Source organism: Polyodon spathula, chromosome 2 (genome assembly GCF_017654505.1).
Source record: "Polyodon spathula isolate WHYD16114869_AA chromosome 2, ASM1765450v1, whole genome shotgun sequence".
NCBI lineage: Eukaryota > Metazoa > Chordata > Actinopteri > Acipenseriformes > Polyodontidae > Polyodon > Polyodon spathula.
The window spans coordinates 90,779,944-90,852,032 of NC_054535.1; the positions used below are offsets into that span (position 1 = coordinate 90,779,944).

General features: G+C 36.6%; 2 protein-coding genes and 1 pseudogene across 2 annotated transcripts; all 3 read right to left on the bottom strand.

Moving 5' to 3' along the window:
* Window positions 1-6,467: 6,467 nt before the first annotated feature.
* LOC121303504 (trimeric intracellular cation channel type B-like) lies at window positions 6,468-37,380 on the bottom strand. The gene is made up of 6 exons (XM_041234226.1): window positions 37,057-37,380; window positions 20,599-20,755; window positions 16,360-16,544; window positions 9,679-9,766; window positions 7,717-7,834; window positions 6,468-7,396 (listed from the first exon to the last, which is right to left on the bottom strand). Exons 1-6 carry the CDS (start codon window positions 37,178-37,180, stop codon window positions 7,148-7,150), a joined length of 921 nt encoding a protein of 306 aa, XP_041090160.1. The 5' UTR covers window positions 37,181-37,380; the 3' UTR covers window positions 6,468-7,147.
* Window positions 37,381-54,910: 17,530 nt separating this feature from the next.
* Window positions 54,911-59,540, bottom strand: tal2 (T-cell acute lymphocytic leukemia 2). The gene is made up of 2 exons (XM_041273287.1): window positions 59,405-59,540; window positions 54,911-57,009 (listed from the first exon to the last, which is right to left on the bottom strand). Exon 2 carries the CDS (start codon window positions 56,996-56,998, stop codon window positions 56,663-56,665), a length of 336 nt encoding a protein of 111 aa, XP_041129221.1. The 5' UTR covers window positions 56,999-57,009; window positions 59,405-59,540; the 3' UTR covers window positions 54,911-56,662.
* Window positions 59,541-71,286: 11,746 nt separating this feature from the next.
* LOC121327165 overlaps window positions 71,287-72,089 on the bottom strand; it is an 8,243-nt pseudogene continuing 7,440 nt past the window's right edge.

The window sequence follows — 72,089 nt, forward strand, 5'->3', positions numbered from 1 at the left end:
CTTCCATTTTTACACCCAGGACCTCGAGAGTGAATATCAGTGAGCTACCGACCTCTGGAAGACAAAGGCCAGCCCTGCAGGTGTCTGCTCTGAGCTTAATGGACGCTTGGCAGCAGGGTTCACTAAATCCTCAATGAAGGCCGACGACTCAGCACTCTATGACATCCTTCACACCACAAGGCTGTTCTTTTATCAGGTGAGCCACTTGGGGACCCCACAATATCAGTTTTTGTGATAATATGTTAATACTTTGTGTGTGGGGTGTCTCTTATAAAAATAAGGACTCCACACATGACATACCAACTTATATAACAATGTTGTCATGTATGCTTATTAGTTGCTACGATGCTATGGCAAATGAGATTTTGTGCTACTGTATCAGCAAACCCTGAGAATAGAAGCTGCAGTTTAAGCACAAAACAAAACAAAACACACTTTAATTAACAAAAAAAGAACAAAAACAAACAAACAAACAGCCACAAGCGCCAAAATGAAAGGTTTTCACAAACAACTTAAAATACTAGCAATACTATTCAGATGGGGCCTTTGCCTTTACTGAACAGTTAAAAAAAAAAAAAAAAAACTAAGATTGACCCCACCCCCAACAAAGGATTTCTCCTCTTTTTATACCGTGTGGCTGGGACTTGATTGGTGATCAGTTATTTAATTAAGACCCAGCCACATTCCATACGTGTATTTGTCAGGGATGGAATTAACCCCACCCTTCCAAACTTAAATACAATACTAACCCCACACACTGTTTACACCAGCAGGGCTTCCACCCTGCCACAGACCTACTAATGGGACAAATAGCTACAGTACATACCACTACTCTGAAAGAGGAAAACGTTTTAAGATAATGCTTAACCCTAGCAGTGGAAAATAGCTAAATAACTCAATCATTTAAACATCTCCAAGTCTCAGATTATTGGTCATTCAGTCCCATTGGATGTAATTGACATCTATCTGAATGGCCTCAGAAGTCCTAATTAAATCAGTTTTGTCACTTCACAGAGAAGAGATGGGAGGAATAAATTGGCTTGGAGTAAGGGGTTTACATTTGTGAGAACTGACCTGGGGCTCATATCAGCTAGCCCTACCAATCTGCAGAAGTATTAGGGAAAGGGAATGGAAGTAGGATTAGGTCTAATGTAATGTGTGCTAATGTAATTCCTGATGCAGATTTGTTTTATTTTTTAGTCTTGGGAACTGGAATCAGCTGCTGTGAAATGATGATATGGAATTTGAACGGTGCCTTGTTTGAAATCAGTTTTTGTTTAGCCACTATTGTTCTCCCTGCCAACCACTATGAAGTTCACATTGAGCCTAACTACAAATACATTGCAAGAAATATGTAGCGTGTTGTAATCCAATTTTGTTATGAAACCGAGGTATTGCATGACAAGCTAGATTTATTTATTTAGTTTAAAATAAGCTTTTTGTATGGTTTAATAAACAGCTTTTAGATGTGTTATTATCGTGTTTGAATGAGGTGTGCAGGTATTTACAAACTAAGGGAATATAGTAACAAACAAAACCTTATTACATATTAAATACATTTCTGGTGGTTACAGTTCTTTTTCAGGAAGGCATGTGCATATAAGCTATATACAAAAAATGATTAAAAAAGCATACACTACCCCTACCCTAACCTAACCTCATACAAGGTCATGACACACATTTGAGTATATTATAATGAGTTTACATGAATTTATAATATTAAAATTAAAGAGTAAAGGCTATGCAAGGACAAAAACTATTTTATCAACTCACGGAGTCCTTATGGCTGAGGTCACTCAGCATGAAACAGAGTTGTTTGGAAAAGCCTCAGCCAACATCAGTTATGCTAGTATCCTTTGGAAAGTATTGACCTGCCCTTTTCAGCATGACATCCAAAAATTTGCCTAGCACTCTGGAAAAGGTGGACCGGACTATCCTCTCCAGACATTTCAACTGTGGTCTGAAAGGACCCAGAAGCTAAAAAGTGCAGAGAACACAGCACATGTGCAGGGATAGCGGACCCTAGATTGACGCTGGGGTCTAGCTTATCCCTCAATTCAGCTATTAGGTCTAGGATGATCTGCGGAGTGAGACAATAACGCATTAGCACTGCATCCTCCAGCATACAAAACAAAGTGACCATGGGATTGAATATACTGGGTCTTCTGTGTCTTGCCCTTCTCTTCCAAATGTGTTCCTGCCTCTTCTCATCAAGAGCCAAATGTTGCCACATCAGGAAGTGAACCGCAGCAGCCATCCTAAAGCTAATGACAGATCTCTGCAGGTGTGTGCTTTTATACATATCTCAGTTACTCACTTGTACAGTGGTTTGCACCTTTTAAGAGGTGTAAAGTTTTTTGAGATTCAGCAATTGTCTAAGTGCAAGGCAAAATCCTTACATTATATTATAATGCTTGTGCCCACATAGTATCCAGACCCCGCCCAATTCCATGCACATTTCAGTATAATTTTAATAGATTAATGATGGCAAAGTGCTAGCGATAGCGGGTACAGAATGGCAGGTGAACACCATTCTTTACATACGCTGCATTTTTAGTGGCCACTAAAATCAGAGGCATTATGGGGGATTTTGCACCCGCAAATCTCTTTACGTGTATCCTTACATCTACCCCATAATATTTAGTGACATTTACACCTCTCATATCATCTCATATCTCATAATGCTTAGCAGGTTAAGGTTTTAAAGTGACACACACATTAAAATTGATTTAAAGAAGAAAACATTCATAAATACTACGATTTGATAGTTTCATTAGAGGTGAAATATCTTTTTTTTTAATAAATCATTTTTGGCCATTACACCTTGTATATGCTGTCCAATTAAATGTGTTAATCCAAGGTAATGTGTATAGCTGCTACATAATTCTGCTTTAGATTATAACAACTATTATTTTAACATTAGCTGTGTCTGTATTCCTGCCAAGACCTAACAAGAAATGACACATCAAGAGACACATCTTCGGAAAAGCGCACTTGTTGGCAGATTTGCCGGATGGAATATCCAAGAACAATTTCCCCAGTTGATAACATAAGTGAGCGTTAACATTATGAGGTAGTTTGCTATTAAAGCAAATTAATTTCCATTTACTGCACTTCAGGTTTGCTGAAATTGCTTAGCTGTCACTATGGCATTGACTATGCATTAGCAGGCGCATGCAATTCAAATGGTTTTACCAGGTTTAAAAAACTAAAATAAATAATAATAATTTTTGTGATTTTTATTACTGCATACATATATATATATATATATATATATATATATATATATATATATATATATATATATACACACATATATATATACACACACACACACACACACACAGTGCCTATAGAAAGTTTACACCCCCTTGAACTTTTTTTCACATTTTGTTGTGTCAGTGCCTCAGAGTTTCATGCATTTAAATGAGGATTTTTTCCACTTATCTACACACCATACTCCACACTGTTAAGGGGAAAAAAATGGTTTTATTGAGTATATATATATATATATATATATATAAAATATATATATATATTAAAAATACAAAACTGAAAGATCATAATTGGATAAGTCTCCACCCCCCTGAGTTAATACTTGGTGGAAGCACTTTTGGCAGCAATTATAGCTGTGAATCTGTTGGGATAGTTCTCTACCAAATTTGTACACCTAGATTTGGCAATATTTGACCATTCTTCTTTAGAAAACTGTTCAAGCTCTGTCAAATTCCTTGGGGAGCGTTGATGGGCAGCAATCTTCAAGTCATGCCACAAATTTTGATTGGATTTAGGTCGGGGATCTGACTGGGCCACTCAAGGACATTTACCTTTTTGTTCCTTAGTCAGTGTAGCTTTGGCTGTGTGCTTTGGATCATTGTCATGCTGAAAGGTGAACTTCCGTCCCAGTTTCAGCTTTCTTGCAGAGGATAGCAGGTTTTCCTCAAGGACTTCTCTGTACTTTGCTCCATTCATTTTCCCATCTATCCTGACAAGTGTCACTGTCCCGGCCAATGAGAAAAATCCCCATCTTGTTAAGGTATCGTTGAATTGTTCGGTCGTGTGTTTCTTGACCATCTTCTCTCAATTCTTGTGTCAAATATTTTGCAGTAATCAAAGGATTTTGTCGGGAAAGACAAACAAACATTTCTTCTTCCAGATTTTGCAGAAATCTTTCTTGGTCTTCCACACCTGTAGGTAGTTGCAGTAGTTCCTGTTCTCCTGTGTTTCTCAATAATAGCCCACACAGTGCTTTTTGAGTAAACCGAGTCTTTCTGTTATTTTTCTGGTAGATTCTCCTTTTTCATTTAGTTGTATCGCTGCCATTTTGAGATCATTTCTGTACTCTTTTAGTTTTCACCATTTTTGCTGCTTTTTTTTAATCACAAATTTCCAATTTATTTTTCAGCACTTGATTATATATTTACTGTATTTATTCTATAATTCTCACCGGGTGTTGTTTTTCAATTGATTGTCAATAGCAACAAAAGGGTTTCATACGAAATATATTGATTGCCCAAATACTTTTGTCTAAGCATGAAATTAGTTTTTGCATGTTATTTCTCATGTTATGCATTGTTATGCATGTTTGTTATGTAATCAATTGTTCATTTTATATAAAGCTGAAATCTCTAATTTATGTCTTTCAATAGAACAAGTAGAAATTCTAGAAATCACTTTTTGTGGTGTTTCTAATTTTATTTAACTGCCCAAATACTTTTGTCTGCGAGTGTGTGTGTGTGTGTGTCTATATATATATATATATATATATATATATATATATATATATATATATAAAATCACTTTCTGCATAGGAGATTCCCCAGTTAGATGATTAGCTGATAATATCTCTTCAGCCAAAGATACAGGCACGTTACCATAATGAAAAACAGTTATACAGCGTGAGTTTTGTGCTAAAGCAGGGTCAGCTGTTGCAAGGAAAACAATGCTTATTTCTAATACTGACCATTTTAAGAAATGTGAAAGCAGAATGCATAGAAATACATGGGACTGTAATTAGGAAGTGTACTGCTAAGACATTAAGGGAATTAAAAATGAAATATACTGCAGCTTACTTGATTCCAGTTATATTAAAAAAAAAAAAAAAATGCCATTCGCTAAACTTAGCTCTCAGATTGCGCTAATGAAAATGAAACATCCCCATAACATGATCCTGCCACCACCATGCTTCACAGTAGGGATGGTGTTCTTTGGGTGATGCGCTGTGGTGAGTTTGCTCCAAACATAATGCTTTGTATTTAGGCCAAAAAGTTCCATTTTAGTTTCGTCAGACCGCAAAACTTTTTTCCACATGAGTAAAGAATCTCCTGAGTGTTTTTTTTTTTTTTTTCCATATTTCAAACAGGATTCAAGGCGGGCTTTCTTGAGTAATGGCTTCCTTCTTACCACCCTACCATACAGGCCAGATTTGTGGAGTGCTTGGGATATTGTTGTCACATGCACACTTTGACCAGTCTTGGCCATAAAAGCCTGTAGCTCTTGCAAAGTTACCATTGGCCTCTTGGTAGCCTCTTTGATCAGTCTCCTGCTTGCTTGGTCATCCAGTTTGGAGGGACGACCTGATCTAGGCAGGGTCTTGGTGGTGCCATACACCTTCCACTTGTGGAGTGCTTGGGATATTGTTGTCACATGTACACCGACCAGTCTTGGCCATAAAAAAAAAAAAAAAATCTTAATGCAATCTTAATGTATCTTAATGCATTTTAATTCCAGGCTATAATCAACAAAAGGTGAACATTTTGAAAGGGGGTGTAGACTTTCTATAGGCATTAATTATATATATATAAGCATGTTGTAAGCGAAGACTTGAATCATGACAAGATACAGTCAAGTGGATCCGAGAATCGTGTATTTTTTGCCACTTCCACCTTGGAAATTTATCTTAACCCTTTCGTTGGTGAGACCACAACATGCTTTACTTCAATAAAGGTTGTACATAGTTTAATGAACAAAGAGACAATACAACACCACTGACTTTGTCTGGTAATATAAAAGATAGTGTTGGTCACTGGACTTTTTTTAATTCAATGGATAGCATATAAATATATATCTTATAATTGTATCTTTGTTGTGCAGTATGGGCCTGTTTCTTCCATTTTTTTTTACTTGCAGCACATACCTGTGAGTAATTCAAGTGGATAATCTCTAATTAGGTTAATGCATTTAGCTGTATCCACACCCACTGAACCATGAATCTGTTAACTATGCTACATACACTATACTGTAACACAGTACCTCAACAAACCATCTTATTTTCTTCATAACAGCCATGTTGCTATATATTTATTTAATATTATAAAATATTTATCATGCAAACATTAATCTATGCATGCTACCACCTGAGATTACAGTGTACATTTTTAGCATAATAACAAAGAATGTGAGACAATTAAAGTATTAAATCAATATGGTTACACATATTGCATATTATTACATTATTATTACAACCGATCTGGAGACAGTATTTGGCACATAGTGTACCAAACAACGCTTGGAGATTTGGCAGAGACAAATAGTGTCTTCCGAGGGAGGAAATGTAGAAACGTTCCTTCTGGTTTATGTCCCATAATGTGTATAGAGAAACAATCAGGAACGTTGGTATTGTTTCCACAAATAATTCATGACCCTCCAAAGGGATTGTCTTGTTTACAACTATTCTCATGACATATGAATTGCCATTCCCTAGAACTGTTAAATGACTGTACACTACACACACAGCTGAAGAATCACAAGTTTTATTATCTCACAGTATCTCAAGCTCTTATAAAATAGTTGTATCTTTAAAAAAAAAAAAATGTGATGGAGCAAATTATAAATAGCATTATATTAATCTTGCAGTAATAACAATAAAAATCTACTTTTGTAAAACCATATTCAAGATATAAGAAATCTATAAATCTCATAATATAACTAACAAACCAAACACTACCCAGTAAGCCCCTTGCCATTGTCATACATCACAGATTGCCATAATCAAAACATACATGCAACAGAAATATGAAAATAGAACACCAGTAGTATGTAAACTATACATTTGTATATTTTTAATTGTCAGTTTAAAAGTCATTCAAATGCATTAAGTGAAAAAATCTCAAATTCTATGAAAAGTGTTGCACATTTTGACCAGTCTTTAATCTGTTTTCTTTCTATATCCATTTCTGGAAACTGTTGTACCATTTCCCTTTTCTTCAGCAGATTCTGAAATATTATCATTTGTATCGGTTGAGCCATTGGGGGTCTCTTTACGTGCCTTGATACCCTTCTTGGGAGCACTAGAAGGTCCTTGGGCTGCAGTCTGCCACTGGAAAAGCAGACTGTACAACACAGCCTCGAACGGTGCAAACACAGAGGTAGTGGAGCGAGTGATCATCATCCATACCTGAAAAGAAAAAGAAAAACACAGTTAGTATTGTACAAATTATTGCGATTTGTTATTAAAAGAAACTAGTAAAGTATGTATCATAGAAGTCTTTAACAACAAACTGTTAAAAAAGGAAAGGCCACAAGCGATGGACAAAAATAAAATACTTCTTCTCGTTTAGAATCACTTGTATTTTCTGTTTACAGAAACATGTCTAAATACATCTGGTACACCAGAGTGTCATTATTAAGATATCTCAGATATCATACACATAACTAGTTTAAACCTTTGATAGAACCAGATTAAAATACACAAATAAAGTGTGTAACATGTTTTACCTTGTTGATAACGAGGAACGTGGTGTACACAAACATTAGCTGATGTTTGGCCAATGGGAGGTATTGACTCTGTTGCAGGGTGAACAGCACAGATCCTACCAGAGTGACCTTGACAGGACTGCAAAGTAAAGAGCAGGGTTTACCACATCTAAAAACCACACACAGTATAGATAGGTTCTTCAGCTGGGCAGTCAACACACACACACACACACACACACACACACACACACACACACACACACACACACACACACACACACACACAGTCCTGAGAAAAGTTTGTGAACCCCAATGATAATTAGGGAAATTCCATAGTTTTCCATAGCCTTCGTGAATCAAAACCAGTCTTTCCTTAAATTTCCAATAGGGTTTATATTAACCAATTTCATGTCTTTTGAAACAAAATGATGTATGAATTAGACAAACAATGAGTCATTAAGATTATGTATGTGAAATGTAAGTGAATCCCTGGTTTTATCAGCTCAGTTAAGGGGATAATTAGAATCAGGTGTTTAAATAATTAGGTAGATCTTCAGGGGTAAGTTTGGGATACCTCACCCTATATAAAGATCTGAAAATGTGAGTTTGGTCTTCACCATACAGGTGTATGGTGAATCTCTGAGGACCTCAGAAAAACAGTTACTGGTGCTCATCAATCTAGAAAGGGTTACAAAACCATTTCTAAGGATTTGGGGCTCCACCAACCCACTCTCAGACAGTCTACAAATGGAGAAAATTCAAGACCACAGTCACTCTACCCAGGAGCAGTCGTCCTACCAAATCTCTCCAAGAACAAACCAGAAAATCATCAATGAAGTCACAAAGAACCACAGAGTAACTTTCATGGATCTGCAGGCCACTCTCTCCTTGGCTAATGTGAGTGATCATGACTCAACTATCAGAAAAAGACTGAACAAGAATGCTGTTCATGGAAGAATAACCAGGAGGAAACCACTGCTGCCAGTCTAAAGTTCGCCAAAGAGCACACAGATGATCCACAAGACTTCTGGAACAATGTTCTCTGGACAGACGAGTCAAAGGTAGAACTTTTTGGCCTCAATGAGAAATGTTATGTTTGGCGAAATCCAAACACTGTGTTCGAACAGAACCTCATCCCAACCATCAAGCATGATGATGGAAGTGCGATGATTTAGGGCTGCTTTGCTGCCTCAGGACCTGGACGGCTTGTCATCATTCTGCATTGTATCAGAAGATTATAAAGGAGAATGTCAGGCCATCCATCCGTGAGCTGAAGCTGAACCAAAACAAGCAGATCTACAAAAGAATGGCTGCAGAAGAAGAAATTCCATGCTTTAGAATGGCAGAATCGAAATGTTGGGGCAGGACCTGAAGCGAGCTGTCCACGCAAGGAAGCCCTCAAATGTCACCGAGTTGAAGCATTTCTTTAAGGAGGAATGGTCCAAACCGATGTGAGAGACTGACCAACAGTTACAGGAAATGCTTAGTTGAAGTCATTGCTGCTCAAGGGGGTGCCACCAGTTACTGAATCTAAAGGTTCACATACATTTTCACACATGAATATTGAATGTTGAATCATTTGTGGATAAATAAATGTTGAAAAAGTATCATGTTTTTATGTCATTTGTTTAATCAGGTTATCTTTATCTACTATTAGGACTTAACATTTTAGCTTTGAAATATGTGAAAATCCTAAGGGGTTGACAAACTTTTTCTCAGCACTGTATGTATGTATGTATGTATGTATGTAAGTCTCTCTCTCTCTATCTCTATATATATATATCTCTATATATATATATATATATATATATATATATATAATATATATATATATATATATAAAAATCTATTTTGGTTTAACTATTCCAATCTTGGGTTAAAAATATATTTGGATATATACTGGAACATACAGTAAATAGCAAATTCCATTGAAAACACCCCTCAAAACACCAGTTCTACCAAAATCTATTAAAAATTACTCACTAAGACATCTTCAAAAGCTCATTGGTTTCAGGCTTCCAGACTCCTCTAACCAGTTGCTCAAAGTTAGACATCAGCCCACCGCCTGCACCTGTACAAAAAGAAGAGGAAACAGTCCCATTGTGTCAGTTAATCAGAACATAAAACAACAGGGCTGTAACAGTGAGGAAATGAAAGAATAATCAGCACGGTCTCAGCCCGTAGAACTCCACGGTCCAGGAATAATCAAAAGCAAAGCATCCTTGCACCACCAAGAAGACACAAACAAAATATCTGTAACAACACTGCCTTCCAATACTTCAAGTATACGCATTGAAGTATACTTCAATACTTCTTGGAAAGTGTGTAGTTTAACAAGTCATTTATGGCCTGAAACCTATTTTGGGTTGATTCATAGGTTGGACAAAATGTTTCCCTACTTTACTTGGGGATGTAAAGTTATAAGGGAAATAAAGAAGTGTTTAATTCAGTCTAAATTCCTCAAATAGGACAGCTATAAAAGAATGTGAATTATGAGATCCACAGAAGTGCACGGAACCTCAAAGCATTTTCTGTTGACACTGGGCCAGTTCAATTCTCCAGGCTCCGGATACAAGTCTCACTAAGTAAAGGCAGCTGAACTGAGGCCAAACTATTAGCACAGATTCAAAGGAACTCTTAGACTTTTTCCTCAAAGCTCTTTTCAAAGCGTGTAGATGTGGAATGGAGATGTAAAAAGTATAGCTGGTCTTTTGCAAAGTATGCAAGTAGAAATGGAACTGAGCTTGCAGTCTGTACAGTGTTCTGCTCTGTCTTTGCTCTGCCTTGGCCAATAGTCATTGAGTAATAATATTTGCACATGTAAACCACAATGATCAAATCACCACATTGGTACATTACTCAAACAAAATATAATCAACCTTGGTTAGCTCGACTGGTGGATACCTTGACAACTTCACTTAATTCAACATCAAGTCTTGATCCTGTACCTTCTCCATATAAAATATATGCATCCTCATTGCCAGTACCGAAGGGATAAAAACTACTAAAAAGACCAGTGGATAACTTGACACCTGAACTTCCAGAGCCTCCTATCAAACTGGATAAAGCCATCGCCACACTGGACACAGTTCAGATGTTTTTGGCTCAAGAGAACATTGAAGATACTCCAAAAAGAGTCTCAGCTCCTTGTCAGCAGAACTTTCAAAGCATGTGTTTTTGCATGCAAAACAATCGACAACGCTTAATGTTTGTGTGAAACTAAGTTGTTTATTATTGTTTTTGTTCACCGAGTTAATTCTGTATAATGTACATTTGTTACCGTTTGCTATTTAAGTCGTCAACTTAGACAGTACATGTCAATAACTAAAAGTATAGTCAACAGTTTGTGTATGGATTGTTTTCGTAAAAATAACACTGTAGTTATTTTATTAACTATTTCAATCGAACTGTACAAGTTGTACCGAGTTTGTATAGTACTGTATATTGTAATTGAATCATTCACTACAGTGCTTTCAACTGTTTTCATAAAGGACATTTAACTAAAAAATAAATGTGTAAACACTGTAAATGTGCAAGTTCTGTTACTTATATGCATGTTAAAGCCATGGCTCATGTGCACCCGTGGTTAACTCGACACCTCGGATAAGTCAACGCTAAATGGCATCCCCGTGGGATGTCAAGTTAACGAGGTTGACTGCATGTACTGTCAGATTTGCATATATATATATATATATATATATATATATATATATATATATATATATATATATATATATATATATATATATATATACATACATACATACATACATACATACATACATACAGTGCCTTGCAAAAGTATTCAGACCCCTGACCAATTGGTCAGGGGCCAGGGGTCTGAATACTTTTGCAAACCACTGTATATATATATATTCTCTAAGCACACTCTTAAAAACTCAGGGGAGTCGTTCAGGAGGACATAGAGATGTTTAGGACTCCTGTAAGTGGTTTGTTCCTGCACCTGGCTTTCAACGTATCCAGATGACTTTTAATAATCAAGAAGCTCACAAAGACTCATTCGATTTGAAGTTTTAACAAATCAGAGTAGTATCAGTGATCGCTTCAGTTTATTAAATGCTTAAAAATGCATTGAGTATTTACAGACTACTTCGAATCCCAACTACCAGGCAATCTTGGAGGTTCAGTGCCTTAACAGGTATAGTAGCATTAACACTTCATTATGTTTATGGTTATAACATGCTTTGCCCTTAAGCTATGCATGCATGAACACAACATGCATGTGAATACAGTACAAACATCTGCATATATATATATATATATATATATATATATATATATATATATATATATATATATATATATATATATATATATATATATATATAAATCTATTTTGGTTTAACTATTCCAATCTTGGGTTAAAAATATATTTCCCTTTTTACTCAGACTTACAAAGACACAATAATATTTGTCACTGTTATAATAGAATAAACATGAATATAGAATAGTTAACACAGAGCATATTATAAGTTTTTGTATTAACAGTGTGCTTTAACAATTTCTTTAGTATTTCAGCTGGCTTTGTATTCTTTAAAACACAGTACAGTCATTCGGACATTTTAACACACATGCAGTTTCACAAACGTTCAATTTGCATCCCAAAGATCAGCCAGCTTCCAGTAGCTGTCACAGTCTCGGGTCAGTTTCTGTTCTCAGTGAATCTGTCAAAGCCACCACAGGTGTGTCTAAAAGCCCGATACCTACAAAAACTTAAATCTTGTTAGAAGAGCTTCCAATCTACATTGCCATTCCCATCATCAGTGGGAAGACATCAAACGAAGTAAACTGTTTCTATCAAAGAGACATCTATCTCTGCCGCTTACACATTTCACTTAAAAAAGGTGATTGCAACTTGTACAAGGGAAGACAGGTTTTAGGTTAATTTCTCTCTCTCTCTATATATATATATATTTATATATATATATATATATATATATATATATATACATACACACACACACACACACACACACACACACACACACACACCATTTGACTTCTTGCAATTGCAAATAACAAAATTATGGTGCACACAATATAGTGTATTCAATATGCTTTATTGCATCAAAAAAGATATATAAAAATCAGACTAATTCAAACTAATTTACTACAAAACAAACTATAATTTTACACACATACTAACTAATGTCACTGTTTAATACAACGAATATCCTTCCATGACCACCATTCTTGTTCAGTCTTTTTCTGATAGTTGAGTCATGAACACTCACATCAACCAAGGCAAGAGTACCCTGCACATCTTTGGATGTTACTCTGGGGTTCTTTGTGACTTCCTTGATGATTTTCCAGTTTGTTCTTGGAGAGATTTTGGTAGGACGACCGCTCCAGGGTAAAGTGACTGTGGTTTTGAACTTTCTCCATTTGTAGACTATCTGTCTGACAGTGGATTGGAGGAGCCCCAAAACCTTAGAAATGTTTTTTTGATCATGGCATGACGTGTTTCCACACACCTGTATGCTGAAGACCAAACTCACACAGTTTCTGATCTTCATACAGGATGGGGCCTCCCAAACTCACCCCTGAAGAGCTACCTAATTATTTAAACACACGATTCTAATTATCCCCTTAACTGAGCTGATAAAACCTGGGGTTCACTTACTTCAATATTCCCAGAATCTCAATTACTCATTGTTTGTCTAATTCATATATCATTTCGTTTCAAAAGACTGGTTTTGATTCAAGAAGGCTACCATGGTAAAACGAAGGAATTTCCATAAATTTTATTCTCATATATTACACTCATAGTCAGGATTCTGACAAAATTAACCATTTTTCAATTTCAGCATTGACAAACGATCAAAGAACAAATCTAAAGGTTATTTTGGTGTCTGAGCAAATTATTTGTTATGTTCAGTTTTAAAACTAGTGCAATAGTGCGGCACTGCTATTACGTTATGTACTGTCACAATAGCTACCGTTAATTGAGCTAGCTGAGTTATGAAGGCAGAAACACAAAAGACGTGTGCGTCGATTTGGTTATAACAGTGAAGTGTCTTTTCTGATCATCACTAAACTCGGTCTTATGAATACATAACAATGGCATCCAAGCAAAGTTAATTAAGAAATTATTCAATGCAAAAGCTTGTTTTAATGTTGTCTTTATTATGCCGGCCAGAGACCCGCGCTTATTTTCAACATTTTCTTTAAATTCTCAAATTAATAAATCGATACCCGGATAGTGTTGGGTAATTTAGCGTCAGGTACCCGTGCCGACCTCCAATTTATATAAATTTATATATATTAGTACCAGTCAAAAGTTTGAGTACACCTGCTTGAAACCAGGTTTCTCATGATTATCTATGCTTTTAACTGTATAAACTTGTCTATAGACACTTAATATTTCATTATATGATACGTGTACTTATATAAGCGGATAATCATAAGTGAATTGCATGCATGCATGCATTCAAAAATTTAATTTTTAAATGAAAATGTAAATATTGTCAATTTCAATGAAATGGTCACCCAAAGCAAGGGGATTTCAGTCTGAAGCCCAAGTCAGTTAAAAGTCTGAAATGTGTATAACACCATATTAGAACACTGGCCTAAGTATAAAAGTGTCTTTGTTAGATGTTCTCTGAGTTAACTAGCATGTTACCTAATTAACCTTTTGTCACCAATCATTGTTAACAGGCGAGGGTCCATGACTACTATAAATATAGGTAGCATAGGCACAAGTTTGTAATTCCTGAATGTAAGGGAGCAGAAAATGGCAAAATACGCTCATTTAAGAAAAGAAAAGAAATTCTGCAATTACTTTAAGAAATGAAGATCAATTTTTAAAGACAAATCACAAGAACTTTGCAAGTGTCTGTAACTGCTGTGGCCAAGACCATCAAACGATTTGAAGAAACTGGCACTCATGAGGACCGAACAAGGTCAGGCCGGCCAAGGATGATCTCAGAATCAGAGAACAAGTTCATTCGAGTCAAGTCTGTGAAACCGGCAATTAACTGCTTTGCTGGTGACAGAGTTGGTGATCTTTACCAAGTCCATGGCAAGCTCAACCAGCATGGCTATCATAGCATACTTCGGAGGCATGCCATTCCATCAGGATTACGGCTAGTTGGGCAGTCCTTCATTTTTCAGCAAGATAATGACCCGAAACTCACCTGGCTAAGAAGGAAAGTGAAGGACAACTCAATCTAATGACCTGGCCTGCCCAGTCTCCAGACCTCAATCCCATGAACTTGTATGGGATGAACTGGACAGAAGAGTCAAAGTAAAACTATCCACAAGTACCCTACATCTCTGGGAATTACTGCAGAAGAGCTGGGAAGACATGTTAGGTGCTTTCCTGCTGAAACTTGTTAACCAAATGCCTCGTGTTTGTGAGGCTGTTATTAAGGCAAAGGGTGGCTATTTTGAGGAATCCAAGATTGAGAGACAATTTTCTTGAACATTGCTTTGATACTCCTTATGTTTTGTTTTGTATATCGTAACATGTGTTTTCATTTTCAAGTATTTACAGAAACGCATACAACGTAAAACATTGTCAATTATGAAAAAAACCTAGTTTCCAGCAAGTGTACTCAAACTTTTGACTGGTACTGTGGTATATATATATATATATATATATATATATACACACACACACACACACACACACACACACACAGACATATACACACACAAAATGCAAGAGATTAAATTAATAAGATGTTTTCTATTTTCTACTGTTGAAACAAGGACAAACTTTCTTCTGCAGAACATATGGCACTATTTAATATAATATAGAAAACAACACGTTTCTGCATTTGATGACAATTATAGGTAAATGGAAGCAAAATAGGTTTCATTTGGCTCACAGCTTTTTCAAACTGTGAAAAGTTTTATAAAACAAAACCCACCGATCCTTCCATCCAGATAATATGCTTTTCAGAATTTATGCACAAAGTAATGTAGCATTTTTTTCCCATCAATAGATATTATGTATGTGGGTTTTTTTTACAAATGATTGGTCATCAGTTTGGAAAATCATGTTTTATCTTGGTGGGTGACCCATGAGGATTCAATTGCAAGAAATAAAGGGCTGTTAATAGATTTCCAGTTATGCCTATGATTTAAGTCAAGATAAAATGTACTTTTAGTCATGGCTTCAATCATTACTGTCCAACACAGAAAACAGCATATAACTAGACAAGTAAGAGAGTCTGGCTGATCTCTGCTAACCTAACAGACACTGTTTATTTATTTATTTTTTCAAAGTTCTACTGTTTGTCATGATGCCATAGTCATTTATTTGGAAGAATCCCCTTATCCGGACTCCCCATGTTAAAACACCATGATAAATCGATGGTCCATTAACTATATTTTCATTGCCTCCTTCAGCCAACGTCTTTCAGGGAATTAAACTTGGCTCAGTTTGGTACAACAACATTGTATGGATTTAGTTGCATGTTTAAATCACATTATAGAGTGAGCTGCAACATTTGGTGGTGTATTATATGCTTTTGGATGAAGATTTGTATTGTGAACTAATGAAGTAACATGACTCACAGAAACATAACTAACATTTTAACCTCTAGCCAAGCTGAGAAGGGAACTGGAATTGGGTGTGGGCAGAATGAATCCTGAGTACAAACTGAAAAGTGAAAACATTGTTTTGCACATTTTTACCTTTAGCCCAGCCAACAGCGATCATCACAAGCCAGCCCTCTTCAAAGCGTGCTCTGGCATGAGCTACTCCTCCCACCACTTTCCAGGTTCTGGTTACCTCCTTCATACTGGCCAGGACCAGCCGAAGAGGCAGGAATGCAGTGAACTTGTAGATTAGGTCCATCGGAAAGTAGAACACAAGGTACCTGGGAGCAAGCAGGTGTGCATCAAAAACAAAGTTCATTTAGGGGAATCACATGTACTTCACACTCACAGGGATGCGTAAAAAATACTGACTGTCATACAGATCTTGCAATAAATAAAGCTTGATTAAATGAAGTTTTAAAAGAAAGAAGGAACAAGCTCTCGGTTGTCATAATATTTATTGCCATCACATTTTAAATTTCATCTGCCACATAGCTCTTTCAACATAGGCTCCCACATAATCACTTTGGAAATACTGTACTGAAACTCATCATACTGCTATTGATCACAAAAGTAGGATGTGCTGTATAGCAGTGAACTAACAACAGGATTAGCCCCTGGAACTTGGACAGCGAACAGCTACTTAGCACCACAAGCCATAAGAAACCAAATTTTCAGGACAGCTTTGTCACGCAGTTAAACAGCAGAAATGCAATTTAATATAGAATAGGTCATCATTTATCAGCTATTTGGTAAAGTAAAATCATAAGAAAGTAAACAAAGGAGTTATGAAATCCAGCATATAGGCCTATTATTCTCCTCAATTTCTAAGCACAACCCTCTTGCTGAAAAATTGTGAATTATTATGGCACATGTCAAAAGCATACAGACACCAACAGTTATACGCAAAAGATTGGGCACCCCTGGAAAAAATGTATGTTACAATGAATCTTTCAGTGAACAGAAGTTGGTCTGACCTCTACATGGTACAAAGTTAAACATGACACCTTTCTGCAATTTTTTTATTTGCATTTATTACAGATTCAAAATAATAAACAAAAGTGAACATGGCACGGACCCATGATGGCAATACATCTAATTTAACAATAGTCTCGCTCCAAATAAAAAAATACTCATTTATCTCTAGGCATCATTTCAGCAGTCCATTATACAAGGCATGTGTCACAGTTCTCCAGTGTTCCTTATGCAGTATGCTACCTTCTCTTGGCCTGGATTGTTCCTTGAATAATGGGACAAGTACCACACATGTTTCTGACAATAATGCTCAATGTACAGTTGTAATATTATATTCATCACCATCTAGCCATAGTAAAATAAAATACTACACACTGTAAACAAGAAAAAGGATGTCTCTAAAAATGCTAAAAATGTGTCTGCAGCAGATCGTGTAAAACAGTATTCAGCAGTTTTACAGAGCGATGGAGGTAAGCTCATCTGTACGCACTGCAACGTTACTGTAGATGACTACTGAAAATATATGCCTGTCAGAAATTATGTCCACCGGAAGAGAAAGGAGGAAATCCAGAGTAGTACCATGACTGCTTTACTTGCAAAGAAACAAAAAACAGTAACTTCCATGTTTCAAAATTCCACCAAAAACTGAAATCTGTCCTTGCAGATCCACTTTATCTACAGGCTGTCAATTACAACACTGTTTCACAAGCTATTGTGAAGTGCTTGAATAACTTTGACGTTCATTTTGGCGATGTCAGTGTATTTCTCTCTCTACTTGCTGTTTAAAATTATAATAATCTGTACACATAATTTATAACATAGTTCCATGCATATTCTGTGAAATGTGATACTTTACCTGTGACACTGCCGTGAATTAAAAAAAAATAATAAATAAATAAATCCATGATTTTCACAGGGCCTTATCTATAAGGTAACTAGGGAGGTAGTATGATTAGTGGTGATGTACCACAACAATAGTAGACAATACTGTATTTTAAAATGCAGAAATACTGAAGGAAACTATAGTAGTATAATTATTTGACAAAATGTTTGGACTAGAAGTCTTTTTTTAATGACATTCAATTAAGAGAGTCTAGTTTATGTTTTAAAGTTGTGGCAGACCCATTGATCCAGACTCATATACAGAATCCCAAAATAGTCGGTGTAGGATGTGGACAAAGGAGTAACTTAATGCCACGTTAAACTTTTACTAGGTCCATTAGAATAACTGTGCTATCTAGCAAATATAACCATTACACACATACTGATTAGTCACATTACACAAGCTTTGTGTGGCACAGAAAATTATACCAAAACACAGAACTTGTTTTATACCCAACTGCCTTTTCTTTATTAATAAGTCTTTAAATATGACAGGGTTACATGCACTGTAGGTGTCCGAGAATAGAATTCATTAATTGTGTTGTACTCATTCAAAAAGCCTTTAGTGGACTTACATTCCCACAAATCTTCTCTCCATATAAACTGTTATAGTCCTTGTGCATTGCATTTCGGAATAATCCAACAAACAATTGTATACATATGTTTTTTTTTTTTCTTTACAAATGTTTTACATTTTTCTGTTATACCATAACCCTAAAGCACAGAAATCTATCTTAAGAATTCTTTAAAAGATATACCGAGTTTCTAACTGACCTGAACACAGTTCATATTTAAACTGTACAACAGTCATAAAACTGTAGTGGAATTGAGCAACCATCAAATGAAAGAAGTTACTTACAAACCACTAACCAAGATCATGACACAGGGGTTGTACCGACAGACTGGAGAATTGCAAACTTAATACCGATTCACAAAAAGGGAAACAAAACCAAACCAGGTAACTACAGACCAAGAAGCCTAACTACTATTATATGTAAACTTATGGAAACTATAATAAGATCCAAAATGGGAAATTACCTATACGGTAACAGTATCTGATATAGGAGGAGCAGCAAAAGTCACTCAAAATGATCTAGACAAGATTCAGAACTGGGCAGACTCATGGGAAATGACATTTAATAGAGAAAAGTGTAAGGTACTGCATGCAGTCAATAAAAATGTGCATTCTAAATATCATATGGGAGACAATGAAATTGAAGAAGGAATCTATGAAAAAGACCAAGGATTTTTTGTTGACTCAGAATTGTCTTCATCTAGACAATGTGGGGAAGCTATAAAAAAAGGCCAACAAGATGCTCAGATCTATTGTGAAAAGTGTTGAATTTAAATCAAGGGAAGTAATGTTAAAACAGTACAGTGCATTAGTAAGATCTCATCTTGAATACTGGGTTCAGTTCTGGTAACCTCGCTACAAAAACGATATTGCTGCTCAAGAAAGAGTGCAAAGAACAGCAACCAGAATTACTCAGGGTTTAAAATGCATGTCATATGCAGACAGGCTAAAATAATTCAACCTATTCTTGAACAAAGACAACTACGTGGTGACCTGATTCAAGCATTCCAAATTCTAAAAGGTATTGACAATGTCGACCCAAGGGGCTTTTTCGACCTGAAAAAAGAAACAAGGACCAGGGGTCACAAATGGAGATTAGACAAAGGGGCATTCAGAACAGAAAATAGGAAGCACTTTTTTACACAGAGAATTGTAAGGGTCTGGAACCAACTCCCCAGTAATGTTGTTGAAGCTGACACCCTGGGATCCTTCAAGAAGCTGCTTGATGAGATTTTGGGATCAATAAGCTACTAACAACCAAACGAGCAAGATGGGCCGAATGGCCTCCTCTCTTTTATAAACTTTATTATGTTCTTAATCTATGTTTGAGAAATGTGCTTTTTCTTTTGCTTCCACTGGAGGGCAGTGTTGTGTAGCATTCAGCCAGTTGCCAAGAGCCTCCCCCCTCCCCCCAGTAATATAGCTGTGTGCCAAGAGTAATAGTAATATCATGAAGCGTTGGGTCTTCAATCACCAGGAAACCAAACAGTCACTTTAGCCCAATCTGGCAGCCATCTTAGATCAAAGTGAAAGACACGGTTAATTTTGCCCAAGGACTTACCAGAACACAGAAAATATGAAGTTGCAAGCTGGTTTATGATACATTATTAGTTGATTTTCAAACTCATACAATGATTATATATATATATATATATATATATATATATATATATATATATATATATATACACACACACACACACACACACACACACACAATGATATATATATATATATATATAATATATATATATATATATATATATATATATATATATATATATATATATATATATATATATATATGCACAAGCCTCTCACTTCTTTGGTTTAAAATTTGTTCTGAATATACGTGTGTTTTAACCAAGTGTTATAGTGCAGCTTGAGATAAAATGGCGACTTACCAGATTACTGAAGCCAATACTATATTACTGGTGTTTGAGAAGGGTAAGAGTGCTGGCTCCGCCAAAAAGAGACCCGACAGCACTGCTCCACCGAAGCAGTAAATCATAGCACTGATCCAGCATGCAAAGGGGCTGCGTCGTGCCACGTCTACTGCTCCTGCAATCACAGAACGCAAAAGCAGCCTTTTAATACGGAAAAGGAAACACATGTCAATTGCAAACTGTACCTTTAAGAAAAGAATGATGTACTGTAGCTTGTTGTAAGAAGTCATCCTCTCTGGAACCAAGGCAGACAGCTGTGTATGGTCGATTATACAATTGCATAAGCCATGAATAAACACAGTAGATTAGGCCTATCATGAAACAAGTTAAATGTTTTTTTTGTTTGTTTGTTTTTGTTTCTGAACATTAGTCAAGTCAAAACTTTGAAGGAAAAAATACAAGGGTTTCTATTTATTATCTCCCAAAATAATCAATCTTTATTGCATTATAATATCTTCAAATATTCCTGTACATTGAATGCATTTACTTAAATTATGGACAGTAGTGCTTCTATAAAATACAGAATTTAAAACAGTCACTCTCAAAATCTAGTGCAATTGTGTATACGATATAGTACACTACCACTGCCAAAAGCTGAACCATGTTGAATGTAAAAGATGTGATGTTTCCTTATTCAGCGATACCAAGATATTTATTGAACAGAGGTCAGAGTGAAGTACAATGGGGAATAGAGCTTGCAGAATACTGCACAATGAGAGAGCTTGATCATAAAAATCATTTGCATTAATATATAGAAGAAAAGTTCTAAAGATGGTCTAAACAGGCAATTCAACACCCCTTGTTTTTCTACAGGTGTTCATCTGTCCCGTCCTTTAATGGTTTCATTAAGACAGTGGAATTTGTGTATGATGACACCCAGGCACTCAAAACAGCTGAAAATAGTTACTAACATACTGCAGCGACACACAATGCTGGGACTTCCTGTTCTGCAAAATTCCAAGCTGTAACCTTCTCACCCAAGAGATTATTTTTTCTGTTGCAACAGTAAGGCATGTGAAGTAAAATTGAGTATACATGGTAGGAGCTGGCAATCACCTCCACAAGAATGTGTCAGCCTGCTTCTAAGGAAAGATAGATTGAATTTAAATAAAAGAGGACAGGCAGAGTGACAGTGATACACACAAGTTCCCGAATAATCATGAATAATGATTAACAACTATGCCTGTGCATGATCTCCAGCTGCTGATGCAGTGCAACTTTATGACACACCATTAATCAACTGAATCTTTTCTAGTTAGGTGGATATAAACCAATATGCTTCATACAGTACTGTATGTTTGAGATCCTAATAAATCCATCAGTTGATAATCATGCGCTCTTCAATATGTAAATTACTTAATAAGCAAGAAGTCTCCTAAGAGCAGTGGTCACCCCAAAGTTACAAGTGTCTACAGGTGTCAACAGGGTGGGGTATTTAGCAAGATGTTCCACAAATGTAGTGGCATCCTAAATGTTATCCATTTACTACCAAAGCAGGAGGACAGGGTGAGATAGGCCTCCCCTCCCCCTCCCCTCCCCCTCCCCCTCCAATGGTGATTAACAAAAGGAGAATGAGTATTGCTGGGATTGCTGTGTTCGGGGGGAAAAAAAAAAAAAAAAAACCTTTATAAAAGTAAATGTTCTTAATTTTACCTTCAAAATAAGGATTCTACAATGGCAACTGCTAAAATGAGGAACAATTATCCATCCCACTTCACTGTACAAAAAAAACTTGCTTAGTACATAACACTTGTACCTAATACTGTACAATGCATACAGGCAGAAGGCACTTGTCCATCCATCAAGTCCAAAGCACCTTTAACCATTGTTCCGTAGTCCAATTTATGTGTTCTTGTGCATATTTTAGCCTTTTTCCTTTTCTTAACAGGTATTCTTACTGCAACACATCCTGATTTCAAGAGTGACCTTTGTACTGTTGATTTGATGGACAACGGCACCGGTGCCTTTTGCCAGTTCTGTTGTCAATTCAACGCTTGTCTTCTTTCTATTCTTTAAGGCTATTATGTTCAAGTATTGCTCATCCTTGTTAGACAGCTTTTGGGGTCTTCCAGTCCTGGGTTTTTCAATTACAGATGATGTTTCTCTGTACTTGTTGATTATGCTTCGGTTACCACACCTTGGAAATAGAGTGATGCAAGCTATTTTACTCAATGTTTTTCCTTCTGTATGCAAGTCAAGGTTGTTATAATAGTAGAAAACACTAGTGGAGGCTTTGAGCAAACCGTTGATGCTCACAATGCATCAAAGTAGAAGTCTATAGTATAGGATGTGCTTGATTTTTGACTGTCTTTCTCCTGCCATAACTTTGTTTAAAAATGTTTTATGCAAAGTATGTTAGTGACATGGTCTTGAAATTGAAATGCTATGTCAATACTGTATACAGTGCATTTTTAAACATACACTGGGAGTATGTAACAGTTAAGTATATTAGAATAAACTATGATGGGCTACTGTTTTGCTAGTGGAGAAAATGTGTTTACCAAATTGGGGTAAACCTCTTCAGACTGCAGTTGTATTATCTATTGATCTACCCCTCCTACTATGCATTGGAGTTCCCTGACCTAAGCACCACTTTACTGGACCCTGAGCTAATGCACATCATGGAAATACTGGTGGGGTCCTGATGACTGCTTGCCAAGCAGACTTTTTATATTCTATGATTTTATTGAGACTTGAGCACTATTGCACTACTATAATGTCATTGTAGATATAACGTGTTGTATCTTATTTCATATTGTACCTTAGTAGTATTACTTGCAATTATTGTAACCTATAATGTATTTAAATATTAATCTTGCATTGTAACACTATACTGTCCTGTAATACCTGCAAGTCGCCTTGGATATAAAGGCATTTGCCAAATGAAGAAGAATGTTGTCAATCTGATTCTACTGCTGCTGGGAGCTTAAGGGAACCCCCCAAGCCCTCTGCCTTTTTTCTGCCTCATATTTTGGGGGAACCACCCATCACTTGAGTGATTTCACTGGCTCGAGCTTGTGCGAGTGGTGGTACGGTGAGGCTTCAAAAAAAAAAAAAAAAATGTATCCTGTCCCAAAGCTCATCTTCTGTGTCATCACTAATATCCACAGTTGTTCTACCGACAGTGTCATTTGAAGTGGGAACACTGAGCTGTTTTTGCATTTGCTTCACGCAGTAATTCATGGCAAATGTCCACAGCATTTGGCAAAATAAGCTCTTTTCCAATATGCTGTTCCAGCTTTGAAGGCTTCAATGCTTCATTGGACAACACCTCACTGCATTCCACACACTGTGGCCTTGGCTCTGAATCACCAGTTGTAAAGCCAAACTTAATGTAATTGGGATCGGATTTTCTTGCAACTCGCTTTACCACTCTTGCTGCCATTTGTGAACTCGCCCCACCGTCACAATCCATCGTATTATATCTTTCTACCCTATTTTCTTGTATCTCTTAAAATTTGAACAGTTCTCTGACCTTTTTTCTGTTCCCTTTATTGACTTTTTTCCTGTTTCCTTGATTCAATTCTATATGATTCAAGTCTTTTTTCACACACTACCTGTTGCTTCAAACATTGCCCTAGCCTTAGAAAACTTGCTGATGGAACTACCAGCTGACAGCAGCATGAAACTCGTTTTCAAAAGTTGGCCTTGTTACTTTTTGGATTTCAGTGGGCAGCATATACCCTGCACTATCAGAGAGGGCAAGCACGCTTCTTTTGCCTTTCACCGCCATCTACCTGTGTGAGTCAGGATATTCAGCGTACTTCTGCTATACATTCTTTTCTGTTACAATATAAAAGTCTACACAGATTATTCTCTAGCATCCTTGAAATGTCCAAATGTTTTTATACTGCTTTAAAGCTTTGGCAAGCATAACAAAACAGTGAATTTCATGGTTCAAGGTCTTTACTGAAGTATAAAAAGGAGAGACACTTGCATGAACAGCCACAATATTTTGTATTCTTTAGATCATTGATGACTAGGGAGATTAAAAAAAAAAAAAAAAGTTGCTTGAAAGTGACTCAGGATTGTTGACTATAGCTAGGCTTTCTACTTTGACACTAAATCTGTAAAACGTGTTAAAGGTTGAATAACACGAAAATGAACATCCCTCTATATCCAACAGTTTTATTGTTATCATCATTTTATATATATCATCATTTCGTGTAACCAGTAGTAGTAGTCTGATTTGAAGCCCGGTACACCTCTAGCTGGTAGCAGATAGCTGGACAATAGTAGCACAGTTGAACTGACATTTTCAACAAAATTATTTTATTGTTATACATTTATATATAACTTACTGCAATCTCAATTGTGTTTCTTTACAAATTCTTTCATTGATCATTCTTCTTCTTCTTGTTCTTCTTCTTCTTCTTACGTTGCTGTTGTTGTTAAGCACCAACAGTGTTACTTAAATCTAAATATTTGTTAAAAAATACAATGCGAGCCAAACAGGCTTTACATGTATTTTCCTGGAGGTGGCAGTTAATTCTTTTTTTCCTGTAGGTGGTGCTGTTGAAATTAAATACTGCAGCTCCACACTCCCATGGATACCTCTCACAGTTTCTGACTCGTATTCAGTCCTGTTTTTTTTTTTTACATTTTATTTTTTAACACAATACAAGATTGGCTAAATGAACATTGAACTCCTCAATGCCAATGTAATGCAAACCTCTAGTCTCTCCTAGCTGTTGTAGATAAGCTTTCACAACGTTTATATCAACGTTTTCTTAGTTTTTTTTTGTTTTGTTTTCTTTATCTCTGATGAATGAATCTCTGGCTTCCAGCGTGGGAATTTCAATGCTTGGAATTCTTTTAATAGAAACGACAGCAGTTTAAGACACAGAAAGAATTTCCTGTTTGTCAATATGAACTAACTTTGTATGGGATGAGATGCAATTACAGTACGTATCCATACATTACAGAAGTATAATGGTCTAACTGTATACCAGTAAGACCAGTGGCACTGTAGCAATTGGAGTTAAAAATCATGTCAGGTTAAAACACTGGCAGCTAAAGCTAGCAGTTTAATAATGAATACTGTACTGCAGCACATGCTCAAGCACATAAACTAAACAGGTTTAACACGTTTATGATGCTATAAGTGTCAGTCTGCTGTAGAATAGAACTGAGGAGTCCCAACATTGTGGCCAGGCAGCCAAGCCGCTACAGAGTACAGGTTTTCAGACTTGTGCAGAGGCGGAGTTTACTTTAAAACCATTCCAATGAGGTTAAATCCAGGCCCTTTGTTTACAACAAGATCTTTAGCTAGATACTGCACAGAGCTGCAAAACACGTAAAGCAAAGATGACAAAAACAGGTTCTTCAAAAAGCCTCCATTATGTGTTGTTGCTGCATGGGGGTTTATTTATTTATTTATATTTACTGTTAGTTCTGTATAATGTTTTCTTATTATGGTCAGCTATATAACAAGAATATAAATATAAAAATCACTCTTTCACATAAATGGGCCTTTGTTACAGGCAATAGTGTTAGTCATCTAAGCATTTTTTTGCTCAGGTCATAAACTAGTGTAGACATGGAGTATTATGATGCGTTATGTTGGGCATTACTGCCAAATGAGCCTAATGCACATTTTGTTATTTTTGGAGATACACTAGTAAGCAACAGTTAAATCTTTAAGCAGTTAATCTAGATTATCTGGTTAAGGGACACACGACTGAGTAAATCTCAGAGTAGAACCAAGGAATCTGTATTCTAGACGGCAGGAGAATTTGTTTACCCATGTCCAGGAGGCAGGAGGGACCACTGTCTGGTAAAATGCAAACAATCTACTGAGCTCAGACCACACTGAAATAGCAACGCCCTTGAATGGGATGCGGTGGTTTTCATGCTGACATTTCCTGTTTGTCAATAGGAACTAACTTAACCAAAAAACACAGCTTATTGCAAACCTGTGTGTCCTTCTGTTACCTGTAAGGTACAGTATTGAATACTCTTCCTTACTATAAACTTTCAGAAACAAAAGTAGGAGATTCTCTGTGGAAAAAAGTCCCCCACCCCTCATTATACAGTATTTAAATTATTATTACTATTTATTTTCTTACAGTACATTACTTGTCATTTTGTACCCATACTGTAAGCTCACTATATTATTTGCAGCTCGTTCCAATGGGAAATTGTTAGCAGCTACCTCATCATGCAGTGTATATCAGCAGAAGTGTGCTGGACTTCGGGATTAAAGAAGAAGCACTTTTATGACTTTTTAAACCGACATACAGCAAGGAAGTTCCTTTCTGGAATCAAAAATGACAGACAATGTATGGCACGGTATGTCATATGGCTTAAAGGTTATTTTTTTTCTTTTTTAAAACTGTCCTCCAAAAATGGCTTTTTGTTGGTTAATGAATGAGGTTATCTTGTAGACATTCAAAAGTAGGAGGATTTTTATATAATTTGTTCAATATTTAACTAAGAGATGCACCACAACTTGGACCAATCCACAGAAACGTACAAGGTCTGACAGTCTCTTTGTAAAGATTAAAAACATTCACCATCTGTCTTGTCAGGCGTACTGTACTGTGCACCTTCATGTGTTGGTCAAATTATGTTTATTGTCTATTGCACAAGTTCTGTAGGTTTTAGAAACAGGATGAAAAGCTTTACAGCACTAAAACATGACACAACAAAACTGTCTGGTGGCCCAAAACTATGGTTTTGGTTTTCAGCAAGATACCCCAAGTCTTAGAACGGCTTTCTTAGTGTCCACCATTGACTTATGCCACTGAACACTATCATAGCGTACAGGGCACTTTGCCGAGGGTGTAGTCATCTGGCTACATAAGAAGAACACTGGGGACTACTGGGTATTCTGTATTTGAATAACTAATAAATAATTAGTTTGCAAACTCATGCAAGTCTTTATGGAAACATGGGTTACAAGTAAAAGGACAGCACCATCTGCAAACACAGCACACAGGTTTTAACTGTTATTTATTTATCAAGTTAGTGTACAGTATTTTCACTGGAGAAAGTTGCTTTTTATTCACACTTTCACAAAAGACAAACACTAGTGTACTTCTCATGCACAAGCATTTTCTTTTTAAATATTAGCACTGGGATTCAGGCACTGGCAAGTAAGAAAAACATTTTAGTAACATACCTGTCCATTGAACTTGATGGAATTAACCTGTAATATCGTCAAAAGCAGGATATTAATTGTTACAATTATTTAGTAATAGCATTATTACACTTGAGTAGGAGATTGATTACTACAAATCTAGATAAAACCAAAGCTGTGTAAACTTTATGTATACCTTTAAAAAACTAGGTTGTCTCCGGTGCGCGTGTACATATACTACCTCGATCGCGACGACTAGTCGGTTACTCTCTACTAACATGCCCGTATAGTTATTTCTGATTCCTTACTGTAATTACATAATGACGAATTTGGAGCTGATCTGGATGTAAAACAGTGATCATAATTTTCAACATTTAAAGTAGTTTTTCTTTCTATTCAGTGCAATTCAACTGTATTTTTCTGCCCACAACAGATTCAAGTTTGTTTAATAGAAATAAAGTGTTCAAAGCTTCAGGAGTCCTGTAGGGTGAGCTTTGTACTGTAGTCTCTCTCTAGCACTTTTCACTTTACATGGTACAGCTGCACACTGTTACAAATACTTGGAATGACTCTTCAATGACCTTTTGAAATGTTCAGATTCTTCAACACCAACAGTGGTAACAACAATGGCAGATACACTGAATGAATACTGTGGATACAGTGAATGAACACTGTCTAGTATTGAAACAGTTAATAGGGTCTATTTAACACCACATGTCCTCAGGAATCAGAACTTTGACAAACAGGTATGTAATGTAGAGATGTAATGTACAGTACACTTACAGAAAGACTCACATACATTACATGTCAAATGCTGATGTCTACCTACAGAAGGTATCCACAGAATATAGGGGGACATAAATATGCAGTTTCAGGTATAAACTGTGTAAATTGCATGAGAAAAATGAGCATTACAAGAAGATTCACATAGTATGAATTTTATCCTTCCCCCTCTAGTCCAATGTCTCCAGGCCTACATTTAAAGAACATTATCACTTATGGATACAGCCAAGCAATTCTAACCTGGGCAATCACAACACTGAATCATTTGTTCACAACAATGACTCGTTATTTAGTTACACTCTGCTTGCCATATTATTTAGTTACACACTGCTTCATCTGAATGGAGTTCTGGTCTTCTGCAGATTATCCTTTGTAAACCCCAATTTTAAAGCTGCGATTAAAATCAATCACATTTTAACTACAATGCTGAACTCCTTCAGGGCATCTTAAATAACCTTTTTACCGTTTTTTTTTTTTTTTTTTTTTTTTTTAATTTGCTTGCACTTTATCTTTTATTAACTTCATAGGAGGCCCAAAGCTACCAGTCAGTCTGATAACAGATCTCACTAAATGCAGTAAGAAACCTCAACATGCCACAGGTTTACAAATTGTAGTGAAACCTATACAGAAAATGTGTGATGACTTTTGTTAAATTAGACATACAGTATAGACCTACTGTGTTGGTGTAAGGTAAGTTGTCAAAAATGAGAAAACTTGTGCTGTCTGTTGTTGTTACTGTAAACTAATAATGTGTCATACTGTATTCAAGGCAACAATTAGAGGATAACATTACAGGATAACATTAATTCAAAACACATTACAGTTACCTGCAATGAACAACCATGTATGCTATAATTCTAGGGAATAGAAGGGAATCATTTAAATAACATAGGACAGTGAATTTCCTATAGTATGCACTATGGTACAGGTTTTTCTTTCAACAAGAAACTATTTGATTAAAAAAAGTATTGGTTTTACAGTTAATATTACTTTACAATACATTAAGACAAACAGACACCCTGTGGTACTTTAAACTGTTTCTAGTTACAGATTGATTTAGTCTATACAAATTAATAATTGGAAGCACAACGGACCAAACTCTGGCCACGATAGACCTAAACCCTAACTTTGACGCTGCATCATTCCATAATCCACCAAACTGTGCTGTGTGCAAGTTTAGCAAGGAGTGTGCCTATGTAATGGTAATCAAAATTGTAAAATGTTGCCATCTGAGCCAGTCTTAAAACACATGCCATTAAAATGTTTCCCGTCTGAAGTATCTGCAGATCACAGTCAGAACTATCTACAGATCACATTATGTGTGCATGTATTCATTCCCCAAGATTAACATTATTAATATCATGAATATGAGCGCTGACTGACGCAAATCTCTGCCTCGGTATTGCTCTTACTAACTGAGCTCACCAATAACAAGGCCTTTGAGGACCTGCCACTTCTCTTATTTACTGCGAGTGCTAGCCTATTATAATTTTACTAAATGTAAAATAACTAGTTTTATTATTTGTAAGATGTTTGTTTTTTTTCTTGTGCTTCAGTTTGGTTTGCAACAATTTGCTTTGTTTTTGCAACAGTGAAACACAGAGTGGTAGATGTATTAAAGTGTTGTGCCTGTCACAATAGTCACAAATGAGTCAGAAGTCTAGGGTGAAATGTACTAAACAAGCGCAATGCTATTAGCAACTTTTTAGGGAATGCTTTGCGGCAGAAGTTTTTCCTTGTGGTTCATCCTTAGATGCATATGCAATTATTTCCGTTCCTGCATAAATTCGCAAAAAGCGGGTGGCGATATTGCAAATCAGGGTTCACAAATATTATAATGAGATATGTTAAAGCTGCCAGCAATTGTGACATTTACAATTGCATCAATTGGTTAGGAACTTTTGAAAGCATGTTTTAAACAGTCGCAATTTGCAAACCTTTAAAAGGCAGTTTGAAAAACACTATCGCCGAACCATGGCTGCTGTGATTGCAACAAGAAGACATTGTCTTCAGCAAGAACAAGTGATTTGTAGGATGAGAAGAGAAAGGGTATTTCATACCTGCATTACCCTTTTCGATTTGAATGAAGACCAAATTAATTATGTACAGGCTTGGCAACCACATAATTCTTGAGCTGCTGTCTGATTTAAAAGATGACCTAGAGCCAGACACCCAGAGAGGCCATGCTATCCCTGCAGTGGTCAAACTATTGTCCACCCTGCATTTTCTTGCCTCTGGGTCCTTTCAAGACTGTGGCAGCTGTTGCTGACATTTCACAGTCTGTTTTTTCTCATGCATTGCCAGTTGTGCTCAATGCATTTTTTGAGGCCAACTCCTAACTACCCATTTTTTCCTAAATGCAGCATATGCTTACAAACATTGAAAACAAATTTCTATGACATTTCTGGTTTCCCCAATGTGTTTGGAGCATTAGACTGTTATTAATCTCTCCAGCACATTCTGAGCATCTGTATAAGAATAGGAAACACACCTATTCTACTAATGTACAGATGGTTTATAATTGTGCACAATTTAGCACTGCACTACTAACTAACCTAAATAAAAACTGACAGTATACATTTGGCTTATAGGCTACTCATGATAATACAATGCAGCAGCATGGTTTATTTTGTGTTACCGGTAGCCTACAGCAGGCTTAAGTAAAAAGAAAGAGTGCTAGGTATTCATTTGATTTTACTACTGTACAGATTTATATTTTTTACATAATGTAATGTTTAGCCTACCCAAAACACATTAGTGTTATTTCAGCACAATAACTTATAATTTAAAATACATTGAGCACTACAGACATACACTACCGGTCAAAAGTTTTAGAACACCCCCATTTTTCCAGTTTTTATTGAAATTTAAGCAGTTCCTGTCCAGTGAATAACCTGAAATGGTACAAAGGCAAGCAGTAAACTGCCAGAGGTTAAAAAAAAAAAAAAAGTTTAGGTTACCAAAAACTGAAAAATAATATACATTTCAGAGTTATACAAAAAGGCCTTTTTCAGGGAACAAGTAATGGGTTAACAACTTACAGCTGTTCTGTAGCAATGGAAGTAAATTAAGCCTTGAAAGTTGATGCTAACAATTCCTACAGGTGTCCCAACTTTTGTTGATTACTTACAAACCCTCTGTCTGTATAAAAGCAGTGTTGGAACAGACTTACTACACCCTCAAGTATTATTTGTACAGTATTTTACTGCAGGAACTAGTATATTGCTACCATAATGGCGAGAAAAAGGCAATTAACAAAGGAAGACAGACAGACCATTATAACCCTTAAAAGTGTAAGTCTTTCCTTTAGAGAAATTGCAAAGAAAGCCAAGGTGTCAGTGAGTACAGTTTCCTACACCATCAAAAGGCAGACCCAAAGCCACAACAGAATCAGAAGACAAGTTTCTGAGAGTCAACAGCTTGCGAGATAGGCAGCTCACAGAACAACAGCTTCAAGCACAGCTTAACACTGGTTGAAGTAAGCAAGTCTCAGTTTAAACTGTGAAGAGAAGACTTCGAGCTGCAGGTCTGACAGGTTGAGTGGCAGTAAGAAAGCCATTGCTAAGATGGCAAAATAAGAAAAAGAGGCTTGCCTGGGCCATGAAGCACCACCAGTGGACTACTGAAGACTGGAAGAAGGTATTATGGACTGATTAATCAAAATTTAAAATCTTTGGTTCATCACGCAGGGTTTTTGTATGCTGTCGAGTAGGCGAAAGGACAGTTCCTCGGTGTGCGACACCAACTGTCAAATATGGAGGAGGAAGCGTGATGGCCTGGGGCTCTTTTGCTGGATCCAGAGTCGGCGACTTGCACAGAGTGAGTGGCTCCCTGAACCAAAACGGCTACCATAGCATTTTGCAGCGCCATGCAATACCCTCTGGTATACGCCTAGTTGGTCATCCTACAGCAAGCTAATGACCCAAAACATACCTCCAGGCTATGTCAGAACTACCTTAGAAGAAAAGAACAAGACGTTAGGCTTCAAATCATGGAATGGCCAGCACAGTCTCCAGACTTAAACCCCATCGAGCTGATTTGGGATGAACTGGACAGAAGGGTGAAAGCAAAGCAACCTACAAGTGCAACACATTTGTGGGAACTTCTGCAACAATGTTGGGAAGAACTTTCCGAACAATATTTGATTTCCATTGTAGAAAGAATGCCAAGAGTGTGTTCGGCTGTTATATCTGCAAAAGGTGGCTACTTTGATGGGTCAAAAATTTAGATTAAATTTTGTTAAACAAAACGATTCCATGATTTCTTTGTTCTATGCTTTAATTTCAGAGTATATTGAGACATTAAACTGTGTAAATTTCAATAAAAACTGGAAAAATGGAGGTGTTCTAAAACTTTTGACTGGTAGTGTATGTATGCGGTTTTACTGTATTTTTTTAAAACCTGACACCTCCTGATATCAGACAAACATGTCTGGTTTAACGAGGGGCTACTGTGTGATTATGAAAAGCTTTTTGATAGAAACACATTTATTTTGGGGTTGAACGTGGGGGCCCCACGAAAATGCAAATAGCAGTATGTTTGCGCTGCGACTGGCCAGTCTTAGTATATCTACCACAGAGTCTTAACACAGAACCGTTGAAGAATAATTAGGCCTACATACAATTCTGTGGTTTTGATAGAGAAGGAACAAGATGGCAAGGAAGGATGACTATTGGAAAAGATAAATTAGTTATGCTAAAGAAAAACTCCTTTTAACCTAGTGAAGAACTCTGAAACCAACAACACGTGTAATAACTATATTTGTGCAGTTATGGGTTTGTTTGTAGATATTGGGAGCGGAGTCAGTGTGAAAATGTTGCTCCAGACCTTGTCCTTGCTGTAACCAAGAATTTTAGACCTTCACATAAAATAATTGACTACTCCTGTATTATAGTGCTGAATGTGGAAATGATTAGTCACATGTGTGGGTGGAAAAATCAGGAAAGCAATTAAAAACAAAAAAAAAAAAGTTGGCTGAAGAAACCCCTTTAACTTCCACATGTGTTATTTTCCACTCCAGTGTGAGAAGTTTCTCTATATTGTATGCAAACCAACCAGCCTCCACTGTCCAGAAAACCATTTATCTATCTTTTTCCCTGACACATGCTAAACTATGAAATGCGAGTTTACCAAGCCTGGTGTACGGCGATTATCTTAATACATCTGAGGACTGAATTTAAAAAAAAAGCTGAAGCACAACTACAGTATATGCACCATATAGTAGAGGCTGCTTCTCCTTAAGATCCTTGTACATGCTGGTGCACAAGAGTTTAAAAAAAAAAAAAAAAAAGGAACGTCTTCCTTTTAATATTCTGTTCCTATCCCATTATTATTGCACTTCTGTTACCTTTTAAACATTGTAATTGTTGAAAATGGATGCACTAGAGAAAATCTGTAAATTGGTCCTGGATACATTCTAAAGCACAGGAATGTTTGCTTCAGTGCAGGTCTACCATTTATCCAATTTTCATTACAATATTGATTACCATTTCTCAACAAACAAAAATTATGATTATAAACTTCTCCTGTTAGTGATGATCCCTTAACCTACATCATCCAAGTCAAGATGTACTCTATTCAGGGTTAGTTAATTTTGAACATATTCTTTCCTCCTACCTTCCATCAACATTAAGATCTTTGAGTAAAATGAACCTTCGGCAATTTAGTTACTGTAGACTGCAGAATCAACTCTATCTCAATTTCAATTAGCCATTATGTCAAAACACAAAGGATACATTCCACATTTACAACTGTGGTGCTGAAATAATCTTTGACATTTAAATGACCATGAGCAGAAGCCATACTTAAAACCTGATATCAGAAATGTGTGACAGATAATAGGGAAAGGGACTGAAAACTGATGACAAGGGAACCAAACAAGGAAAGCAATTCTCTGTGGTCTAAAAGAACCTGCTATCAGTGGGCAGCACAACAATAAAACTAAACTGGAAAGGTCAAGCCTTCCCAATGAAGGTACACCTGTCACTGACAAAAAAAAAAAAAAAAAAGTCAACAGATGAGTAATGCCTCCTGGTTGACAGTGGATAATAATAAACTAGGTGGAGAGGACGAGAATAATTGTTGCAGTCCACTACCTGCCTATAAATCTCCCTAACAGACACGTTACTTTCTATGCTGTTTATACATGTTTATATTCATTCTTCTGAACTAACCTACTGCAAGATATTGTATGTTGACAAGTATCAACATAGTACACTGTTAACTGTGGATGCTACAGCGAATGCATCCAAGTGCATACAGTACATTCTGTATTGCTCTTATAACAATCCTCCTGAGACAAGAACATGGGGCTACAATACAATACAGGAGCTCCAACACCACACACATATTATATTATATATATATATATATATATATATATATATATATATATATATATATATATATATATATATATATATATATATACACACACACACACACACACACACACACACACACACACACACCTGTCTTATTTACAGGTTTACCATAATACTTGCTTTATGCCATTATCATCAATAGCTCTCAAGTGTAGTTACACACACATTACTTTCAACAGAATGTTGGATTTGATTTTGCATGTCATACAGCTCATTTTAATACATTTACACATTTACATAAATACCAAGACCTATCCCCTTTGGTTTGCATGGTGTTGAAAGGGAAATGTGGCTTGAATGAAATCTGAGTCAACCTCAGAAAAGAGAGAGACCTGGTGGAAAGTCCTTGAATGTCTACAGATAGTGCACACCCAACAATGTAAATGAGATTGGTTGCAGTTGCATTAAGTTAATGCCGATACTAGTCTAGAAGGTTGTTTTTTTGATCACTGACTCACTCCCCACAAATTAAATCAACAAATAAAAAAGCCAATAGTAGAAATTCACTATTGCATCACAGTCACCTGTGGCAGCCCAGTCTGCAATAATAGGATCCAGTGCAGGATCTGGGCTATGTGTTCTGTAACAGGATTAGCTCCAGACCAGCAGATAAACAGATGAAATTTACAGTTATAATTTCCAGTTTACATATCAAATTATATATTTACAGCTCTGATTTGGCTTTCCAGTTTTTTGGGTTTTTTTTGTTTTTGTATTACTATTTTTCAACAAATCAAATGCAATCTGAAAGAATAGTGGACAGTTATAATGAAAAAGATAGTGGAACGCTGACAGTACATATAGCCTTCTGGCTATATGTACTGTCAGTAAATGTCAACACTACTACAGCATTCACAATTCTTTAACACAGGGTAATCTCTTAATATTTTTATATCAATACTTATGTGTGTCAGGAAATTTTAGTGAAACAGTAGCACACACAGTTTCTACCTCACAAACTTTATTATCCAGTGTAATGGGGTTCATTAAATTACAATATGAAGTCTTTCTCTTACTCCTGGCTAACAATATGGCAACACATTGGGCTAATTCTCAACCATCAATGAAGTCAAAATGTTACTGGGTCAGATATTAAAGTGGTGACTATTTTTTTAAATCACATGCAACATAAAAACTTGGAAACAAAATGTACTTTATACAAGCAGAATCGTTATTTTTGCTAATAGATCCATCAAGAACACAAGAACAAATTCGGTAAATACTGCAAAACCACAGTGGATTTCTTCATACTGTATCTTCTGCAGAATCTGCAGAGGACAATGTATTACACTGAATCTCACTATCCTACCTTTGGAAGTAATAGCCTAGTAGAAGCAAAATAAGTTATAACAACTATCCATATAGAGCACATCTACAACCTGTAAATATGTGTTGTCTCAAACGATGTCAAATGATTTTGTGAAGTGTAATAGGCTCCACACCACAGAATAATATATGGACCACAAATCTTCCTTACCTTACATGACAGTTCTATATTTTAAAAAAATGTGGGGACTCTAAAGACACGCAGAACATTTTACTTCGAGTAAATCTGAGATGGTGAAGTAGGGAAGACCTCTTGAATTTGGTTGATTTAACTCGCGTAATGACTCCGTCCTTCGCATCTTTGTTAACAGTCTGTGAATCAACACATCTCGACCTTCACTAATTCAGCTGTGCGTTTTTTTGTTTGTTTGTTTGTTTTGCTACTGTACAATGAACAGTAACTTATGTACTATATCAAACAGTAGTTTAACAACATAAAAAAGAAGAAAACTTTACCCGTATTTAAATAAGGTTTGCGCAATATGTTCCAGGGTCACACAACTGTTGGTACAGGAATTAGGTTTAACTTTACCTGTACTTTTGCACCGGGCAGTGTTACAACACAAACCGCAAACATGTAATGTTAGCATGATTCACATAACCAAAACAGCTGTCTTTATAAGCTTATCATTCTTATTTCTAGATTTAATAATATGTTATGACTCTAATTTCCAGTTTTATGTTTGGTTATTTTGTGAACTACAAGGATATGAAGCACAGCAAACATAGCCAAAGAATGTCGAGTTTTTTAGTCATGCAGGACACACACACACACACACACACAAAAAAAACATAATACTGTACAGGTCAAATTTAGAAATATCTAACTTTTTCTATCCTTACCTGGTTGTTCTTTGAGTGCCATAACAGAGACGATGTAATGAGCTGCATCGAACAGTGGATACATTGAGATCTTGGAGAACTGCAAGGAGACCTCATCAAAATTAATTTCCAGGAGCTGCTCCATCCTCACTAGCTCTTCTTTCCCTCTAATGTGATATTAAATTTCAAGGCAGCACTTCACACCAGCTGTGGCGCAAGCCTGGTTTATCCTGGACGTGCCCGGGATTCAGCTAAGTGGAGTGACAAACTTGCGACAGCTGCGCTGACCGATCCCCAACACCTCCCTTTCCACTTTCGACAAAGAGCACTTTTGCTTCCGTACGCGTATGTTCACTTGCAGCTTCCGTAAACATGAACGGGAGCGCGCAGTAAAGCGTGCACTAACCACATGACCCAGTTGCTCTGGGCAACAGACATAGTTAATTAAAGTATCCCAGCTTGACGCTTGAAACACGTGCGTTAATTTCTGTTATATTCCCCCAAATAAGCACAGTGTATTAAGACCTCCTTGAAAGTAAATTAAGTAAACATTTTTGCCAACAAAACAAATAGAAACTTAATCCAGAGTTGCAGATCACTGTGCGACGCTGGCTCTTACCTCTTTAAAGACACGGAAGTAGACGACATGTTACACATATATGCAGCAGGCAAGTAGTAGGTTTTTTTTTGCTTGTTTTTTTTTTTTTAAACATCAATTGTTTATTGACAAGATTTAAATTTCCAAAACACAAGATGCAGCTTAGAATTGGATGACCTGGCCCTTTCTCTTTTTGTCTCCTCCCAGTTCAAAGTGCTTGCATCTCTTGATAGCCAGCATTCTGTTGGACCTGCAGTTGGGCTCCACACACTCCAACCTTAGCACAATCTTTTTTGTGGTCTTAGCCTTTTTATGGAAGATTGCCTTTGTCTGGCCACCATAACCGCTCTGCTTCCTGTCGGAACGCCTCTTACCCTGTGCGTACAAAGAGTCCTTCCCCTTCTTGTAGTAGTAGTCCTATTTAAGGCCAATTTGACGGGACTACACCAACTGTCCAAAGACAGCTGGAAAAAAATTTAAATTAGCACCCTTGGGGGTGCTAAAAAGGACGGACCTTAACTAATTTAAAGAAAACCGGTCAAAAAAGGACTGTAAATTAAATGTTCAAAGAAAATGGGGAGGTGGTACAGAGCACGGCCCCTAGAGTCCACTGGTCGACAAACGATGCCATGTCGCCAGCAGACTCTGCGTGGGCGTGCTCTAAATTAATCCTTGAACGGGCAAGGGCCCTGAACATGGCCCCACAGTCAAAGAGACCTTCCCTGCTCATCTTACGCTTCCTGGTCTTGTAAATGGCCAGTTTAGCAAGAGCCAGGAGCAGATTGACGATGAGGTCTCTCTTTTTGCTGGAGCCACGAACAGGGTGCCCAAAGATGAGGAGGGTGGGGGAGAAATGCAGCCAGAACTGCAGCAAAAGATTCTTCAAAAGCAGGAAGAACGGCTGCAGCCTGGTGCATAAAAAATAAATGTGAGCCACGACTCGGACTGACCGCAGAAAGGGCATGCGGCGTCCGAGTCGGTAAAGTGACGTAGGATCTCTCCTGACGCGAGCGCTCCGTGCAGGACCCTCCATCCCAGGTCCCCAGCTCCCCTGGAGACCAGCGGGGAATACAGGGCCTCCCACTGGGGACCGACGCCCTCCGGCGGTCGGAGGGTCTCCCGCCAAGCGGTGTCTCGGCAGGAGATGAGGGCGGGGACCCTCCTCGACGCCGATGGCAAGGGGGTAAAGGAGAACTGCGAGATCCTGCTCAGGTTGTTCTCGAGGGCAGGCCGAGGGGGCGCTCGGGCCTTGGGTTCGATCACCAGGACCGGAGAGCCGGGGGTAGGGGGTGGGTGGGGGTAGATGGCTCGCCGGTCCTGAGAACTCCCTCGAGATACCTGACAGAGTCTGGGTGCAATGCTGCTTTGCACTCCCGGATTGCTCGGCCGGCCCGGATCGCCCTGGCAGCGAGCGCCTCGGGCGTGAGCCACACCTAGCGTTCGCGATCCAGGAGATCCCAGACTCACCTTGCCCAAGATCAGCGCACACCGCACCGAGGGGGACTCCAACGCCTGCGCACCTAGGTAGGGGTTGTGCAGCAGGGGCTCCAGCAGGAGTCCTTGGCCCTCGGTCGGCACGGTGTCTCAGCCGACGTTGAACATGCTCCGGGTCCTGAGCAGGTCCTGGTAGAAGACCGGGTTGTAGCCCAGGTCGTGCAGTTGGTGCAAGAGGAGGGACGCCAGCGTGCACCACTGCGGGGCCGGGTCTGCGTACAGGTATCTCTGCAGGGTCTGGAGGCGGAAGGTGTGCACCTGGCTCCTGATGCACACCAATCCCTGCCCTCCCTCGGCAAGAGGGAGGCTCAGAACCGCCGCAGATATCAGGGAAATATCATTATCATTAGCCATCATCTTACGCAAGCATCATAGAATCAGCAATGTGCTTTACAAAAGATGTCACATATAAACCAAATATTTATTTGCTATTAATTAGGAAGCTATTTTGCTCTTTTGTATTTGTAAACATTTGTGTTGGTTAAAGAAAAAACATGTGCGCCTATTTCTCATTCATGAATTTACTTCAAATGTGATATGATTGTACCCAACCCTAATTGTGTAAAAGATGTGTCCATATTGTTTCATCAGTACTACTCCTTAGGCTTATATCTTATTCTGGAGAATGTCAAAAACAGGACTGACCTGGTGCTCTCCATGATACCCAAATCACTGCAGTTTTAGTTGTGTAAAAGTTTTTTAGGAAAATATAAATTCAAGCAATAAACAGAGCACATTACTATTTTAATTTTATATTTGATTAGCACAAATTAAAAATGTTCTACATGTTGTACGTTTTTTTTTTTTTTTTTTTTTTAATTCAGAAACAAGTCCAAAGTTGGCTGAAAGTGTCTTCAGTTTATTAATTTTTTACATTTAACCAAGATTTTTGTTTTTGGGACACAAATTTGCTTAACTGTGAAGTATGTCTACAGTGTTACAGCTACTAAGGTTAAAGAATAATCAATGGGGTGTCCTGTAGTGATATCCATAACCACTGGGTGGCAGTCTAATGACGGTTATTTCAAACTAAAGCAGGAAAAATGGTTAGTTACTTACATTGTCAAATTATTTTAATGTGCTGGTTCTTTTGTGTATCTCGTACAAACATTTTAGAATTTCAAACATGTCCATCTGTATTTATTTGAGGGCCCCTTAGGTTGATTGATTTTCATTCCATAACTTGAAAGAGTGTTTTTTGTATTAAAAAATAATTGAATGATTTTAGATTAAAAGATTTGGAATTACCCCTACTGCATAAAAAGAGGAGCAACTTCCAACATATCCAGCATTTATAATTTGGGACCAAATAATAATATAGCCTACCACCTTGGAGTCTGATCTTGTCAACTCTGAGAAGCTAAGTAAGGCTGGTCCTGATTGGTGCTTAGATGTGTTGTGACCGCCAACGTAAACACGATGGTGGCTCTGTACGAGGCACTCAAACTACCATGGCATGTGTCTTGGAAAGAAAATTATATTTTGTGTATCTCAGATTCAATTGTTTTGACATATGAAGTGTTTATCCATAGATATGATTTTCCATTGGCATACCAAGCATTTTGTTATGTTTTAAATGCTATTCCTTCAGGAATTCAGACTCTATTTAAGAGTCACTACACCTACAATAACAAATATACAATCATTAAACAATTGTTAGACTGGATTTGTCAATGTTTACATTAAAAATACTTTCATTATCCAAGATGATATACTTTCTAAAGGAATTTAATTTTGGCATGGCATTCTTCATGACTTGGACATTCTAATTTAAATATTATATTAGTAAGAAAGTTAGAGAAACTAGCTTTAACATTTTCCAAAATATATACCCCACTAACTATATAGCTAGTAAATACAATCCAAACGTGTCAGCATTATGTAACTATCGTGATAGGGAAGAAGAGTCTATTGTACATTTACAATATTTGTTTTAAGGTCTTTAACTATGAATTGTTCAAGCAATGTCAGTTTTAAACCATTTAAATGTACTAGTTGATCTGTAAATGAAGATATAATATGCTCATTGAAATGAAAAAACAAGTAGTTTATTGTTAATTTAATTATATACTGTTGGCAATTTATTTATTCATAAATCTAAATTCTTCAAGAAATGAATTCATGTTTTACATTTAAAGCTAAGCTAATATATATTATATTATAAGGAGGCTGTGTGGTTCAGTGGTTAAAGAAACGGCCTTGTACGCAGGGGTACAAATCCCAGCTCAGCCACTGACTCACTGTGTGACCCTGAGCAAGTCACTTGACCTGATGCAAAGTTCACACACCTTAGTCTCGTATCTTGGAAAACGCTTTGTGATAGTGAACTACTATGAAAGGCGCTATATAAAAATTATTTTTGATAGTGAACTACTATAAAAGGCAATAATGGGAAATCATTTTGTGTGAAAAAAATAATGGTATATAATGGTAATTTATTTATTTTTTCTATTTGTTTGGTTTCCATTGTTCTGATGTTTTGTACACACCTTATGTTTTTTAAGTTAAATTGTAGCATTGATTTGTACATTTAATGAATAACATGCTGTTTTTGCCTATTAAAAAAACAAAAGCAAAAAAATGATGACACGTCACGATGTTAGGGGGCACTGTGCTGTTGGTGGTCCTGTCTACTCTGCATGGCTCTGTCAAACTAAAGCATGGGCTTTAACCCTGGTATTCTGGATACATAATTCTGATAGAAAAGTACATAAAATAACCCCCCAGGCCTGGCCAATTCTTATATATTAAATGGAGGCTTAACATCCCTGTAAAGAAGATAACATGGCAGCCATGTTCCACCCCTGGGATTTCTACACTGCAGAGGCGGTTTGATGGTTCAGCTGTGCATTGATTTGCAACGCTCATTGATATCTTGTGTGAATGAAGAGCCAAATTCACATAGCCACTCAATCATAAGGGTAAAACATAAGACTCTTATGAATGGATCTTTATAAATCTATACTCTGCATGGATAAGCCATATTTGGATTTTCTAAGGAAATTGTATGCACCCTCCTGGCTTGCATCAGCCATTTATTTTTTAGGGTTAATCCATGGATAACCTAAAATAGGTGGTTTACGCAATTCATGGTCTTTCCCAGTGCAGTAAAATACATTTTTACTTAGTTGCATGTTTTTTAGTTTTCAGTTTATTAAAAAAAACAAACAAAAAAAAAACAACTTTAAAATGTTTGCCCCACATTTTTCAAAACAAGATGCAACTTACCATTGGATACATTTTTTTTTATTATAAAGTAACACATTTCTTATTGTTTGGTTTCTTGTAGCACTGATTTCGTGTAGCTTTTTACAGTTATGAATACAATAAAATAATACCAATTATAATTATAATAAAATAATATGCATGAATATGTAACTAATACAGAAACAAATCCTAATATTAGAATACAATAAATGCGTGTTAAATGAGGTTTGCTGTTATTGTAAATGTGTAATTCTGTATAACTGAAAATAAATTATATATAAATAGCACCAAAACAATATTTTTCAGTAAGGTTGGATACAGGCAGTTGCAGTTAGATTTTATTTCAGTAAGGTTGGATGCAGGGAGTTGCAGTTATATTTTATTTCAGTAAGGTTGGAAGCAGGGAGTTGCAGTTATATTTTATTTCAGTAAGGTTGGATGCAGGGAGTTGCATTTATATTTTATTTCAGTAAGGCTGGAAGCAGGGAGTTGCAGTTATTTTATTTCAGTAAGGTTGGATGCAGGGAGTTGCAGTTAGATTTTATTTCAGTAAGGTTTGATGCAGGGAGTTGCAGTTAGATTTTATTTCAGTAAGGTTGGATGCAGGGAGTTGCAGTTATATTTTATTTCAGTAAGGTTGGATGCAGGGAGTTGCAGTTATATTTTATTTCAGTAAGGTTGGATGCAGGGAGTTGCAGTTATTTTATTTCAGTAAGGTTGGATGCAGGGAGTTGCAGTTATATTTTATTTCAGTAAGGTTGGATGCAGGGAGTTGCAGTTATATTTTATTTCAGTAAGGTTGGATGCAGGGAGTTGCAGTTATATTTTATTTCAGTAAGGTTTGAAGCAGGGAGTTGCAGTTATTTTATTTCAGTAAGGTTGGAAGCAGGGAGTTACAGTTATTTTATTTCAGTAAGGTTGGATGCAGGGAGTTGCAGTTAGATTTTATTTCAGTAAGGTTGGATGCAGGGAGTTGCAGTTATATTTTATTTCAGTAAGGTTGGATGCAGGGAGTTGCAGTTATATTTTATTTCAGTAAGGTTGGATGCAGGGAGTTGCAGTTATATTTTATTTCAGTAAGGTTTGAAGCAGGGAGTTGCAGTTATTTTATTTCAGTAAGGTTGGAAGCAGGGAGTTGCAGTTATTTTATTTCAGTAAGGTTGGATGCAGGGAGTTGCAGTTATATTTTATTTCAGTAAGGTTTGAAGCAGGGAGTTGCAGTTATATTTTATTTCAGTAAGGTTGGATGCAGGGAGTTGCAGTTATATTTTATTTCAGTAAGGTTGATGCAGGGAGTTGCAGTTATATTTTATTGTTACGAGTGTCATGTTTTTTTTTTTAATGTATTCATTTTAAATGATGGCAAGCAATGTAGGACCCACACTGTCTAGTTTTTATGTTGTTCCTACATTTGTACTCCCTATCTAAAACCTTTTAAATGGAAATGGAAAAAGTGACAGCTTGAGTTTTCATACCTATGCCTATGTAAATATTAAATACCGTGCATGCAGCAGCCATGCATTGCTGAAGTGCAGTACATTTTGCTATGGTGTTTTTATTTTTCTTCTTTTACCCAAAAGGCAACAAACAGACATTTTTCTTATAGACAATAAAAAGAAACGGTGTTAAAACTATTGTCCTTGCTCATAAACGTATAAACCAGCTCAGTGAAACAGCTGATTTGTTGGAAAGCCTTAGGGAGTAGTTAAGGTCAGGTCCAAGGGTATGCTAGCTGACTCTCAGCAATGTAGGGGCAGTGGTATTGTTCGTTTCTTTTCTGTAGAATTTAAACCCCACACCCCCCATAGAGTGTGCGCATAAACAATCAGCAGACTGTTCATTGCACCGTTGAGGCGCCTCATTAACATTGTAGATTTCCTTTGTAATTGGGTCCAGTTGAGAAACTCAAGGGCCTTTGAAAAAAAAAAACATTCTGCATACAAATGCCAGAAAACTCAGTTTACACATCAACATTTCTGTAAGGGCTTCACAGTGTCATATATAGGTTTTTAATATTTCATCCTTTCTAATTATTTGTTTCACAAAGTATGTTTCACTAATCAGTAAGGCAACTTTCCTCAGAGAATATAATATAAACCAGGTGATCAGAAAATTGTTGAATCGGTTATGTAGTTAACCAAAATTAAGTAGCGATTCAACAATTATCGATTATTAATCGTCATGGTTCATTAAGCAAGTGTCAGTTGAACAAGTGTTCCTCAATTAATCTCCCTGGTGCCCTGTTTGGAGACTAATGTATATATATAGTAATAGTTTTCCAGTTTTTAAAAGACTTCTTGCTTCTTAATAATAATATTTTTTTCATTGAATATATTGTATTTGTACAGTAATTTGTCGCATAGTTGACTGTGGTGGGACCAGAGAAAGGTAGGCTATGTAAAAAGTTGGATGAATGAATCCTGTTTTAAATACCATTATACACAGCTGTAACAATTATTATATTCACACAATTATTGTTTTGAGATTTAGCTTTTAGTAGGGAGCTCCCCTAAATCCCTTGTTTACAAAGATACAGGGTATTAATGCTGGTGACAGGGTAGGCATATGTGATGTGGATGTGTGCATTCGCTGCTGATTGACAAGCAGGAGATCGAGACGGAGGTTGAAGTTGATACGCGCACAGGATTTATTTACACATCAACACACTGAACCTCTCATGTGACACTACTAGCAATGGCATTGCATGGATCACGTACAACAGTGTCTATGAAAACTTTGGTATGATCTACAATATCTGAACTAATCTTCTCTGTTCAATAATAAACTAACATTGCTGAGGTTTATCATGGCGGAAAAACGGATAGGGCAGGTATGTGACGGGCTGATACGTGATGAATGATTGCATTTAATGACTTTTCTGAACAGTCTTAACTTTTTTTACTCTTGCTGTTGAACAAAAAAGTATTCTCAATGTATCATGCATTGTTGATTATTACCATTCTGATATTTTATTAACATTTCAATCTTGAATAATTCCTTAACATAATTTAAAATAATCTTTTTTCAAGGGAGCACTCTGTACACACTGAAATTAGAAGACAAATGAATTGTATTACTGCATATGTGTCACATCAGTGTCAAGCATCTAAAGACCCATTGAAATCAAAATGCCTGTAGGCTTGGTGTTCGGAGATCTGTTTTCCATACAGTTTGAAAATGGTCTGTATGTCTCAGTGTCGAGTATGGGCAGTATGACAAAAGATCTTGAATCAGAACAAACTCAGGTTGATTTGCTCCAGCAAATCTTCTTACTATTGTACATGGTCCAATACTACCTATATACCACAGAGCTGTACATTTGACATTGAAAGCTCAATAAGATCTGTGTGGCCTCCATTGCTGATACCTGCAACATTTAAACAGCTCTGGCAGTCTGGATGTCAGTTAAAATCTTCATCTACCACACCTAGAATTGTTAGAAGCCATGATTCCAAATCCAACAATAACAAACAATATTATCATCTAAGCAACCACTTGATGAATGGTCAAATCTGAAGTCTGAATGGGGGTACCTGCTTTTAAGGGGAAGTAACATGTGCCAAATGCATCTTAACAACCATCGTAATTTGTTGTAGAACACATAAAACATCTGTCTGGCGAATGCCTTTACAACTTTTTTGACTGCATGTTCATGTTTTTTATTTTGACATATTTAATGTTTGCTCCTTTCATTTATTTTTGAGTAGTGTATTAACAAATATACCTTTTAGCTAAAGAGAGCTCTTGGGGACTGTAATCAGTGCATAACTGGGACATGGAAAGTTACTGTAATATGAAACATATCATTGAAGTGTGTGTCTATACCTTGGAATTTCTTTTTTGGCTTTAGACAACCAAGCCCTTGACTGAATGCATGGTCATTACTTCATTAGAGGTGCATAACAGATCTGACCACTTTATTAGGAACTAATAAGAAATAGAGTGGAGTGGAGAATGACACTCCTGTTTATAAGCAGTATGAGCAGCAAACTGACAGGTAGTTGGTTGTAAAATGGTGTGATAGGGTATTGTCACTGGCAAGCTGTTTCGACCCGGAAGGCGATTCAGAGACAAGGAAGCTGCCGGTTTAAATGCGCACTTTAATCATAAACAACACACTAAACAAAGCATAAAACATTAACAAAACAAACAGCACAAGGGCTAAAATAAAATGTTATACAAAAAAACTCATGAACATAAACATACAACGGGACAGCATGGAACAAACAACACATACCTGCACCTTCACTAACATTACCTCTAATAATTTTTTCTAACACCCGTATCACCCTATTTATACAACTGTGGCTGGAGCCTTAATTAATCATTTAATCACTTATTCAGTTCACGGCTCCAACCACCTTCCCAGTCTTTTGACAGGAAAAAATGTAACCCCCTCCTTGCCAACCCAATATTCCCCACATAAACATATACACACTTGCACCGGCAGAATGATGACTGGCAGAGGAAGAAGGCAAATGTAGAGTGTAGAGGATTGAAAAAGCAGCAATAAATAACCCAAACACTGATTGCTTCAAGGATTTGCGCAAGTATTGGTCCAAATTGCAAACAACCAATATAATAATAATAATAAATAATTAATAATAATAATAATAATAATAATAATAATAGAGAATACTTGTTTTTTTCAAAATGGTGAAAACTTGTATGTATTATTTTTTTTTAAATGTACATGAATTGCATTCCCACGTCAGGCTGCATTATCACATACAGGATTGTTACTGAATTACTAGCCCCTTCATCACCCTCTTCCTTCCCGTTTCACAATCCCATGGTGTCTGTTACAGTGTTTTGCTTTTTGAAGTATACATTAGCATAATCTGATTATAATGCAGGATTGTACCCCATAAAAAAGTGCTTCACAAGAGAGGGTGCTGTCCAATAACCATTCAGCAAAGTCTCCAGCTCCCTGGCACAAACTTGCACCTGCGTCTCAGACTGGCTGTCTCTCTTCGGCAAGCTCCAGATAAAACTCGGGGGGTGGGGGGCATCTAAAACATGCATAAACTGAATTGGTTTAGAAGGATAAAGAGCTCAGGGCTGTGCCTTTTGCTGCTAGTTGAGAAAAGTCTTTTCATACGTACTCAGCATGGAGAGAGGCTGGGGCCAGTAATCTGGGCAATTGTGATAAGAGTTTCAGACAGTGTGTGAGCCATTGATAAGGAACTTTGCACTCAGCAAAAGATTTACTCTGATACTCTTAGCAAAATGGCCTTTCTAATATATACTTGCATGAAGGGTAGAGAGGAATACTGATGTGTTTTTCTTAATATACTGTGTATAGCACATATAAATAATACACAGCCTCATTTTGTTTTCTCTTTATTTTGCAACTTTGCAACCCATTCTTAAAGATGTAACAGCATAAAAGAAGTTTAAATATTTAATTAGCACAAAACTCACAATGAAAATTCAACTGCAGTCTGTAAAAAGCGTTGAGAAAGTAGGATCCAAAACATGTTTAGCTGACTTGTTTTGTATCCCTTACAAGGAAAAAGTACTGTGTAGTGCAGTATATTGTATTGAAAAAAAATGCAGTAAATGATCAAAATACACCATATTCTGGTTTAACCTAAAAACCTGGTTGTTTGTGGTTCTGGGGGAAGAGACATTGTTGCCTGTTTTACCTGACGCACACACACTGCTACCATGTTATAATGTGGTTGCCCGGGTCCATAATTAGGAGACAGAGTTATTTGTGTTCCACTTTATAATGAATATTCGCATTTTTTTTCCTGTAATGATTTACAATGCCCACAAGCCAAATTAATACTGAAGCCTACCGTATAAAATGAAGGAAGGTGACACACACACAATTTGCAGGTACTCAAATGCACAATTTTTGGGGACAATTATTCCCGGCCATGTTAGCCTGGGCCACACCAAAAACAAGAAAGAGTCTTGCACTCTGAGCAGCACATTCACACAGCAGCTTGTCTCACTCTTTAGTGCAGAGCATTTTGTTCCTAGAGCAGCCCTCTTTGAACTCAATCTTATCAAAAAAACCTCTTAGTCTTTCTTTGTGTTTTAGCCATCCACACAATGTACATTCTGCAACATTTATATCTTTTAAAACTGCATTGAGTTTCAGTTTAACAGAGAAAGATTTTTTTTTGTTTTTTGCTGTCTGGGGTGCTTCATACTATATATCTGGAACGTTTGCATCTGCACTGCCACGAGCTGCATCTTTTTTGAAAAGTCGTACGGCCTATTCTTGTGTTTCTGCGACTGCAAAACGCACAGGATCAGATGATGTTGAGAAAATCCAAATTTGTCGCATGGTCGCAAGCCAGTGAAGTGCGATAGAGCAAGTTTTTGAGGAACCCAATAAACATGAATAACAGAACAGGATTTTAAACTTGCCTCTAAACTCAATGAAATTAAAGTGTAAATGAACCATTGCTAAAATGAATATTGGCGCTTACATAGGATACTATACGCAGCAACCACTTGTATAATAATAACAATAATAATGAATACGATGTATTTTTTATTATTGTTATTCCTTTTATATATTTGAGTCACTAATAAGTTAACGTTGCTATTTATTTTCTGTATGCAATTACTTTCCACGTCATATCAGTAACGTTGCTCAGCTGTTCAATACGTCTGATTGGAGGCAGTATGGAGAACAGCTGATTAGTTTTACTTGTTTGCTGCTCATAAAAATATATATGAGCCAATTGACACATTCACTTCATTCATGAGACAGGCAATTTTAAAATCCCAACTCAAAGTGTCACGGGATTGTGGAGCCAGTTGGCAACCCTAGTCACAAATCGACAGAGGCAGTAACGCAGACTGGCTGAAAGTATGACCGACAACTACGACAGTCCTTCTGGCGCACCCAGAGAAGTGTTTGCAGCTGACGTACGTGCGAGAGAAGTATAAACCAACCTTAAATGGAGCTGCAAGCTCTCTTTTTTATAGTCTGTGGCTGTTCCCAGTTGACACCAATTATCTAATTTGGGAACAGCAACATTCTCACATGTTTTTGGCACAGATAAAAATTAAGCCCATCCCTGCCAACCACCATCAAAGCACATAAAACACCCACACTTTATTTACAGAGAGGGATATATATCCTATATATAGGATATTAGATGGTCTTTATTGAGTTACAGGAAATAATTCCATCTGTAATCTTGTAACTCCTGTCCAGACAAATGGCTGTCCCAGTTCACAGTTGAATGCCGAGTAGCATTGTTAGAAATATAATACACGGGCCTCATCCCAGCAACAGCAAGCATGTCTGTCTTTTATTTTATATTGATATACTACATTGGCGACGAGGAAACTGGATTTCGAGGTAACTCAGCTCACGACTGTAAGTCATTTTACTTACAAAAATATTCTAAAGCTACAAGAGCTTAAAGACTGTGTGAATGTACCTTATTATATGAATATAATAAGACTGTGAATGTAACTTATTATATGAATATAATAAGACTGTGTGAATGTAACTTAGAGAACAAAGATGCGTCCATGATGCAGGCCTCAAACATGCCCGTCTTCCCTGAGTTTGATATCGATACTGATCCAAGTTCCGTAGGCTTCAGATGGAAAAGTGGATGCAGAGATTCACCAATTTTCTGGTTGCTTCTATCATCAAAGACAACACCAGAAAATGTGCCATGTTGTTTTTGGTCGCCCTCTCTGTATCAAGCTACCAGACATATCACTACTACTCTCACCAACCACTGTCAACGACCCCCTTCATACAATCGACAAACAGGCTAAACAAAAGATGAAGACATACGCTGACTCCCAATTCCATGCCAAGCCATCTTCAATCAAGCCAGGTGACATTGCTCTCCTTCGCCAATGCCAGGGCGACAAACTTTCAGCCACAAGCCCTACACGGTGGTGACCACCAAAGGTTCCATGGTTACCACTGTCTCAGAGGGCCACCAAGTTACTTGCAACTCCTCATTTCAAACTCATTTCTCAGTCCGAGCAACAAAGACTTGACATCCACTCTGAGGGAGAAGAGGAAGATAACGAAGAACAACCACCACCGCCAAGTCAAAACCAACGACGTTACCCGACAAGAATGAATAGAGGACCACCCCAACGTCTGGAGCAGTATCACACACGGACTGATATGTGTCACTGGTTTTATTAGTTTGATGCATACTTTAAAGTTATTTAATCTCTTCTTTTAAAACTAGAAATCTTAAAAGCAAAACAAAATTAATATTAATTAATATTCCCAATAGACCTCTGTAGCAGGGGGAGATCTGTGCTGACTCTGCTGGCGTATTCATAGTGCTGCAGGAAGAGGGCAGCAGTCGTCCAGTAACCGCCTGTGAGTCATGGCAGTGACACGGGGAGGTGGGAAAGGTTGTGTGTGGACTTCCCCTCTCTCTGAATGGCTGGGATGCAGGTCTTGGGGAGATCGTTAGCCCTATAAGATAATGCTGTACTGTTTCCTCAGATCTGCCATTTTAGGTGTGCGGAAGCGCTGGTCCAGGACCGAGAACCAGCCAGGAGAAAGAAATTGAAAAAACAAAAGAAAGATAGTGACAGCGGGGAACCCTTGGACAGACCCCTAAAATATTGTTTATAGCAAGCTGAGGGAGCCGCTAGTGTAGGTTGGTGATCCGGGTCGTGCGGGTAGCAACGACCGGGATAACGCTGTCAAGTTCAGCACCTTTTATTTGTAGTTTTATTACTGTTTTATTCCTTTTTCCTTTCGCCTTCTGTTTTCATTATTATTTTGAGCACCTGCGAATGCGCCCGCATTCAATTTGTTTACCAGCCTTGGTATTCCCGTGGTGCTGTCTATCATCATTGATAGACAGGCCATGGATAACAGTGCCCTCTACGGGTAAAAAGAAATTACTACTTCAAAATAAAACGGCACCTGTGTGGTGTTTCAAATACACCTGTCTCTCGTATCAGTGAATTACCACCACCCTTTCACATCCTCATATAAGAAAAAAGGAGGGATGTAATGTTGTAACTCTAGTCCAGACAACCGGCTGTCCCAGTTTGCAGTTGCCGAGTAGCATTGTTAGAAAAAGAACGCACATTCATCACTACAATAATACATGGGTCTCATCCCAGCAGCAGCAAGCATGTCTGTCTTCTATTTTATATTGATATACTACACCATCTAATTTATACTGTCACAGAAACCAGAGATGGAATTGTTTTCTTGTAACTCAATGACGAGGCCCATCTATTATTATTTATAATACATGGATATCCTTGTGATGCTAATATTAAAGAAGACAAGGTTCAGCAGTACAGATTAGTCCACTTATAACAGATTCCAAGGGACAATGGAAACCAGTACTTTATAAACGAAGTACTTAGTAAACACAATTTGAAATGCTGTATGTAACTCAAACATAAAAATAAATAGCAACTGTTTTCCTGCCTGACATCACAAATGCCGCTGTGACTGTCATTTACTGTCCCAGATGTACTTTATTTGCACAAAATACCTTCTTGTTGAACAGGAAAACTATACGTACGGTAATAAAACAGTATATATTTGTATGTATTAAGCACAAAACATCTGCCTGTGGAACAGGAAAACTATACGTATTAAATGGTATATACGTTATAAATGAGTCAGTTTTAACCATAGTAATTCCCCATTAAAACCCATGCTGTTTGATAGGGACATGCATCCTCACGTTTTAAATGTGTGTATACACATATAGCTATATAGATATATATATATATATATAATATATATATATATATATATATATATATATATATATATTTCGTATAAAGTTATATTATACGTATCTAACATTGCATATACATTTTTCCACCCTACCCACAAAACTAACTGTACTGCGTTTAAAAAAAAAAAAAAAAAATCTATTGTGATTAATTAAATAAAGTTTCATATCAAACTTTTGTAGACAGCTGTTAAAAACCATTATTTTCATGAAAGTAACTTCTTAACAACTAGTACCAAACATGTATAAACAGAAAGATAATGCTAAAATCATCCCATAGTGTAAATGTCTAAGAATAAAATATGAGGATGTCATTTCACATTGGGGTTAACTTCCTTCTCTACAATGTGTTAATTAAGGGAAAATGGCATTGCTGTGGTGTGTTACAATATAATAATGGAACTCCTGAGTCAGTTATTTGAATGAGGGAGTTTCATAATTACAGAGGAACACGCCTGATGTAATCATCTTAGTCCACTGAAATAGTTCACTTTTTGATCAGGGCTCGAGCATCTCTACAAAGTTTCATCAGTAAGCATGGGTTTTAGAACAGGTGTCATTAATTAGTGTCTTCATTCAGACATGGTTTATTTGCTGTTCCGTTATGGAGTAATAACAGAAAGGCTGGTCTCCATAGAAAACAATGGGAAAGCCGTGTCCAGTTATTGTAGAATTTCCTACATTGTACTGTGACAGGGCAGCATCACTGTCAAGGCTTGTTTCCGTCAGGGAGAGAGACTCACACACAAGAAGCTGCAATTTAAGCGCTATTGCATGTGTTTATTAACAAAATAACAAACACACTACCAACAAAAAACTAGGCACAGTGGCCAAAATAAACAGTTGAAACAAACGACAAAACAGTACTGTACCTTTGCCCTACAATACCACACACAGCACCCAGGACCCACACTAACATTAACACCACTAATTTTCCCTTTTTATACATCTGTGGCTGGAGCCTAATTAATCATCAATAATTCCATTATGGCCCCAGCCACATTCCCACATGTGTTGTTATAGGAATTTAACCCCCTACCCAATATTCCCCACACATTACACCAACATTTACAATAGTAAAATTATGAAGTTCCGGCTGAGTAGTTTCAATTGAATTATTATTACTGTTTTTTTGTTTTGTTTTTTAAACAAAACAAGCCTGTACATGTACTGACTGAAAAAGTGTCTCAGATTTTTGCCAGTAGTGACAACCAGTGATGTTTGTACCCTGTGGTAATTACTTTGGCAAGTATGTAGAAAGGTAATGATTTTGAAGTCTAGGATATTACTCCTTTAATGCTTATGCAACAATATGTGTAAAAGAAAATGTCACTAAGCAGTCCTCCTGGCTTTTTCTTGTTACAGGACCTTCAGGCACCTGCTAATTCCCACAGGTCAGTGTAGCACTGTGAGTGTGTACAGCTGGATATAAGTCTGTTTAGTAGCAATTTATAGTTTTAATTGTCTGAATGTGGAGCATCCAACCCCAGGATTTACTTTCCAGCTTACAGATGTACAGGACTGTGGGCAAGCAAAGATTCGTGTTTGAGACATTTTGGCATGTAGGCAATGGCTGTTATTAGACAAAAATTAAATACCAGTTAAATGAACAAGGCGTAGAGTAATACAGAATGTGACTGCTTATGTTGAGAAGACCAACAGCTTTAGGGGAAGTAGCACACATCTAATCATTTTGTGGAAGAGGCATTTTTATGTGCTGGTTTATGGGGTCCACATATGACTACTATGCATTGGCAACCATTATTGCTTTATGATTGTGTGTCAGTTTTCTGGCAATATTTTCATAATTCAACAGCGTCCATTAGTTGTCCATGTATACATGTTCATTGATCATTTTTTGTTGTATCTTATTTTGGGGAACCTAAGCATTACACTTTTTTTTTTTTTTTTTTTTTTTTTTTTACTTTAGTAAGCATCTGCTTCCTTTGTGAGATTAAAGTCCTTTTAACGATTCTGTGATGTAGAGGATTTAAGGACATGACTCCAGGGTGACCTTTGGCCCAAAGGTCATGAGTTAAGCTGCCCATTCACTCTCCATTCTTCACTTCACTTGGATGGAAAACAGAGGTCACTTTTGTGTTTATCGATTTCAAAATGCTCCTGCTGGACAATTAGCAGTGTAGGTAACTTCTTGCACAAGGGTGGGCATGCATAAATATACAGTGGTGCCCATAAAAATAGACACACAATGGTTTTAGATGACTGATTATTTGGTTTGAGCATGTATGTTTCAATGACAATACATAGTTTTACAGAAGCTCAAATAACATATAACTGAATAATATATATATATATATATATATATATATATATATATATATATATATATATATATATATATAAGCAATGCCTTGATCATATGTACTGTGATTGAGGCCATTCTGTCTTTTATTATTGTATTACTTGGTGTAACCTCATTTGGCCAATATTCCATCTTTCTATTGACTTGGCATAGCATTAACAATCCTTTTGTACAAGTTTAGGTAGATGCACCATTGTATCTACACTTGTGCTTCCATTACTCCTTATCCATAACTATTAAACACTACATAGTACTCAAGACTTCTAGTCAAAATGTTTGCATTGAGTTTTAGTTTATTTTAGTATTTCTTAATTCACCATTACACCCTAGTCCGATAAGATTGCATTGCCCTTGAAGATCATTCAATAAGATCGACCCTGTAAAAACTATAATAAAACTAAAGTGAGAGACTTAATTAGGTTTATTTTGAGCTCATAGTTACTTTGACATACAGTAATTGTAATTCTAAATAATAATTGGACAAGTATCAATACATATCGTATGTGACAAGATACTTTATTTTATACAACACCAATACCTGTACCAATTAAATAAATAAATCACAATAAATAATTAAATAACACAGAATAACATTATAAAAGGCAAACATCTTATATCACAAGACCTTTTGTCAAGTATTGGTCAAACAATAATCTTTGGCTAATGTCATGTATTTTGCTGTACAGAATGGAATTTAAATAATGTTTTATTTCAAAACTTATTTATTATTCAAATTACATAGGGTGGTTCTGAAATTGCCTTACTAACAGAATATGTTGATTCCTGATCAAAGGTCTTTCTAAAATATATGGAAATTAGTTTTGAAATGATTCATTAGGCCTCGATCCTGCCATCCAGCATTGTTGAAAAGTAATGCAAATGACGTGCAATCCAAAATGAATTTGCCAGAGGCATCCCATCTCTCCTTCAATATAGCATTAGCAGACTAGAATTTGTGTTTGTTTGTTTCTTGTGATAGATTACAAATGGGAATCAACCAAGACACCTCAATAATCATCCAATGCCATAAAGCCCATGAAACACAAGGCAGCTTAACCTTAAAAAGTATTTAGAATGTTGCTTCAGTCATTGCCAGAAAAGGTTGCCTTAAAGAGATCACTATCCACCATATTTCCATTCTATTTAGTGATGTTAAAAAGGGAGTCCCACAAGTGTAATTAGGTAAGCAACTCCAGTCCTGTAGTGTCCATCTATTCCACGTTATAGGTGTAATTATATTATTAAATACTTTAGAACCTGGTCAGGGGTTTAATTGGTTTAATTTAATAAATAAGGACTTGGTTGGAACAAAGACCGGAATTGAAAATGCCAATTTTGCCTACCATGTAGAGTTAAAAGGTGGTAGTATTTAGACCAACCATTGTTTAGATCATTAAAATAGATCCCAGCAATTTTAGCTGGCAGTTCAACAGAAGACCACCACCAGCATAGTTGACAGACTAAGCAGCAAGAGATTCTTCAAAGAGCCACACATTGATTTTACTCAAAAAACTCTGTAGAACAATAAATGCACTTTTATTCCTAATTAAAGGAGGACCAAGTCAAACCTATGAACGATCCAAGAGATTGTTTTTCCATACTGTTGCAGCTTGGTCTGTACATTTAGTAAATGTGAACGTTAAACATGCAAACTAAGTGGCTTATAGGCAGTTCCACAAGCTATAGATGTTTTTGTTTTGTTTTTTCCAGAAAGGTGACGGTCTTTGCAGCTTAGCCCCATAAGCAATCCTTAATAAGGGCTCCTGATTCACTGGTATCCTCTATATGGACATGCAGCTGAGGATGCCGCCGAACACTGTTCCATTTGAAGATGGGGTTATGTGAGGGGTGGTGAAAGTACAACCAATGATCTGAATGGAAAAGGGGATGGCAAATTAGGAGAAACCAGGTGATCGTGTAACATCCATGTAACATCCATGCAAATACAGCTAATGGAACAACAGTTTGACATAGAAGTTTTTGCCATCAGTCTCCTTGTGCCACCAGTTTTTAACTAACAATCACGAGAGATGAAGAACAGGCTAGGAACTCATATTTAGCAGCTCTCTATAGCAAAGCAAATTGTTTTACCACAATACACCTCTGTTTGATGAACAACATAGGGCTACTGAGAATAAAGTCAAAACTATTACAAAATGTAGGTAGCAGTACAAGTTGTATTAACCAAGAGGGTGTAGTAGCAAACATGGTGCTAGCAGCAGCCGTTACAGTCCCAGTTTCAGGTATCACAGCAGTCTGTTTAGAGGGGGGGCGTAGTGGAAGCTACCAGGATTCAGAACTGCCGCAGCTTGAGCTAGGGGATGGGATGTCAGTGTCACTGTTGAGCCCCCATTGCTTCACGGAGTTCAGGCGCTCAACATTGCCCCTCAGGAAGTGAAGGAGGGACCCGGGTGAGTGTGATGCCGGCTTGCCGCTCTGGCTATCTAGCAGCTGCACCAAGAAGTTGATGTATTTCATGGCCAGACGCAGGATTTCATTTTTACTCAGTTTCTTCTCCGGAGGGTGGGTGGGAATGAGTTTTCGCAACTCAGCGAAGGCGCTGTTTACATTTTGTTGTCTCCACCTCTCCCTGGTGTTTGTGAAAACCTTCCTGGTCATTTTGTACTGGTCTGAAAAAAGGAAAATTGTTATAGAATATAAGCCATCTAATAAAAAAAAAATCTAATAAAAAAAACCTAATAAAAATAATAAAATAAAATCACAGAATTACTTAAAAATATAAAATAAATCTTATCAATTAAAAGTGATTACAGTGCTTTGTTGATGTTTCATTGTTAATTCATGGTTGACAGTGTTGACAATAAATTGTAAAGGTTTTTGGAGGTGTAAGTCAGAAAGCAAAAGGGAGCGTTGTACTAGCAATTTACATTCACTCATTCAATCAGATTTTTGGGTAATTTGAGTAATTCTTTTTCACTTTATTAGATCATTATACTAAGTATTTCTTTCTGAGTGTACAGTCTTGGACTCATAAGCTAAGTATGGGTTGGGCATTGGCCGTTTGGGGAGGTAGATTTATTATTTTCTGAAAAAATATTTTATATTTACACAAATCTAATACAAATAGGGAAATGGCATCACTGGAGATGAAATGTTCCTGCTCGTTGAATTGATCTTAGAGAAAAATACCAAGAAATGGCAACTCAGATATCCATTAGAATATAATTGGCTTCTTTTTACATTTCAGTTTTGTCATACAACCACAATGTAGTGATATTACAATAGAGCCTTTGTGATGTACTGGTATGGATTACTGTTGCTGATTAATTATAGCTGTTGTATTATTCTTATTTTAATGTGTTCATTGTTAGATTAGGTCAGCTCCAGGCCCAAGAGGTTACAGTGAACAAGGTGGAAATCTGAATTAGGCTTATACTGCATATAAAATTGAACTTTGTAGCATTAGGATCTACAGTTGTAAGCTGGGATGTCCCTGGTCTGATTATATGATTTTTCCAATAAAACTAAACTAACAACAACCATTTTTGGGCAATGTCTTAACATGAGAACATTTTGAGAGCTGATATGCATGACCCTTTATTTCATAAAGATTCAGTAACCCTCAGATACTTTCCATCTGCATCACAAGCCCATCCAGATTCAATCTGCAGTCAACAACCCAGTCTTAAAATGGGCATTATACCAAAACCAACAATCATCCTTATGCTTCATATTTGCATTGTTTCCCATTTTTCACCAACCTCTGTATTTCCTTCATGGTAAAAATCCATTTTGTAGTGTTTGTGGTTTTGGACCACATCAAGCTAGCTGATTCATGCTTGCCCACTATTCTAACTGGGGCAGATCTCAATTTAAAACGGTTCCATCTCTCATTGGCTTTTCATAGAACTGGGACTAATTTGAAAGACTTTTAATTTGGGATTCCAAATATAATGAAGCATTGAACTACAAAGTCTTAATGGTCCTATTTCTAAATTATGTGTTTCATATTGGTCCCATTACCCTGAACTGTTTTGTTTGTTTGTTTGTTTGTTTGTTTTTTGTATAATAGGTTTTATTGAACCTAAACCAAACCAGTGTAATCTATTAAATGTATAAATTAGAAATCTTATAATAAAAAGATACATTTTTTTTTTTTTTTTTTTTTTTTTTTAAATGGAAATATAAAAAAAAACTAAAAAGTTTCCACTTACATATTTTGGCTGACACATCTCAATTTCGGCTGCTATTAAAAAAACTGTATTGAAAAGCTAGTAATTAGTAATGGCTATTTCCTGGTTACCTCTTGGATATATATAGTGCTGGCAAGCAGTCTGTTTTTCCAGACTATACCACACACTATGTAAATGTAAACATTCAGAAAAGCACCCATCATTTCTTTTGTTAACACTACATTTGTTAACACTAAATTTTTCTTTGAAAAATACCTAATAAATATTTTGCAATTCAATATTAAACAAGTAATTTAATTCAATGGGGTTTTAAAAACAAACCATTAACATAAATAAATAAATAAAAAATTCTAGAATTGGGATCAATGTGTTCAATGTGTTTTGATACTAAATTCTCAATCACATCAGAATGTTGGGTGTATTACCAAAGGAATTGTATTATTTGAAAGGGAATTTATATTAAAACATTTTAAGTAAACATCAATATAAAAGCTTAAACACCAAGACCAAATAAATACCTGTTACTAATGCAACTGAATTAACATAGTGCTGCTAATCTGAACATTTTACCAACATCAGCTTTTAATTTGTCTAATTAGAAACAATTCTACCTGCTCTAAGACTTCAATTAAACAATCTAAAGGGCTCCACCAACAGGAGACATTCACATAATGAACTGTAAATACAGATTTGAACTAAACAGGATTACCTACATGTAATGTGCCAAAAATATAATACATACGGAATGTGTTACTTTTCTTCCTGTGTAGGATGTACAATGTAGTATAATATATATATATATATATAATATATATATAATCTATATATATAATATATATTACATGTACATCCATATATACAAACATCTTACCTGTTAGCGTTGGAAGTTCAGCTATAATTTCTTTTAAGATGACAGATATCCTTTAAGGCACTGGGCAGTCCAGTCCTCTCACCCAAGCAGCTCCTAAGCAAAGATCCCCATCCTCTCAGTTCACATGGAAGCTCACTGACACGGTAGCTGTTGGGGGGGGGGAGGGGGGGGGGCTCTTACAATTTATAGGCAGTCAGTCTCTGTGTGACGCATGTCACCACCTAGCTCTGCCAATTCAGCCTGCAATGTGCCTACTTTCCCACCACATAGCTTTCACTCTTATGCGGTTTATAGCCTACAGTTCTAACAGTGGCTATGCTTGCTCTCTGTTGCATATGCTGTGCTTTAGAATCATTTTAGTAATTACTTCAGAGAGATTACTGCAGCAAACCCATGGCTAAGCTCTAGGAAGTGTCTTAATTATAATACTTTCTTAAATCACTCTAGAATACAGTAATTTGGACAGAAATCATATACTGGTATTCATGAAATAATTCACACCTTTTTGGCATGCTATTTGGTAGTACATTTCGGGCGGGAAATGTAAGTTTACATGTAGTTTTCTTTTAGGAAAACATGTAAGTTTACATGCAGTTTTCTTCATATATCAGAATTCAGTATTCCAATTTGACCTTGCGCGACTACTGTATCATGCAACATTTCGTAAGAGAGCGCTTTGCACTACCCATGCATTATTTGCTAAATATTTTTTGACTGCATATATATTTATACACAAGGTTTTCTACAGAAGGGTAGCTTCAGCAATGATTCTTATGGTTGTCTACGAACGGAGCTGCCACAATTACATAGGAAACCACTACACAAATTCCCAGCTATGCCCTTTTTATATAATTTAGGACACCCCGCCCTTGTGTTTGTTTCTATTATTATTATTATTATTATTATTATTATTATTATTATTATTATTATTATTATTATTATTATTATTATTATTATTATTATTATTATTATTGTTAGTGTTTTTATTGTGTTATTTTTATAGTTAAATGTAGTTTGGCAGGGACGATGTTTGCTTCCAGTCTCTGCCAAAATACATCCCGTGAGAATGTATGGTCTGCAGCTAATAATTTATTGACAAATTGGCTGTCGACAATGCTCATTAAAAATCTTGTGCAGAATGTAGTCGAGAGATAAAATAGGTAAGTGATAGTTAATTCCTCGCCCACTATAAAAACATGTAGCTTTTGCTGACCGGGGTTGAGAGTGGTTATGAGGAACAAAAGACAGAGAGAGAGAGAGAGAGAGAGAGAGAGAGAGAGAGAGAGAGAGAGAGCAAGCAGCATGATACTTGTCTTAGTGAGTGTTTTGTTTGAATCTTTGTTTTGGCCACCATGCCTTTTGTTTTGTTTATTATTTATAATTTCATAAAAAGGAGCACATTTGCAACTCACCCGCAGTATTTTGCGTGTGTCAACTTCCTGGTCAGACATCACCCACCAGCCACCCGTGACACCATGACAGGTGCTTCTTAACACTAGTGTCAAATGATTTGCATCATGTCTAACTGCTAAAGTACTGAAAAGTATGCTTAAAGCAATAAGATATCCAATCGCCAAGCATGAAAATAAAATAAGTGCAAAGAAATGTAGTTTTTAATCAATTTATGCTGCTGTTTAGCATGAGAAGGCAATTTACCCACCCCATTTAACTGTACCGAGAATTGGGAGTCTCTAAACTGCATGTAAACCAGGCCAATGAGAAATGTCTAATTATACTATATGATTAGAAGGGTATGAACTTGTGTAATGATGCAATGTTTTTTAATGTATAGAGGCTGAGTAATCACGTAGTTTAGTTTTCAAGATGTTTAACAATGTTTTAGTGCCCTGGCGCCCCAGTTTTTTTTTATATATATATATATATATATATATATATATATATATATATATATATATATTATGATTTGAATTTGAGTTAAAGAAAAAAAAACTCAGATTCTAAAATCTACCAGATTCACTGCTGGAGGAGCTGTCTCAGAGATCTCTTTAACAAAGAAAGGATGTCCCATACAATTCCCATAGAGGTTGTAGAAGGTATCTTAGGCCATGACATTACTGGGAGCACTCCGGGTATAGATAAAGCATCAGTGCTACCGACATTCGCTTTTACTGGACCAGTATCTGAAACTGTGATACTAAATCTAACTGGGACATCAGCATCCTCTGTTGACGCGCCTGGAGCTGCATACATCTTAGAGGGAATGTGTCGAGACACATGTATTTATCATTTGATACATATTTATTAATGAAAATAATACATTTTTGTGTAGTTAGCGACTGTATTTGTGTTTTTTTTTTTTTTTTCAGTTCTTGCACCGCTCTGAATAACTAGTTAATTTAAACATAGTTTAGGGAGCTCTAAGCTCCAACTTGATAGGAGGAAATAGTATTTAAATAATATTTTAGCTAGTTAAGTGAAGTCAAATACATGCAACACATTTTTCCCCAATATGGTGACTTAGAGAAAACATACTTTTAAAATTTACACTTTGCATAATTATTAATTAATCATAATGCAGTCCTCCAGAGTTGAGGAAAAATACTTAAATTATTATTTTTTTTTTTTTTAAATGTGCAAGAGTTTTAAATTTCACTCGCAGGCAAACTTTTTCTCAAAGCTGAACTGAGTGAAAAGAGTGTCTGCTCGAAGTACCTCAACATATACATAGATTTCTGTAGCGCATTCAGAAGAGGGATCCACTTTTCAAGTAAACATTTTTTATTATTATTTATTTTTGTTAAATTTAGTAGTCGCCAACTGATTTTACGCTGTTGTTCTCCCAGTTTGAAATATCCAATTGTATTTTTAATCTTAAGCCACTACCACCCCTGCACTGACTCAGGAGCGGTGAAGACAAACACAGCCGACTGCTTCTTTTCACTCTGCAGGCCCGCCATGCAGCCAACCGGAGAACAACGCAACTCTGGACAGCTTACAGACAAGCCTGCAGGTGCTCATGCTGGTGCATGGTGAGCCGAGGACACCCTGGCCTACCTAGACCCCCCCTGGGCGGCGCTCAGCCAGTTGTGCACCGCCCCCTTGGAGCTCCCATCCATGGTCATCCATGAATAGCCTGGACTCGAACCGACGACTTCCAGGCTATGAGGCGCATCCTGCACTCCATGCGGAGTGCATTTACCACTCGGGAGCCCCCCAAGTAAACATTTTATAAAGCTATTTTTGGTATGGGAGTTTTAAGACTAAATGACTCAAAACTGCAGTGTCCCATTTCTTGTTGTGCACGTCTTTCATTTTCAAAGAAGCACGTAATGCAGTATGAAGGCTTTTCAGTGGCCAAAATGGATGAGGAAAAGCCACCTGGGAATACCAAGCACTTCATTTTCAAGGTCCGTTATACAAACCTTTCCTCAGCCATTTCCCCTGGAGAGTAAAGTTCTCTGAAGCCTTTTAACACCGCCACTCCCTGTCACTAACCAACCAGCTGCTTTCCTTACTGACTGACATGCTTTGCAGCCAGGGATGTGGTTTAGCCTCAAAGCCATTGCAGAGGTGAAATTACCTAGGAAGTGAAACAATACAAGTACCTAGAATAGGGTGTGCAAACTGAGAGATGAAAATGCATGTTTACTATAACACATATTTTTAAAACTGCACACATGAAATCTCTAAAGCTATTGGAAGAGCATGACAGGTAACCTCTTTATGTGCTATAGTTAGGTAGGTGTATACATACAGAAAAAAACATTCCAAAATGAAACAAAAATCCATTGTAACAAAGTTACATTTTAGCAGTAATTAATTCATAGCTGGAGAAATAGAATAGCCAGATAAATAGCAAATGTTGCAAGAAGGTGCATGAAGCAGACAGTTTATATGCTGAATTACATGCAGTGTAGCAGATTAACAGTTTGAGTAATCCAATATGTGATTATGCAGTCTGAAATAATTGAGGCTTTCACTTAGGGGTGTATAAAATATTACATATTAGATTCATTTTTATGTTACATCAGTACTGGTGTACATACACACACACACTGGCTCTCAAAAGTATTCACCCCCCTTGGACTTTTCCACATTTCATTGTGTTACAATATGGAATCAAAATGGATTTAATTAGAAGTTTTTGCCACTGATCAACACAAAAAAGTCCATACTGTCAAAGTGAAAAATAAAATCTACAAAATTGTTCTAAATTAATTACAAATACAAAACAGAAAATAATTGATTGCATAAGTATTCACCCCCTTTGCTATGACCAGTGGCAAAAACTCCTAATTAAATCCATTTTGATTCCATGTTGTAACACAGTAAAATGTGGAAAAGTTCAAGGGGGGTGAATACTTTTGAGAGCCACTGTGTGTGTGTGTATATATATATATATATATATATATATATATATATATATTCATATTCAAAACCAATATCAGTCTGCTCTGATGTGCTTCCCATTATTATTGATATGATCGACTCAGATTGAGAATCATTCATAATTTTACACTGGGGAAGAGTGGCAATGTTGAATTTTTTTAAATACTGTGTTTGCTGCAGTGTCTGTGGATCACTAAGGTGCCTGCTGCCACTGAGGAAAGGCACTGAAAAAAACAAAACAGCTCATATCTGATTTAGAGCCATTAAGATTGATTTCAGGTTTGAATCTTAGCTCATTTAGATGGAAATACCTGTTTTCAATGTAATTACATTTCACTGTACTTCAAAGCTAAACCCATTTGTTGTTTTTATTTAAATGGTTTAGGCTCATTCAATTTGATGGATAATGTCACTGCCAACACTCAGGCATACTATTAGCAGGTAACATGAGTGCATCCCCTCACAGCTTTGCAAGTGCACCTCAGTCCTAACCTGAACACCCTCTGCCATTCATCCCTGAGCCAAGTTGTGCCCAATTGTGTGGTGGTTTTGTGTGGTGGAATAATGTTCACTCAGGGCTAAGTCACTTGAGTCTTATTCAAACACAAGCATCCATAGTTTAATGGCCTATAAGCCTTAAATTAGCCTGTTGCGCTAACTAAGCTAATTTATAGTCTTTGCATATACTTTACTTTTTGTTATAGTGTATTTAATTTGATTTAAATCAGTAATTCAATTGGTATAGAACAGACTAGATGTATAGCAGATTTAGATTGCTAAATATGTGTTACTTCTTCTAAAAAAGCAACATGAGCCTGAAGAAAACATGAAGAAAACATGGAAACATCCCACCTGCAAGCGTCAAAACGTTTATATACAAAATGTGTCTTGAAAGTAAAAATATCAGATCCAGGCATTTCAACAATGCAGGTTTTGTTCAAAATAGGATGGTCTTGTTGAGTCATTGGTGTCACACATAAATAACAATGGAGAGAAGGGTATACATCCAAGGTTACAGACTGGCAAAGTTTCATATTTTTGAAGGGGTAGAACCCTGGGACGACACCATTGTTAAGTCCCTGTCCGGCCCTATTTTCCACCTCAACTGCTGGCAGATCAAAAACTAACATCTAGTTTAGGCAATTGTTACTTACCCCCCTTCAAGTGTGTTGTTTCAAAGATGCAGCCTTCCATAGAATCCTTCCTCTCTGTTGAGTAGGAATTTACATAATCCGATTTGGGGGATTATCTTGTGGACTGCGAAACAGCCTCTGTAGGCCTGAGTTGAATTCTTACTATTCATTGTCTTTGCTGCACTGCCAAGAGATTGCACCTGCACCACTGGCTGGCACTCCTTCTGGATCTAAAAAATTCAACAGCCAGGAGAAAAAATGAATGGCTTTATGGAGGCATTGCCTTTAATTGATCCATCTGGATTATCCTCAAGAAGACGGAAAATGAAAGCCAGGGCAGTTAGCCTTATACGACGGGTCATCGGTTTCTGAAACGGCCTAACTCCTGTCTTGATGGGAAGTATTGTCTGCCTGATCCTGAACTGTCTCTGGGAATATTTGGTACTGTTTCATTTTGTGTACATTTACTGGAAATTGTTCTACTTTTGAGATTCTTTAAATATGGCCATAAGATATAAAACATAAAAGCAGATAGCTATTCTTGGGATTATTGTCTAGTGGACTCAAAAGTAAATAACACCCTATTGAATTTTGCTGATAACACCCCTTTGGTAAGTGCTAAATTGACCCCTTTATTTCTAGAAAAGCCACACAGAATATATAGAAAATTTTGTTTTTATTTGTCTTTATTAATTTAAATATTTAACCTTGAAAGAAATCCATTCAGTGAAATCTGTTTACAAGGGTGCTTCCAGAGATCATAACCAGCCTGGCACATTCAAATGTATCCATTCACATAAATACTGGAAACAGTCAGGAACAAGCAATAAACAACTCAGAATTTTTTAAAAAAGTACTTTTCTTCCCTGCAACAAACTTGGCTTCAAATAGTTTGTTTTTATGTCTGTTGTGCATTTAAACTACAAATACCTGTATGTGGTTATTCTTTTAAGACAGGGGTTCCCATGGTTTTCCAAGGTGAAAAACCATTGTGTTTAAGGACTAGCATATGACTGCACACTGCTCTCCACCAACTCCAAATACTGTGATGGACAATAGTGTACAGCATGTATTTATTCTACAAACATACTGTACAGATTAAGTTGTTGTTCAGACTACAGTGGCCAATGGCAAAATCTTTTGAGCAAAAAAAATTAAAAAATTGCTTGTTGAAGCAGATTTGTTTGGTTATGTTGAAATGGTTCAATTTAGTAGCCTCATTTTGCGATTTTTTTAGGGATAAATTAGGATTTCCTTAAGGACAATAAGTAACCCCCACAGGTTAGGAACAGCAATACACCTTTGTTGGTTTCTCTTGGCGTAGGAAAGTATGCATGATGTTAAATCCACATGAGTAAACGACACATAAACACAAGGAAGAGTTTCCAACTAGCACCATTTATTTGAGCTTGTGCTTTGTCGCATTGCTCATTTTTCTTTTCAAACAAGGTACAGAAAACATATTCTTCAGCTGGTCATGCCATGACATTCACAAACTGCTCCTGCAGGGTCTGTCAGAGAAATATATATGAGAAATGTAGCTGGTCCAAGCAATACAAGCATTTATAATCTTGTTTTTCACTGTATGTCTTTTCATTGACATTACTGCTATTACTTGTTATCCCGTAATAGAAAACAATCCCATCTTGAAATGCATGAAACACATTTTACAGAGCAATCTGTCCCTTAAGTAGATAATGCAGTATTATCTATTATCAGGCAAAATTATGGAAAATGTGTTATTTTTGAGCGAACTTGAGGGAAGTGTAAATTCAAATGATATACAACAGATACGGATGGATGTTTTTTTTTTTTTATATAATGGAAAAACTGCTGTCACGTTGAAGTTAGAATTTAACATCACATTTAAATGTATTTTGGATTCTATTTATTTAAGATTCTGTAGAAGAAGCCTTTTTAGATACCATTGTATTATCTAATTTTGCTGTTACATGCATTTGCATACTATAGTGTACCATCTTTTGACATGTCTGTCGTTAGGCTTTACAGTTCTTACCTGTAATTTATTATACTTTTCTATGCTTTTATTATGGTAGTGTTTTGTAAAGGGACAACTCACAAAATATTTACATTGACTGAAGTCATAATGAGAGACGTGTACAACATAAGCAAAGTGGTTAAATTAGCTGGCTATCTAAACATTTAAGAAATTATCAAACAGGATGAACAACCACAGCAGCATTCCTTTCCTTCTTAAATGTGGAGGCGCTATGGAGAAATTAGAGCAGCTCCACCGAGCTTATAAAACAACAGCACGTTCAAGACCAGCAATGCCATGCAAAAAAAAAAAAAGAGTAAAAGGGCAAAAAAGACAACCTATTTAACAAATGGTTCAGTGGTCCAGTTTGTGCACAGAAGAAAAACAAAAGAAAACAGGCTGGTTTATTCACACAGTGAATCTTATTTTTCACAAACCGCTTACCAGAAAAGAAAAACAAACAATGTGTGACAACAGCGGTCATTATGAAACTATTACCTTAAATAAACGTTTACCCGGGGTTAATGTCAGCAGTTTAGATTTGAAATGATCGGCTTTTGCGTTCAGAGATGCCCTATTGTGTCAGTTGTCCTCATTGTTTACATAGCCAGAGTCATTTGACATTAAATGGTGGTCAAAAATGAAAGTTTGGAGTTATTTATAGTTTCCAGCATTGAGGCTGAGGATGTTTCTGCCAGGAATCTATATGCCCCAGGGTTCCCTTTGTTTCACGCTCATTGCAGAGCGAGCTCAATTCAGTTTGCTGACTCGTGAAGATAAGCATTTTCAACACTCTGTAGGAGTGTGATAAGGGGATTGTTTTGTTAATAAAAGATTATTTTTTAAGCATGTAATGGGAAGCCTTATCAGTTTAACTGCAATATTAAACACGCTGTGTCAAAAAAGATATTTGTATTATAAAATGTCTAAGGGCTGCTCTATTTTTATAGGGATTTTTCTTAAAATATATTTTAGACCATTCACTAATTCTAGTCTTTTGAGGTGATTAAATTAATTGACTTGTCATGCAGCTGTAACAACCGTAATCCAAAACAGCAGTTGCAAGGTCCCTGATTTTCCTATTAAGTAAAGCATACAATACTGAGAGAAAGCCAGTTAATACTGATGTGCTTGCATGGGCTCATTATTTAGAGCAGATATTCATACTTACTGCTTGTCATAAATCAAACCTAAAAACTAAACCTTTGGTTCAACTGTTTAATGTTTCGTAATAAATTTGTACTGTCCTTTTGCCACAACAGGAAATATATTTTTCTAAAAAAAAATCCAAAACATTCAATGACATTTCTCAGGGAGGGGGTATATATGTGGTTTGGGCTTTATTATTTATTTATAACATATAATATTTTTTACATTTTACAAGTGCTTCTGTCTTTCTGACAATGTTCATTTTAATTTGAATAACACGATAAAACAGAGCTATAACGCAGGTCAAATGCCATTGTTTTTAATTGACTTCAATTAAATTCACTCATAGGGAAATGGAAACATTGAAATACAAATTAATATTGATATTGTGTCACTTGGTTATCATTCTTCTTTTTTTTTTTACTTCATTCAATGATACATGAAAATGGTTTCTCTGGTTTCTACACGTGATGCAAAACATTTGTATTAACCACAGACTTTGTGGCTTTGTCAGTATGTTCAGCAAACGCCAGTTCTGATAAATTTACAACCTCTCATTTGGTTTTGCAAAGGTTCTTCTAATTACTTGTAAACACAGCAGTTATCCTTTAAATGCCAGGATTCCTAAGTTTCTTTAAATGGGAGTTAGTACACTTGCTTCTTTTATCTTACCAAAACAAACTAGGGGAGGGGCAGACTGTTCCTTTTGCACCCAGCGTTTACATGGTTTGACCTTTACTGGAGAGGGCATCAAAGAAGCATGATCCTGCATCTTGTGTTTTAGACACTAAAGAGGTAATGGTTATATACAATGGGGCAATGGAAAACAAAGGCAACTATTACCACAGGTAACATTTTTCATATTTTGAGATACCATTTGAGATTTCCATGCATGTTTTATATTTTTAGCTCGAGACATTTGCTCGAGAAAAATGTCTCGTGTAAAATGCTTTTTTGGGTTTCCATTCGCTGAGTTTATTTTACTCGAGTAAACCGGGCTTTTCACCCGATGTCATGCAAATGAATGGGAAAGGTGGGGGTTGATATGTAAATTAACTGCATAAAATACTCTTGCTGTTTTTGAAAATTACTAGTGAAATTTTGTGAAAGTGTGGTTTCCATGCACAGAGAACTGGTACACAAGTGAATCTAAGCTGCAGCAATAAAGCAAAATACCTTGTGCATGGTTGGTTAATAATGTGTTTTACTACTCATTCCCAAATTGTTTTTCAAATTTCATTAGTGGGGTGTCATGTTGTTAGTAGTGAATACTATTTCAACTCATTATTAGAAATGAACTCAGAGGTATAAAATGAAACTGAGCAACAGGTATTGCAGATCACCATGGCTGAAAACTGACAGAGATGTTATATATATATATATATCCCTTTCATTCGGGCATGTGATGCTGCATATAGTACTACCCTGGTTGGGAAACCCGTCCGGACGGCTGACCGCTGCTGAGGAAGCATTGTTGGTAATAATGCAGACTTCTAATAGTTAATCTAGGGTTGTAGAGTAATTAACTGATATTATTGTGATTACCACAATGGAAGTATAATTATTACAAATTAGGATGGCATAATGGGTTAGCTTTTCACCTCTTTAGGCATGTGTTCAAAGTAAAATATATTTAGTGATTTCAACATATCAGTAGTCAACATCTCACCTGACTTCTGGTCACTAGTTAGCACCGTACTCTTTTATACATGATATAATATTTCAATTTTAATCTATTTATTTATATAGAACCTTTCATACCACAGTGTCAAGGCGTGTGGTCTGAAAGGAACCAGAGACTATGTAGTGCAGAGAACGCAGCACTATCACATGTTTAGCGACACGATTTACGGCAGCATTATGGGCGTTTTGCACCCACAAATCACTTTGCGTGTATCCTTACATCACCCCCATAGTCTCATTACTTTTGAGACTGTTCCTCAAGAAACATTTCAGTCACATCACATCACAGTAATCAGTAATGTGAGAGACAGCTAGGAAATGTGGTCAACATATAAATATATATATATATATATATATATATATATATATATATATATATATATATATATATATATATATATATATATAATACATGTTTATAATGTGTTGTCCAACCCCTGTAATACACAATTCTTTAATATCTAGTAGATGTTCTTACCATATAATCTTCAATGACACTGCAATGTTTTTGTTTGTAAGAGTAGATGTAAGAGCAGATCAACAGCTACAGTGGTACAAACAATTAGTAGAATGGTGTCACAGTGGTATTTTGATATACTGCACAATGGTATCAGTGATATGCACACATTCACGCTGATAATCCTTTGCAGTACCAGTGTTTTTTTTTTTTTAATGCAAATAGTTCCACTAAATCTTACTAAATACAAGTTTCAACCATGTTTTCCTACAGTACGTAAAAGCGTATTTACTGTAGTTTAAGGGTATTATTCTTAAAAGCTATTAATGAACTACATTTACAGACCACTCTCCCTCCAAATGCATCTTCATTGTATTCTATGTAATTTTGTACTTGCATCTGGAAAGGGAGTTTCAGAACCAACTCTGCTTAACAGTTTCTGCTTTTCCAGTGACTCACGTTCTTTGAATATCTCTGACTTCCTTCATGTTCACCTCAGAAGTAGAATACAGGAATGCATGAGCATTGTAATACCTGAAGGATACATTTAGTAAAACGAAGGCATGATTACCATAATGCATACATGCGTTATATAGGATAATGTGATACCTTCGAAACCATAGTAATTCAGATTAGGTAAGAATAAGTGGAATTACTTTGTTAATTCTTTATACTTGTGTAAGGTTTACCCTATTTTCACACTACTGGCCACGTACAATCCATCCAGAGCGTGGGTTTTTGGGTTGTCTCTATAGTTTTGGGCCATGGTGATAGTTTACAGTGTCCCAATTTATGTGTGCCTGAGGGACTACTTGTGCTAAGTGAGAATTTTCTGGCAGTAAATGCTTGTAAGATTTAATTGATAGTCCTCATTAGCAACCCCCCCCCCCCCCCCCCCAAAAAAAAAAAACAATTAACATTATCATTGTTTTGGTTCTTGGACAATAGAAAGAACTGGTAATAATAATAATAATAATAATAATAATAATAATAATAATAATAATAATAATAATAATAATAATAATAATGGGATTAGTTTGTTTAATGTGACAGAATTCTGATTACATAATGCAAAAAAGGAGTTTAAAAGTAGATTTATTTGGAAAATCACCATTCATATCTGCTTTATACAAGTAGGATTTTAAACAAAATCACATTTTACATCATTTTAAAACAAAACAAACAAACAAAAAAAATACTTGAAAGCACACAAACACTATTTCAGAGCCTGTCGTGGGCTCCACCGAGTCAGTCTATTTTGTGTGTTTTCTGGCTCCCGAGGCGCTGAACAGCCAGCCTTCGAGGACGCTCTCTCTCATCTGAGCAAAAAGGCTCCTGCCAATAGGGAACCTCTTTCCTTTCCTATCCTATCCTGAGGCCACTCCTGAAACTACCTCTCCAAGTAACAACCTTTCACTCCAGCCCTGGCTCTCGCCTCGTGAAACAAACACTTCTCGATTTGAGCGAAATGATCAAACAATGAAACGAAAGGTTATTTTGGTCTTTGAGCAAATTATTTTGATCAAATTGTGAAATGGAAAATATCAAACAAGCAAAGAGCAAAACGTAAAAGAGACCGCTTCTTCAGTCTTTGAGCAAAGCGAACACTCAAATTGCGAAATGTGCTTTGAGCAAACGCACAGTTCCCAAACAGATTTTAAAGATGCTGCTCAATCCTGCAAGTAGCAATTAATTGTGGGCTGTAAAAAATGGGCAGCAAGTGAAATACAAACTGTAATACTATTTTCTTTTTTTTTTTATTGAATGAACATAAAATCAGTAAATATATATATAAATATAATATGCACATCACTGATTCATTATTTATGTATTTATTATTTATGCAGGAAGTTAACCAATTGAGACCGTGGCCTCTTTTCCAGGGGGGTCGTGGTAAGCAATTTAAGAGGATAG

Excerpts from the sequence above, each read along its gene's own strand:
- tal2 (XM_041273287.1), bottom strand. The coding sequence starts at position 56,998 with ATGACCAGGAAGGTTTTCACAAACACCAGGGAGAGGTGGAGACAACAA.
- LOC121303504 (XM_041234226.1), bottom strand. The coding sequence starts at position 37,180 with ATGGAGCAGCTCCTGGAAATTAATTTTGATGAGGTCTCCTTGCAGTTC. Across the intron at positions 9,767-16,359 it reads CGCTGTTGGCTGGGCTAAAG|GTGCAGGCGGTGGGCTGATG; the intron begins GTAAAAATGTGC and ends CTTTTTGTACAG. Across the intron at positions 7,835-9,678 it reads GAGCTTTTGAAGATGTCTTA|TCCTGTCAAGGTCACTCTGG; the intron begins GTGAGTAATTTT and ends TTTACTTTGCAG.